This window comes from Hydractinia symbiolongicarpus, chromosome 1 (genome assembly GCF_029227915.1).
Source record: "Hydractinia symbiolongicarpus strain clone_291-10 chromosome 1, HSymV2.1, whole genome shotgun sequence".
NCBI classification, from domain to species: Eukaryota; Metazoa; Cnidaria; class Hydrozoa; order Anthoathecata; family Hydractiniidae; genus Hydractinia; species Hydractinia symbiolongicarpus.
The window spans coordinates 21,434,966-21,507,054 of NC_079875.1; the positions used below are offsets into that span (position 1 = coordinate 21,434,966).

A 72,089-nucleotide genomic window follows, 5' to 3' on the forward strand; every position below is an offset into this window, starting at 1 on the left:
ACATTGGGACTTCAAGCAGACAGGTGAAACCACGTGATTTACGTGTGAGGCCTTTATTAGACTGCAAAAGGCCATATTACAGCCTTTATAGGAAGATGCACGTAGTTAAGAGTGTTGTAAAGCGACGGCGCTAAGGAAAACGACTTGGGACGTTGTACCACATTGAGACTTGAAGCAGACAGGTGAAACCACGTGATTTACGTGTGAGACCTTTATTAGACTGCAAAAGGCCATACTACGGTCTTTATAGGACTCTGCACGAGTGTTTTAAGGCCACGGCGCTAAGGAGAACTACTTGGAACGTTGTAGTGCAATGACACTGGAATGAATAGTCCAATGGTAAGCTGTGCAGGCAGGTGAAACCACGTGATTTACGTATGAGGCCTTTATTACCCTGTAAAACGCCATATTAAAGCCTTTATAGGAAGATGCACGTAGTTAAGAGTGTTCTAAGGCCACGGCGCTAAAGAGAACTACTTGGAACGTTGTAGTGCAATGAGACTTGAAGGAATAGTCCAATGGTAACCTGCGCAGGAAGATGGAACCACGTGATTTACGTGTGAGGCCTTTATTAGACTGCAAAAGGTCATATTACAGCCTTTATAGGACTGTGCACGTAGTTAAGAGTGTTCTAATGCTAATGAAAACGACTTGGGACGTTTTATCGTATTGAGACTGGAAAGACTAGTCCAATGGTAACCGGCGCAGGCAACTCAAACCGCGTGATTTAAGTGTGCGGCCTTTATTAGACTGCAAAGGGCCATATTACAGCCTTTATAGGACGATGCACGTAGTTAAGAGTGTTGTAAAGCGACGGCGCTAAGGAAAATGATTTGGGACGTTGTACCACATTGAGACTTGAAGGACTAGTCCAATGGTAACCTGCGCAGGCAGGTGAAACCCCATGATTTACGTGTGAGGCCTTTATTAGACTGCAAAAGGCCATATTACAGCCTTTAAAGGACTTTGCACGTAGTTAAGAGTGTTCTAAGGCGACGGCGCTAATGAAAGCGACCTTAGACGTTGTAGCGCATTGAGACTGGAACGACTAGTCCAATGGTAACCTGCGCAGGCAGATAGAACCACGTGATTTACGTGTGAGGCCTTTATTAGACTGCATAAGGTCATATTACAGCCTTTATAGGACTGTGCACGTAGTTAAGAGTGTTCTAAGGCGACGGCGCTAATGAAAGCGACCTTAGACGTTGTAGCTCATTGAGACTGGAACGACTAGTCCAATGGTAACCTGCGCAGGGAGATAGAACCACGTGATTTACGTGCGAGGCTTTTATTAGACTGCAAAAGGCCATATTACAGCCTTTATAGCACTGTGCACGCACTTAAGAGTGTTCTAAGGCAACGGCGCTAAGGAAAACCACTTGGGACGTTGTGGTGCATTGAGACTGGAACGACTAGTCCAATGGTAACCTGCGCAGGCAGAGGGAACCACCTGATTTACGTGTGAGGCCTTTATTAGACTGCAAAAGCCATACTACGGTATTTATAGGACTCTGCACGTAGTTAAGAGTGTTTTAAGGCCACGGCGCTAAGGAGAACTACTTGGAACGTTGTAGTGCATTGAGACTGGAATGAATAGTCCAATGGTAACCTGCGCAGGCAGAGGAAACCACGTGATTTACGTGCGAGGTCTTTATTTGACTGCAAAGGGCCATATTACAGCCTTTATAGGACTGTGCACGCAGTTAAGAGTGTTTTAAGGCCACGGCACTAAGGAGAACTACTTGGAACGTTGTAGTGCAATGAGACTGGAAGGAATAGTCCAATGGTAAGCTGCGCAAGCAGATGAGACCACGTGATTTACGTGTGAGGCCTTTATTAGACTGCAAAAGGCCATATTAAAGCCTTTATATGACTGTGCACGTAGTTAAGAGTGTTCTAAGGCGACGGCACTAATGAAAACGACTTGGGATGTTGTAGCGCATTGAGACTGGAACGACTAGTCCAATGGTAACCTGCACAGGCAGATGGAACCACGTGATTTACGTGTGAGGCCTTTATTAGACTGCATAAGGTCATATTACAGGGTTTATAGGACTGTGCACGTAGTTAAGAGTGTACTAAGGCGACGGAGCTAATGAAACCGACCTTGGACGTTGTAGCGCATTGAGACTGGAACGACTAGTCCAATGGTAACCTGCGCAAGAATATAGAACCACGTGATTTACGTGCAAGGCCTTTATTAGAGTGCAAAAGGCCATATTACAGCCTTTAAAGGACTTTGCACGTAGTTAAGAGTGTTCTAAGGCGACGGCGCTAATGAAAGCGACCTTAGACGTTGTAGCGCATTGAGACTGGAACGACTAGTCCAATGGTAACCTGCGCAGGCAGATAGAACCACGTGATTTGCGTGCGAGGCTTTTATTAGACTGCAAAAGGCCATATTACAGCCTTTATAGCACTGTGCACGCACTTAAGAGTGTTGTAAGGCAACGGCGCTAATGAGAACGACTTGGGACGTTGTAGCGCATTGAGACTGGAAGGACAAGTCCAATGGTAATCGGCGCAGGCAGCTGAAACCGCGTGATTTACGTGTTAGGCCTTTATTGGACTGCAAAAGGCCATATTACAGCCCTTATAGGACTGCGCACGTAGTTAATAGTGTTCTAAGACGACGGCGTTAATGAAAGCGACTTTGGACGATGTAGTGCATTGAGACTGGATCGACTAGTCCAATGGTAACCTGCGAGGCTAGATGGAACCATGTGATTTACGTGCGAGGCCTTTATTAGACTGCAAAAGGCCATATTACAGCCTTTATAGGACTGTGCACGTAGTTAAGAGTGTTCTAAGGCAACGGGGCTAATGAAGACGACTTGGGACGTTGTCGCGCATTGAGACTGGAACGACTAATCCAATGGTAAACTGCGCAGGCAGGTGAAACCACGTGATTTACGTGTGAGGCCTTTATTAGACTGCAAAAGGCCATATTACAGCCTTTAAAGGACTGTGCACGTGGTTAAGAGTGTTCTAAGGCGACGGCGCTAATGAAAGCGAACTTGGACGTTGTGGCGCATTGAGACTGGAACGACTAGTCCAATGGTAACTTGTCCAGGCAGATGGAACCACGTGATTTATGCGTGAGGCCTTTATTAGACTGCAAAAAGCCACATTACGGTCTTTATAGCACTGTGCACGTAGTTAAGAGTGTTCTAAGGCCATGGCGCTAAGGAAAACGACTTGGGACGTTGTAGCGCATTGAGACTGGAAGGACAAGTCCAATGGTAATCGGCGCAGGCAGCTGAAACCGCGTGATTTACGTGTTAGGCCTTTATTGGACTGCAAAAGGCCATATTACAGCCCTTATAGGACTGTGCACGTAGTTAATAGTGTTCTAAGGCGACGGCGTTAATGAAAGCGACTTTGGACGATGTAGTGCATTGAGACTGGAACGACTAGTCCAATGGTAACCTGCGAGGCTAGATGGAACCATGTGATTTACGTGCGAGGCCTTTATTAGACTGCAAAAGGCCATATTACAGCCTTTATAGGACTGTGCACGTAGTTAAGAGTGTTCTAAGGCAACGGGGCTAATGAAGACAACTTGGGACGTTGTCGCGCATTGAGACTGGAACGACTAATCCAATGGTAAACTGCGCAGGCAGGTGAAACCACGTGATTTACGTGTGAGGCCTTTATTAGACTGCAAAAGGCCATATTACAGCCTTTAAAGGACTGTGCACGTGGTTAAGAGTGTTCTAAGGCGACGGCGCTAATGAAAGCGAACTTGGACGTTGTGGCGCATTGAGACTGGAACGACTAGTCCAATGGTAACTTGTCCAGGCAGATGGAACCACGTGATTTATGCGTGAGGCCTTTATTAGACTGCAAAAGGCCACATTACGGTCTTTATAGCACTGTGCACGTAGTTAAGAGTGTTCTAAGGCCATGGCGCTAAGGAAAACCACTTTGAAAGTTGTAGTGCATTGAGACTGGAAGGAATAGTCCAATGGTAACCTGCGCAGGGAGATGGAGCGGCGTGATTTAAGTGTGCGTCCTTTATTAGACTGCAAAAGGCCATATTACGGTTTTTATAGCACTGTGCACGTAGTTAAGAGTGTTCTAAGGCCACGGCGCTAATGAAGAAGACTTGGGACGTTGTAGTGCATTGACAATGGAAGAAATATTCCAATGGTAACCGGCGCAGGCAACTCAAACTGCGTGATTTAAGTGTGCGGCCTTTATAAGACTGCAAAAGGCCATACTACGGTCATTATAGGACTGTGCACGTAGTTAAGAGAGTTCTAAGGCCACGGCGCTAAGGAAAACCAGTTGGAACGTTGTAGTGCTTTGAGACTGGAAGGACTAGTCCAATGGTAAGCTGCGCAGGCAGATGGAACCTCGTGATTTACGTGTGAGGTCTTTATTTGACTGCAAAAGGCCATATTACAGCCTTTATAGGACTGTGCACGCAGTTAAGAGTGTTCTAAAGCCACGGCGCTAAGGAAAACAACTTGGAACATTGTAGTGCAATGAGACTGGAAGGAATAAGCCAATGGTAAGCTGTGCAGGCAGATGGAACCTCGTGATTTACGTGTGAGGTCTTTATTAGACTGCAAAAGGCCATATTACAGCCTTTATAGGACGATGCACGTAGTTAAGAGTGTTGTAAAGCGATGGCGCTAAGGAAAACGACTTGGGACGTTGTATCACATTGAGACTTGAAGGACTAGTCCAATGGTAACCTGCGCAGACAGGTGAAACCACGTGATTTACGTGTGAGGCCTTTATTAGACTGCAAAAGGCCATGTTACAGCCTTTATAGGGCTGTGCACGTAGTTAAGAGTGTTCTAAGGCGACGGCACTAATGAAAACGACTTGGGATGTTGTAGCGCATTGAGACTGGAACGACTAGTCCAATGATAACCTGCGCAGGCAGATGGAACCTCGTGATTTACGTGTGAGGTCTTTATTAGACTGCAAAAGGCCATATTACAGCCTTTATAGGACGATGCACGTAGTTAAGAGTGTTGTAAAGCGATGGCGCTAACGAAAACGACTTGGGACGTTGTATCACATTGAGACTTGAAGGACTAGTCCAATGGTAACCTGCGCAGACAGGTGAAACCACGTGATTTACGTGTGAGGCCTTTATTAGACTGCAAAAGGCCATGTTACAGCCTTTATAGGGCTGTGCACTTAGTTAAGAGTGTTCTAATGCCACGGCGCTAAAGAGAACCAGTTGGAGCGTTGTAGTGCTTTGAGACTGGAAGGAATAGTCCAATGGTAAGCTGCGCAGGCAGATGAAACCACGTGATTTACGTGTGAGGCCTTTATTAGACTGCAAAAGGCCATATTACAGCCTTTATAGGACGATGCACGTAGTTAAGAGTGTTGTAAAGCGACGGCGCTAAGGAAAACGACTTGGGACGTTCTACCACATTGAGACTTGAAGGACTAGTCCAATGGTAACCGGCGCAGGCAACTCAAATTGCGTGATTTAAGTGTGAGGCCTTTATTAGACTGCAAAAGGTCATTTTACAGCATTTATAGGACTGTGCACGTAGTTAAGAGTGTTCTAAGGCGACGGAGCTAATGAAAACGACTTGGGACGTTGAATCGCAATGATACTGGAACGACTAGTCCAATGGTAAACTGCAAAAGCAGCTAAAACCACGTGATTTACGTGTGAGGTCTTTATTGGGCTGCAAAAGGCCATAATACGGTCGTCATAGGGCTGTGCACGTAATTAAGAGAGTTCTGAGGCCACGGCGCTAAGGAGAACCACTTGGAACGTTGTTGTGCATTGAGACTGGAAGGAATAGTCAATTGGTAACCTGCGCAGGCAGATAGAACCTCGTGATTTACGTGTGAGGTCTTTATTTGACTGCAAAAGGTCATATTACAGCCTTTATAGGACTGTGCACGTAGTTAAGAGTGTTCTAAGTCGACGGCACTAATGAAAACGACTTGGGATGTTGTAGCGCATTGAGACTGGAACGACTAGTCCAATGATAACCTGCGCAGGCAGATGGAACCTCGTGATTTACGTGTGAGGTCTTTATTTGACTGCAAAAGGCCATATTACAGCCTTTATAGGACTGTGCACGCAGTTAAGAGTGTTCTAAAGCCACGGCGCTAAGGAAAACGACTTGGGACGTTGTAGCACATTGAGACTGGAAAGACTAGTCCAATGGTAAGCTGCGCAGGCAGATGCAACCTCGTGATTTACGTGTGAGGTCTTTATTTGACTGCAAAAGGCCATATTTCAGCCTTTATAGGACTGTGCACGCAGTTAAGAGTGTTCTAAAGCCACGGCGCTAAGGAAAACAACTTGGAACGTTGTAGTGCAATGAGACTGGAAGGAATAGTCCAATGGTAAGCTGTGCAGGCAGATGGAACCTCGTGATTTACGTGTGAGGTCTTTATTGGGCTGCAAAAGGCCATAATACGGTCGTCATAGGGCTGTGCACGTAATTAAGAGAGTTCTGAGGCCACGGCGCTAAGGAGAACCACTTGAAACGTTGTTGTGCATTGAGACTGGAAGGAATAGTCAATTGGTAACCTGCGCAGGCAGATAGAACCTCGTGATTTACGTGTGAGGTCTTTATTTGACTGCAAAAGGTCATATTACAGCCTTTATAGGACTGTGCACGTAGTTAAGAGTGTTCTAAGGCGACGGCACTAATGAAAACGACTTGGGATGTTGTAGCGCATTGAGACTGGAACGACTAGTCCAATGATAACCTGCGCAGGCAGATGGAACCTCGTGATTTACGTGTGAGGTCTTTATTTGACTGCAAAAGGCCATATTACAGCCTTTATAGGACTGTGCACGCAGTTAAGAGTGTTCTAAAGCCACGGCGCTAAGGAAAACGACTTGGGACGTTGTAGCACATTGAGACTGGAAAGACTAGTCCAATGGTAAGCTGCGCAGGCAGATGAAACCACGTGGTTTATGCGTGAGGCCTTTATTAGACTGCAAAAGGCCACATTACGGTCTTTATAGCACTGTGCGCGTAGTTAAGAGTGTTCTAAAGCCATGGCGCTAAGGAAAACCACTTTGAAAGTTGTAGTGCATTGAGACTGGAAGGAATAGTCCAATGGTAACCTGCGCAGGGAGATGGAGCGGCGTGATTTAAGTGTGCGTCCTTTATTAGACTGCAAAAGGCCATATTACGGTCTTTATAGCACTGTGCACGTAGTTAAGAGTGTTCTAAGGCAACGGCGCTAATGAAGAAGACTTGGGACGTTGTAGTGCATTGACAATGGAAGAAATATTCCAATGGTAACCGGCGCAGGCAACTCAAACTGCGTGATTTAAGTGTGCGGCCTTTATAAGACTGCAAAAGGCCATACTACGGTCTTTATAGGACTGTGCACGTAGTTAAGAGAGTTCTAAGGCCACTGCGCTAAGGAAAACCAGTTGGAACGTTGTAGTGCTTTGAGACTGGAAGGAATAGTTCAATGGTAAGCTGCGCAGGCAGATGAAACCACGTGATTTACGTGTGAGGCCTTTATTAGACTGCAAAAGGCCATATTACAGTCTTTATAGGACGATGCACGTAGTTAAGAGTGTTGTAAAGCGATGGCGCTAAGGAAAATGATTTGGGACGTTGTACCACATTGAGACTTGAAGGACTAGTCCAATGGTAAGCTGCGCAGGCAGATGCAACCTCGTGATTTACGTGTGAGGTCTTTATTTGACTGCAAAAGGCCATATTACAGCCTTATAGGACTGTGCACGCAGTTAAGAGTGTTCTAAAGCCACGGCGCTAAGGAAAACAACTTGGAACGTTGTAGTGCAATGAGACTGAAAGAAATAGTCTAATGGTAAGCTGTGCAGGCAGATGGAACCTCGTGATTTACGTGTGAGGTCTTTATTAGACTGCAAAAGGCCATATTACAGCCTTTATAGGACGATGCACGTAGTTAAGAGTGTTGTAAAGCGATGGCGCTAAGGAAAACGACTTGGGACGTTGTATCACATTGAGACTTGAAGGACTAGTCCAATGGTAACCTGCGCAGACAGGTGAAACCACGTGATTTACGTGTGAGGTCTTTATTTGACTACAAAAGGCCATATTACAGCCTTTATAGGACTGTGCACGCAGTTAAGAGTGTTCTAAAGCCACGGCGCTAAGGAAAACGACTTGGGACGTTGTAGCACATTGAGACTGGAAAGACTAGTCCAATGGTAAGCTGCGCAGGCAGATGAAACCACGTGATTTACGTGTAAGGTCTATATTAGACTGCAAAAGGCCATACTACAGTCTTTATAGGACTGTGCACGTAGTTAAGAGTGTTCTAATGCCACGGCGCTAAAGAGAACCAGTTGGAGCGTTGTAGTGCTTTGAGACTGGAAGGAATAGTCCAATGGTAAGCTGCGCAGGCAGATGAAACCACGTGATTTACGTGTGAGGCCTTTATTAGACTGCAAAAGGCCATATTACAGCCTTTATAGGACGATGCACGTAGTTAAGAGTGTTGTAAAGCGACGGCGCTAAGGAAAACGACTTGGGACGTTCTACCACATTGAGACTTGAAGGACTAGTCCAATGGTAACCGGCGCAGGCAACTCAAATTGCGTGATTTAAGTGTGAGGCCTTTATTAGACTGCAAAAGGTCATATTACAGCATTTATAGGACTGTGCACGTAGTTAAGAGTGTTCTAAGGCGACAGAGCTAATGAAAACGACTTGGGACGTTGAATCGCAATGATACTGGAACGACTAGTCCAATGGTAAACTGCAAAAGCAGCTAAAACCACGTGATTTACGTGTGAGGTCTTTATTGGGCTGCAAAAGGCCATAATACGGTCGTCATAGGGCTGTGCACGTAAGTAAGAGTGTTGTAAAGCGATGGCGCTAAGGAAAACGACTTGGGACGTTGTAACACATTGAGACTTGAAGCAGACAGGTGAAACCACGTGATTTACGTGTGAGGCCTTTATTAGACTGCAAAAGGCCATACTACGGTCTTTATAGGACTCTACACGTAGTTAAGAGTGTTTTAAGGCCACGGCGCTAAGGAGAACTACTTGGAACGTTGTAGTGCAATGACACTGGAATGAATAGTCCAATGGTAAGCTGTGCAGGCAGGTGAAACCACGTGATTTACGTGTGAGGCCTTTATTAGACTTCAAAAGGCCATATTACAGCCTTTATAGGACGATGCACGTAGTTAAGAGTGTTGAAAAGCGACGGCGCTAAGGAAAACTACTTGGAACGTTGTACCACATTGAGACTTGAAGGACTAGTCCAATGGTAACCTGCGCAGGCAGATGGAACCTCGTGATTTACGTGTGAGGTCTTTATTAGACTGCAAAAGGCAATATTACAGCCTTTATAGGGCTGTGCACGTAGTTAAAAGTGTTCTAAGGCGACTGCACTAATGAAAACGACTTGGGATGCAGTAGCGCATTGAGACTGGAACAACTAGTCCAATGGTAACCTGCGCAGGCAGATGGAACCTCGTGATTTACGTGTGAGGTCTTTATTTGACTGCAAAAGGCCGTATTACAGCCTTTATAGGACTGTGCACGCAGTTAAGAGTGTTCTAAAGCCACGGCGCTAAGGAAAACAACTTGGGACGTTGTAGCACACTGAGACTGGAAAGGCTAGTCCAATGGTAACCGGCGCAGGCAACTCAAACCGCGTGATTTAAGTGTGCGGCCTTTATAAGACTGCAAAAGGCCATACTACGGTCTTTATAGGACTGTGCAAGTAGTTAAGAGAGTTCTAAGGCCACGGCGCTAAGGAAAACCAGTTGGAACGTTGTAGTGCTTTGAGACTGAAAGGAATAGTCCAATGGTAACCTGCGCAGCCAGGTGAAACCACGTGATTTACGTGTGAGGCCTTTATTAGACTGCAAAAGGCCATATTACAGCCTTTATAGGACGATGCACGTAGTTAAGAGTGTTCTAAGGCCACGGCGCTAAAGAGAACTACTTGGAACGTTGTAGTGCAAATAGACTGGAAGGAATAGTCCAATGGTAAGCTGCGCAGGCAGGTGAAACCACGTGATTTACGTGTGAGGCCTTTATTAGACTGCAAAAGGCCATGTTACAGCCTTTATAGGGCTGTGCACGTAGTTAAGAGTGTTCTAAGGCGACGGCACTAATGAAAACGACTTGGGATGTTGTAGCGCATTGAGACTGGAACGACTAGTCCAATGATAACCTGCGCAGGCAGATGGAACCTCGTGATTTACGTGTGAGGTCTTTATTAGACTGCAAAAGGCCATATTACAGCCTTTATAGGACGATGCACGTAGTTAAGAGTGTTGTAAAGCGATGGCGCTAAGGAAAACGACTTGGGACGTTGTATCACATTGAGACTTGAAGGAATAGTCCAATGGTAAGCTGCGCAGGCAGATGAAACCACGTGATTTACGTGTGAGGCCTTTATTAGACTGCAAAAGGCCATATTACAGCCTTTATAGGACGATGCACGTAGTTAAGAGTGTTGTAAAGCGACGGCGCTAAGGAAAACGACTTGGGACGTTCTACCACATTGAGACTTGAAGGACTAGTCCAATGGTAACCGGCGCAGGCAACTCAAATTGCGTGATTTAAGTGTGAGGCCTTTATTAGACTGCAAAAGGTCATTTTACAGCATTTATAGGACTGTGCACGTAGTTAAGAGTGTTCTAAGGCGACGGAGCTAATGAAAACGACTTGGGACGTTGAATCGCAATGATACTGGAACGACTAGTCCAATGGTAAACTGCAAAAGCAGCTAAAACCACGTGATTTACGTGTGAGGTCTTTATTGGGCTGCAAAAGGCCATAATACGGTCGTCATAGGGCTGTGCACGTAATTAAGAGAGTTCTGAGGCCACGGCGCTAAGGAGAACCACTTGGAACGTTGTTGTGCATTGAGACTGGAAGGAATAGTCAATTGGTAACCTGCGCAGGCAGATAGAACCTCGTGATTTACGTGTGAGGTCTTTATTTGACTGCAAAAGGTCATATTACAGCCTTTATAGGACTGTGCACGTAGTTAAGAGTGTTCTAAGGCGACGGCACTAATGAAAACGACTTGGGATGTTGTAGCGCATTGAGACTGGAACGACTAGTCCAATGATAACCTGCGCAGGCAGATGGAACCTCGTGATTTACGTGTGAGGTCTTTATTTGACTGCAAAAGGCCATATTACAGCCTTTATAGGACTGTGCACGCAGTTAAGAGTGTTCTAAAGCCACGGCGCTAAGGAAAACGACTTGGGACGTTGTAGCACATTGAGACTGGAAAGACTAGTCCAATGGTAAGCTGCGCAGGCAGATGAAACCACGTGATTTATGCGTGAGGCCTTTATTAGACTGCAAAAGGCCACATTACGGTCTTTATAGCACTGTGCACGTAGTTAAGAGTGTTCTAAGGCCATGGCGCTAAGGAAAACCACTTTGAAAGTTGTAGTGCATTGAGACTGGAAGGAATAGTCCAATGGTAACCTGCGCAGGGAGATGGAGCGGCGTGATTTAAGTGTGCGTCCTTTATTAGACTGCAAAAGGCCATATTACGGTCTTTATAGCACTGTGCACGTAGTTAAGAGTGTTCTAAGGCAACGGCGCTAATGAAGAAGACTTGGGACGTTGTAGTGCATTGACAATGGAAGAAATATTCCAATGGTAACCGGCGCAGGCAACTCAAACTGCGTGATTTAAGTGTGCGGCCTTTATAAGACTGCAAAAGGCCATACTACGGTCTTTATAGGACTGTGCACGTAGTTAAGAGAGTTCTAAGGCCACGGCGCTAAGGAAAACCAGTTGGAACGTTGTAGTGCTTTGAGACTGGAAGGAATAGTTCAATGGTAAGCTGCGCAGGCAGATGAAACCACGTGATTTACGTGTGAGGCCTTTATTAGACTGCAAAAGGCCATATTACAGCCTTTATAGGACGATGCACGTAGTTAAGAGTGTTGTATAGCGATGGCGATAAGGAAAATGATTTGGGACGTTGTACCACATTGAGACTTGAAGGACTAGTCCAATGGTAAGCTGCGCAGGCAGATGCAACCTCGTGATTTACGTGTGAGGTCTTTATTTGACTGCAAAAGGCCATATTACAGCCTTTATAGGACTGTGCACGCAGTTAAGAGTGTTCTAAAGCCACGGCGCTAAGGAAAACAACTTGGAACGTTGTAGTGCAATGAGACTGGAAGGAATAGTCCAATGGTAAGCTGTGCAGGCAGATGGAACCTCGTGATTTACGTGTGAGGTCTTTATTAGACTGCAAAAGGCCATATTACAGCCTTTATAGGACGATGCACGTAGTTAAGAGTGTTGTAAAGCGACGGCGCTAAGGAAAACGACTTGGGACGTTCTACCACATTGAGACTTGAAGGACTAGTCCAATGGTAACCGGCGCAGGCAACTCAAATTGCGTGATTTAAGTGTGAGGCCTTTATTAGACTGCAAAAGGTCATTTTACAGCATTTATAGGACTATGCACGTAGTTAAGAGTGTTCCAAGGCGACGGAGCTAATGAAAACGACTTGGGACGTTGAATCGCAATGATACTGGAACGACTAGTCCAATGGTAAACTGCAAAAGCAGCTAAAACCACGTGATTTACGTGTGAGGTCTTTATTGGGCTGCAAAAGGCCATAATACGGTCGTCATAGGGCTGTGCACGTAATTAAGAGAGTTCTGAGGCCACGGCGCTAAGGAGAACCACTTGGAACGTTGTTGTGCATTGAGACTGGAAGGAATAGTCAATTGGTAACCTGCGCAGGCAGATAGAACCTCGTGATTTACGTGTGAGGTCTTTATTTGACTGCAAAAGGTCATATTACAGCCTTTATAGGACTGTGCACGTAGTTAAGAGTGTTCTAAGGCGACGGCACTAATGAAAACTACTTGGGATGTTGTAGCGCATTGAGACTGGAACGACTAGTCCAATGATAACCTGCGCAGGCAGATGGAACCTCGTGATTTACGTGTGAGGTCTTTATTTGACTCCAAAAGGCCATATTACAGCCTTTATAGGACTGTGCACGCAGTTAAGAGTGTTCTAAAGCCACGGCGCTAAGGAAAACGACTTGGGACGTTGTAGCACATTGAGACTGGAAAGACTAGTCCAATGGTAAGCTGCGCAGGCAGATGAAACCACGTGGTTTATGCGTGAGGCCTTTATTAGACTGCAAAAGGCCACATTACGGTCTTTATAGCACTGTGCGCGTAGTTAAGAGTGTTCTAAGGCCATGGCGCTAAGGAAAACCACTTTGAAAGTTGTAGTGCATTGAGACTGGAAGGAATAGTCCAATGGTAACCTGCGCAGGGAGATGGAGCGGCGTGATTTAAGTGTGCGTCCTTTATTAGACTGCAAAAGGCCATATTACGGTCTTTATAGCACTGTGCACGTAGTTAAGAGTGTTCTAAGGCAACGGCGCTAATGAAGAAGACTTGGGACGTTGTAGTGCATTGACAATGGAAGAAATATTCCAATGGTAACCGGCGCAGGCAACTCAAACTGCGTGATTTAAGTGTGCGGCCTTTATAAGACTGCAAAAGGCCATACTACGGTCTTTATAGGACTGTGCACGTAGTTAAGAGAGTTCTAAGGCCACGGCGCTAAGGAAAACCAGTTGGAACGTTGTAGTGCTTTGAGACTGGAAGGAATAGTTCAATGGTAAGCTGCGCAGGCAGATGAAACCACGTGATTTACGTGTGAGGCCTTTATTAGACTGCAAAAGGCCATATTACAGTCTTTATAGGACGATGCACGTAGTTAAGAGTGTTGTAAAGCGATGGCGCTAAGGAAAACGACTTGGGACGTTGTATCACATTGAGACTTGAAGGACTAGTCCAATGGTAACCTGCGCAGACAGGTGAAACCACGTGATTTACGTGTGAGGCCTTTATTAGACTGCAAAAGGCCATGTTACAGCCTTTATAGGGCTGTGCACGTAGTTAAGAGTGTTCTAAGGCGACGGCACTAATGAAAACGACTTGGGATGTTGTAGCGCATTGAGACTGGAACGACTAGTCCAATGATAACCTGCGCAGGCAGATGGAACCTCGTGATTTACGTGTGAGGTCTTTATTAGACTGCAAAAGGCCATATTACAGCCTTTATAGGACGATGCACGTAGTTAAGAGTGTTGTAAAGCGATGGCGCTAAGGAAAACGACTTGGGACGTTGTATCACATTGAGACTTGAAGGACTAGTCCAATGGTAACCTGCGCAGATAGGTGAAACCACGTGATTTACGTGTGAGGCCTTTATTAGACTGCAAAAGGCCATGTTACAGCCTTTATAGGGCTGTGCACTTAGTTAAGAGTGTTCTAATGCCACGGCGCTAAAGAGAACCAGTTGGAGCGTTGTAGTGCTTTGAGACTGGAAGGAATAGTCCAATGGTAAGCTGCGCAGGCAGATGAAACCACGTGATTTACGTGTGAGGCCTTTATTAGACTGCAAAAGGCCATATTACAGCCTTTATAGGACGATGCACGTAGTTAAGAGTGTTGTAAAGCGACGGCGCTAAGGAAAACGACTTGGGACGTTCTACCACATTGAGACTTGAAGGACTAGTCCAATGGTAACCGGCGCAGGCAACTCAAATTGCGTGATTTAAGTGTGAGGCCTTTATTAGACTGCAAAAGGTCATTTTACAGCATTTATAGGACTGTGCACGTAGTTAAGAGTGTTCTAAGGCGACGGAGCTAATGAAAACGACTTGGGACGTTGAATCGCAATGATACTGGAACGACTAGTCCAATGGTAAACTGCAAAAGCAGCTAAAACCACGTGATTTACGTGTGAGGTCTTTATTGGGCTGCAAAAGGCCATAATACGGTCGTCATAGGGCTGTGCACGTAATTAAGAGAGTTCTGAGGCCACGGCGCTAAGGAGAACCACTTGGAACGTTGTTGTGCATTGAGACTGGAAGGAATAGTCAATTGGTAACCTGCGCAGGCAGATAGAACCTCGTGATTTACGTGTGAGGTCTTTATTTGACTGCAAAAGGTCATATTACAGCCTTTATAGGACTGTGCACGTAGTTAAGAGTGTTCTAAGTCGACGGCACTAATGAAAACAACTTGGGATGTTGTAGCGCATTGAGACTGGAACGACTAGTCCAATGATAACCTGCGCAGGCAGATGGAACCTCGTGATTTACGTGTGAGGTCTTTATTTGACTGCAAAAGGCCATATTACAGCCTTTATAGGACTGTGCACGCAGTTAAGAGTGTTCTAAAGCCACGGCGCTAAGGAAAACGACTTGGGACGTTGTAGCACATTGAGACTGGAAAGACTAGTCCAATGGTAAGCTGCGCAGGCAGATGCAACCTCGTGATTTACGTGTGAGGTCTTTATTTGACTGCAAAAGGCCATATTTCAGCCTTTATAGGACTGTGCACGCAGTTAAGAGTGTTCTAAAGCCACGGCGCTAAGGAAAACAACTTGGAACGTTGTAGTGCAATGAGACTGGAAGGAATAGTCCAATGGTAAGCTGTGCAGGCAGATGGAACCTCGTGATTTACGTGTGAGGTCTTTATTGGGCTGCAAAAGGCCATAATACGGTCGTCATAGGGCTGTGCACGTAATTAAGAGAGTTCTGAGGCCACGGCGCTAAGGAGAACCACTTGAAACGTTGTTGTGCATTGAGACTGGAAGGAATAGTCAATTGGTAACCTGCGCAGGCAGATAGAACCTCGTGATTTACGTGTGAGGTCTTTATTTGACTGCAAAAGGTCATATTACAGCCTTTATAGGACTGTGCACGTAGTTAAGAGTGTTCTAAGGCGACGGCACTAATGAAAACGACTTGGGATGTTGTAGCGCATTGAGACTGGAACGACTAGTCCAATGATAACCTGCGCAGGCAGATGGAACCTCGTGATTTACGTGTGAGGTCTTTATTTGACTGCAAAAGGCCATATTACAGCCTTTATAGGACTGTGCACGCAGTTAAGAGTGTTCTAAAGCCACGGCGCTAAGGAAAACGACTTGGGACGTTGTAGCACATTGAGACTGGAAAGACTAGTCCAATGGTAAGCTGCGCAGGCAGATGAAACCACGTGGTTTATGCGTGAGGCCTTTATTAGACTGCAAAAGGCCACATTACGGTCTTTATAGCACTGTGCGCGTAGTTAAGAGTGTTCTAAAGCCATGGCGCTAAGGAAAACCACTTTGAAAGTTGTAGTGCATTGAGACTGGAAGGAATAGTCCAATGGTAACCTGCGCAGGGAGATGGAGCGGCGTGATTTAAGTGTGCGTCCTTTATTAGACTGCAAAAGGCCATATTACGGTCTTTATAGCACTGTGCACGTAGTTAAGAGTGTTCTAAGGCAACGGCGCTAATGAAGAAGACTTGGGACGTTGTAGTGCATTGACAATGGAAGAAATATTCCAATGGTAACCGGCGCAGGCAACTCAAACTGCGTGATTTAAGTGTGCGGCCTTTATAAGACTGCAAAAGGCCATACTACGCTCTTTATAGGACTGTGCACGTAGTTAAGAGAGTTCTAAGGCCACTGCGCTAAGGAAAACCAGTTGGAACGTTGTAGTGCTTTGAGACTGGAAGGAATAGTTCAATGGTAAGCTGCGCAGGCAGATGAAACCACGTGATTTACGTGTGAGGCCTTTATTAGACTGCAAAAGGCCATATTACAGTCTTTATAGGACGATGCACGTAGTTAAGAGTGTTGTAAAGCGATGGCGCTAAGGAAAATGATTTGGGACGTTGTACCACATTGAGACTTGAAGGACTAGTCCAATGGTAAGCTGCGCAGGCAGATGCAACCTCGTGATTTACGTGTGAGGTCTTTATTTGACTGCAAAAGGCCATATTACAGCCTTATAGGACTGTGCACGCAGTTAAGAGTGTTCTAAAGCCACGGCGCTAAGGAAAACAACTTGGAACGTTGTAGTGCAATGAGACTGAAAGGAATAGTCTAATGGTAAGCTGTGCAGGCAGATGGAACCTCGTGATTTACGTGTGAGGTCTTTATTAGACTGCAAAAGGCCATATTACAGCCTTTATAGGACGATGCACGTAGTTAAGAGTGTTGTAAAGCGATGGCGCTAAGGAAAACGACTTGGGACGTTGTATCACATTGAGACTTGAAGGACTAGTCCAATGGTAACCTGCGCAGACAGGTGAAACCACGTGATTTACGTGTGAGGTCTTTATTTGACTACAAAAGGCCATATTACAGCCTTTATAGGACTGTGCACGCAGTTAAGAGTGTTCTAAAGCCACGGCGCTAAGGAAAACGACTTGGGACGTTGTAGCACATTGAGACTGGAAAGACTAGTCCAATGGTAAGCTGCGCAGGCAGATGAAACCACGTGATTTACGTGTAAGGTCTATATTAGACTGCAAAAGGCCATACTACAGTCTTTATAGGACTGTGCACGTAGTTAAGAGTGTTCTAATGCCACGGCGCTAAAGAGAACCAGTTGGAGCGTTGTAGTGCTTTGAGACTGGAAGGAATAGTCCAATGGTAAGCTGCGCAGGCAGATGAAACCACGTGATTTACGTGTGAGGCCTTTATTAGACTGCAAAAGGCCATATTACAGCCTTTATAGGACGATGCACGTAGTTAAGAGTGTTGTAAAGCGACGGCGCTAAGGAAAACGACTTGGGACGTTCTACCACATTGAGACTTGAAGGACTAGTCCAATGGTAACCGGCGCAGGCAACTCAAATTGCGTGATTTAAGTGTGAGGCCTTTATTAGACTGCAAAAGGTCATATTACAGCATTTATAGGACTGTGCACGTAGTTAAGAGTGTTCTAAGGCGACAGAGCTAATGAAAACGACTTGGGACGTTGAATCGCAATGATACTGGAACGACTAGTCCAATGGTAAACTGCAAAAGCAGCTAAAACCACGTGATTTACGTGTGAGGTCTTTATTGGGCTGCAAAAGGCCATAATACGGTCGTCATAGGGCTGTGCACGTAAGTAAGAGTGTTGTAAAGCGATGGCGCTAAGGAAAACGACTTGGAACGTTGTAACACATTGAGACTTGAAGCAGACAGGTGAAACCACGTGATTTACGTGTGAGGCCTTTATTAGACTGCAAAAGGCCATACTACGGTCTTTATAGGACTCTACACGTAGTTAAGAGTGTTTTAAGGCCACGGCGCTAAGGAGAACTACTTGGAACGTTGTAGTGCAATGACACTGGAATGAATAGTCCAATGGTAAGCTGTGCAGGCAGGTGAAACCACGTGATTTACGTGTGAGGCCTTTATTAGACTTCAAAAGGCCATATTACAGCCTTTATAGGACGATGCACGTAGTTAAGAGTGTTGAAAAGCGACGGCGCTAAGGAAAACTACTTGGAACGTTGTACCACATTGAGACTTGAAGGACTAGTCCAATGGTAACCTGCGCAGGCAGATGGAACCTCGTGATTTACGTGTGAGGTCTTTATTAGACTGCAAAAGGCAATATTACAGCCTTTATAGGGCTGTGCACGTAGTTAAAAGTGTTCTAAGGCGACTGCACTAATGAAAACGACTTGGGATGCAGTAGCGCATTGAGACTGGAACAACTAGTCCAATGGTAACCTGCGCAGGCAGATGGAACCTCGTGATTTACGTGTGAGGTCTTTATTTGACTGCAAAAGGCCGTATTACAGCCTTTATAGGACTGTGCACGCAGTTAAGAGTGTTCTAAAGCCACGGCGCTAAGGAAAACAACTTGGGACGTTGTAGCACACTGAGACTGGAAAGGCTAGTCCAATGGTAACCGGCGCAGGCAACTCAAACCGCGTGATTTAAGTGTGCGGCCTTTATAAGACTGCAAAAGGCCATACTACGGTCTTTATAGGACTGTGCAAGTAGTTAAGAGAGTTCTAAGGCCACGGCGCTAAGGAAAACCAGTTGGAACGTTGTAGTGCTTTGAGACTGAAAGGAATAGTCCAATGGTAACCTGCGCAGCCAGGTGAAACCACGTGATTTACGTGTGAGGCCTTTATTAGACTGCAAAAGGCCATATTACAGCCTTTATAGGACGATGCACGTAGTTAAGAGTGTTCTAAGGCCACGGCGCTAAAGAGAACTACTTGGAACGTTGTAGTGCAAATAGACTGGAAGGAATAGTCCAATGGTAAGCTGCGCAGGCAGGTGAAACCACGTGATTTACGTGTGAGGCCTTTATTAGACTGCAAAAGGCCATGTTACAGCCTTTATAGGGCTGTGCACGTAGTTAAGAGTGTTCTAAGGCGACGGCACTAATGAAAACGACTTGGGATGTTGTAGCGCATTGAGACTGGAACGACTAGTCCAATGATAACCTGCGCAGGCAGATGGAACCTCGTGATTTACGTGTGAGGTCTTTATTAGACTGCAAAAGGCCATATTACAGCCTTTATAGGACGATGCACGTAGTTAAGAGTGTTGTAAAGCGATGGCGCTAAGGAAAACGACTTGGGACGTTGTATCACATTGAGACTTGAAGGACTAGTCCAATGGTAACCTGCGCAGACAGGTGAAACCACGTGATTTACGTGTGAGGCCTTTATTAGACTGCAAAAGGCCATGTTACAGCCTTTATAGGGCTGTGCACTTAGTTAAGAGTGTTCTAATGCCACGGCGCTAAAGAGAACCAGTTGGAGCGTTGTAGTGCTTTGAGACTGGAAGGAATAGTCCAATGGTAAGCTGCGCAGGCAGATGAAACCACGTGATTTACGTGTGAGGCCTTTATTAGACTGCAAAAGGCCATATTACAGCCTTTATAGGACGATGCACGTAGTTAAGAGTGTTGTAAAGCGACGGCGCTAAGGAAAACGACTTGGGACGTTCTACCACATTGAGACTTGAAGGACTAGTCCAATGGTAACCGGCGCAGGCAACTCAAATTGCGTGATTTAAGTGTGAGGCCTTTATTAGACTGCAAAAGGTCATTTTACAGCATTTATAGGACTGTGCACGTAGTTAAGAGTGTTCTAAGGCGACGGAGCTAATGAAAACGACTTGGGACGTTGAATCGCAATGATACTGGAACGACTAGTCCAATGGTAAACTGCAAAAGCAGCTAAAACCACGTGATTTACGTGTGAGGTCTTTATTGGGCTGCAAAAGGCCATAATACGGTCGTCATAGGGCTGTGCACGTAATTAAGAGAGTTCTGAGGCCACGGCGCTAAGGAGAACCACTTGGAACGTTGTTGTGCATTGAGACTGGAAGGAATAGTCAATTGGTAACCTGCGCAGGCAGATAGAACCTCGTGATTTACGTGTGAGGTCTTTATTTGACTGCAAAAGGTCATATTACAGCCTTTATAGGACTGTGCACGTAGTTAAGAGTGTTCTAAGGCGACGGCACTAATGAAAACGACTTGGGATGTTGTAGCGCATTGAGACTGGAACGACTAGTCCAATGATAACCTGCGCAGGCAGATGGAACCTCGTGATTTACGTGTGAGGTCTTTATTTGACTGCAAAAGGCCATATTACAGCCTTTATAGGACTGTGCACGCAGTTAAGAGTGTTCTAAAGCCACGGCGCTAAGGAAAACGACTTGGGACGTTGTAGCACATTGAGACTGGAAAGACTAGTCCAATGGTAAGCTGCGCAGGCAGATGAAACCACGTGATTTATGCGTGAGGCCTTTATTAGACTGCAAAAGGCCACATTACGGTCTTTATAGCACTGTGCACGTAGTTAAGAGTGTTCTAAGGCCATGGCGCTAAGGAAAACCACTTTGAAAGTTGTAGTGCATTGAGACTGGAAGGAATAGTCCAATGGTAACCTGCGCAGGGAGATGGAGCGGCGTGATTTAAGTGTGCGTCCTTTATTAGACTGCAAAAGGCCATATTACGGTCTTTATAGCACTGTGCACGTAGTTAAGAGTGTTCTAAGGCAACGGCGCTAATGAAGAAGACTTGGGACGTTGTAGTGCATTGACAATGGAAGAAATATTCCAATGGTAACCGGCGCAGGCAACTCAAACTGCGTGATTTAAGTGTGCGGCCTTTATAAGACTGCAAAAGGCCATACTACGGTCTTTATAGGACTGTGCACGTAGTTAAGAGAGTTCTAAGGCCACGGCGCTAAGGAAAACCAGTTGGAACGTTGTAGTGCTTTGAGACTGGAAGGAATAGTTCAATGGTAAGCTGCGCAGGCAGATGAAACCACGTGATTTACGTGTGAGGCCTTTATTAGACTGCAAAAGGCCATATTACAGCCTTTATAGGACGATGCACGTAGTTAAGAGTGTTGTATAGCGATGGCGATAAGGAAAATGATTTGGGACGTTGTACCACATTGAGACTTGAAGGACTAGTCCAATGGTAAGCTGCGCAGGCAGATGCAACCTCGTGATTTACGTGTGAGGTCTTTATTTGACTGCAAAAGGCCATATTACAGCCTTTATAGGACTGTGCACGCAGTTAAGAGTGTTCTAAAGCCACGGCGCTAAGGAAAACAACTTGGAACGTTGTAGTGCAATGAGACTGGAAGGAATAGTCCAATGGTAAGCTGTGCAGGCAGATGGAACCTCGTGATTTACGTGTGAGGTCTTTATTAGACTGCAAAAGGCCATATTACAGCCTTTATAGGACGATGCACGTAGTTAAGAGTGTTGTAAAGCGACGGCGCTAAGGAAAACGACTTGGGACGTTCTACCACATTGAGACTTGAAGGACTAGTCCAATGGTAACCGGCGCAGGCAACTCAAATTGCGTGATTTAAGTGTGAGGCCTTTATTAGACTGCAAAAGGTCATTTTACAGCATTTATAGGACTATGCACGTAGTTAAGAGTGTTCCAAGGCGACGGAGCTAATGAAAACGACTTGGGACGTTGAATCGCAATGATACTGGAACGACTAGTCCAATGGTAAACTGCAAAAGCAGCTAAAACCACGTGATTTACGTGTGAGGTCTTTATTGGGCTGCAAAAGGCCATAATACGGTCGTCATAGGGCTGTGCACGTAATTAAGAGAGTTCTGAGGCCACGGCGCTAAGGAGAACCACTTGGAACGTTGTTGTGCATTGAGACTGGAAGGAATAGTCAATTGGTAACCTGCGCAGGCAGATAGAACCTCGTGATTTACGTGTGAGGTCTTTATTTGACTGCAAAAGGTCATATTACAGCCTTTATAGGACTGTGCACGTAGTTAAGAGTGTTCTAAGGCGACGGCACTAATGAAAACTACTTGGGATGTTGTAGCGCATTGAGACTGGAACGACTAGTCCAATGATAACCTGCGCAGGCAGATGGAACCTCGTGATTTACGTGTGAGGTCTTTATTTGACTCCAAAAGGCCATATTACAGCCTTTATAGGACTGTGCACGCAGTTAAGAGTGTTCTAAAGCCACGGCGCTAAGGAAAACGACTTGGGACGTTGTAGCACATTGAGACTGGAAAGACTAGTCCAATGGTAAGCTGCGCAGGCAGATGAAACCACGTGGTTTATGCGTGAGGCCTTTATTAGACTGCAAAAGGCCACATTACGGTCTTTATAGCACTGTGCGCGTAGTTAAGAGTGTTCTAAGGCCATGGCGCTAAGGAAAACCACTTTGAAAGTTGTAGTGCATTGAGACTGGAAGGAATAGTCCAATGGTAACCTGCGCAGGGAGATGGAGCGGCGTGATTTAAGTGTGCGTCCTTTATTAGACTGCAAAAGGCCATATTACGGTCTTTATAGCACTGTGCACGTAGTTAAGAGTGTTCTAAGGCAACGGCGCTAATGAAGAAGACTTGGGACGTTGTAGTGCATTGACAATGGAAGAAATATTCCAATGGTAACCGGCGCAGGCAACTCAAACTGCGTGATTTAAGTGTGCGGCCTTTATAAGACTGCAAAAGGCCATACTACGGTCTTTATAGGACTGTGCACGTAGTTAAGAGAGTTCTAAGGCCACGGCGCTAAGGAAAACCAGTTGGAACGTTGTAGTGCTTTGAGACTGGAAGGAATAGTTCAATGGTAAGCTGCGCAGGCAGATGAAACCACGTGATTTACGTGTGAGGCCTTTATTAGACTGCAAAAGGCCATATTACAGTCTTTATAGGACGATGCACGTAGTTAAGAGTGTTGTAAAGCGATGGCGCTAAGGAAAATGATTTGGGACGTTGTACCACATTGAGACTTGAAGGACTAGTCCAATGGTAAGCTGCGCAGGCAGATGCAACCTCGTGATTTACGTGTGAGGTCTTTATTTGACTGCAAAAGGCCATATTACAGCCTTTATAGGACTGTGCACGCAGTTAAGAGTGTTCTAAAGCCACGGCGCTAAGGAAAACAACTTGGAACGTTGTAGTGCAATGAGACTGGAAGGAATAGTCCAATGGTAAGCTGTGCAGGCAGATGGACCCTCGTGATTTACGTGTGAGGTCTTTATTAGACTGCAAAAGGCCATATTACAGCCTTTATAGGACGATGCACGTAGTTAAGAGTGTTGTAAAGCGATGGCGCTAAGGAAAACGACTTGGGACGTTGTATCACATTGAGACTTGAAGGACTAGTCCAATGGTAACCTGCGCAGACAGGTGAAACCACGTGATTTACGTGTGAGGCCTTTATTAGACTGCAAAAGGCCATGTTACAGCCTTTATAGGGCTGTGCACCTAGTTAAGAGTGTTCTAAGGCGACGGCACTAATGAAAACGACTGGGGATGTTGTAGCGCATTGAGACTGGAACGACTAGTCCAATGATAACCTGCGCAGGCAGATGGAACCTCGTGATTTACGTGTGAGGTCTTTATTTGACTACAAAAGGCCATATTATAGCCTTTATAGGACTGTGCACGCAGTTAAGAGTGTTCTAAAGCCACGGCGCTAAGGAAAACGACTTGGGACGTTGTAGCACATTGAGACTGGAAAGACTAGTCCAATGGTAAGCTGCGCAGGCAGATGAAACCATGTGATTTACGTGTAAGGTCTTTATTAGACTGCAAAAGGCCATACTACAGTCTTTATAGGACTGTGCACGTAGTTAAGAGTGTTCTAATGCCACGGCGCTAAAGAGAACCAGTTGGAGCGTTGTAGTGCTTTGAGACTGGAAGGAATAGTCCAATGGTAAGCTGCGCAGGCAGATGAAACCACGTGATTTACGTGTGAGGCCTTTATTAGACTGCAAAAGGCCATATTACAGCCTTTATAGGACGATGCACGTAGTTAAGAGTGTTGTAAAGCGACGGCGCTAAGGAAAACGACTTGCGACGTTCTACCACATTGAGACTTGAAGGACTAGTCCAATGGTAACCGGCGCAGGCAACTCAAATTGCGTGATTTAAGTGTGAGGCCTTTATTAGACTGCAAAAGGTCATATTACAGCATTTATAGGACTGTGCACGTAGTTAAGAGTGTTCTAAGGCGACGGAGCTAATGAAAACGACTTGGGACGTTGAATCGCAATGATACTGGAACGACTAGTCCAATGGTAAACTGCAAAAGCAGCTAAAACCACGTGATTTACGTGTGAGGTCTTTATTGGGCTGCAAAAGGCCATAATACGGTCGTCATAGGGATGTGCACGTAAGTAAGAGTGTTGTAAAGCGATGGCGCTAAGGAAAACGACTTGGGACGTTGTAACACACTGAGACTTGAAGCAGACAGGTGAAACCACGTGATTTACGTGTGAGGCCTTTATTAGACTGCAAAAGGCCATACTACGGTCTTTATAGGACTCTACACGTAATTAAGAGTGTTTTAAGGCCACGGCGCTAACGAGAACTACTTGGAACGTTGTAGTGCAATGACACTGGAATGAATAGTCCAATGGTAAGCTGTGCAGGCAGGTGAAACCACGTGATTTACGTGTGAGGCCTTTATTAGACTTCAAAAGGCCATATTACAGCCTTTATAGGACGATGCACGTAGTTAAGAGTGTTGAAAAGCGACGGCGCTAAGGAAAACCACTTGGAACGTTGTACCACATTGAGACTTGAAGGACTAGTCCAATGGTAACCTGCGCAGGCAGATGGAACCTCGTGATTTACGTGTGAGGTCTTTATTAGACTGCAAAAGGCAATATTACAGCCTTTATAGGGCTGTGCACGTAGTTAAAAGTGTTCTAAGGCGACTGCACTAATGAAAACGACTTGAAATGCAGTAGCGCATTGAGACTGGAACAACTAGTCCAATGGTAACCTGCGCAGGCAGATGGAACCTCGTGATTTACGTGTGAGGTCTTTATTTGACTGCAAAAGGCCGTATTACAGCCTTTATAGGACTGTGCACGCAGTTAAGAGTGTTCTAAAGCCACGGCGCTAAGGAAAACAACTTGGGACGTTGTAGCACACTGAGACTGGAAAGGCTAGTCCAATGGTAACCGGCGCAGGCAACTCAAACCGCGTGATTTAAGTGTGCGGCCTTTATAAGACTGCAAAAGGCCATACTACGGTCTTTATAGGACTGTGCACGTAGTTAAGAGAGTTCTAAGGCCACGGCGCTAAGGAAAACCAGTTGGAACGTTGTAGTGCTTTGAGACTGAAAGGAATAGTCCAATGGTAACCTGCGCAGCCAGGTGAAACCACGTGATTTACGTGTGAGGCCTTTATTAGACTGCAAAAGGCCATATTACAGCCTTTATAGGACGATGCACGTAGTTAAGAGTGTTCTAAGGCCACGGCGCTAAAGAGAACTACTTGGATCGTTGTAGTGCAAATAGACTGGAAGGAATAGTCCAATGGTAAGCTGCGCAGGCAGGTGAAACCACGTGATTTACGTGTGAGGCCTTTATTAGACTGCAAAAGGCCATATTACAGCCTTTATAGGAAGATGCACGTAGTTAAGAGTGTTGTAAAGCGACGGCGCTAAGGAAAACGACTTGGGACGTTGTACCACATTGAGACTTGAAGCAGACAGGTGAAACCACGTGATTTACGTGTGAGGCCTTTATTAGACTGAAAAAGGCCATATTACAGCCTTTATAGGGCTGTGCACGTAGTTAAGAGTGTTCTAAGGCGACGGCACTAATGAAAACGACTTCGGATGTTGTAGCGCATTGAGACTGGAACGACTAGTCCAATGGTAAACTGCGGAGGCAGATGGAACCTCGTGATTTACGTGTGAGGTCTTTATTTGACTGCAAAAAGCCATATTACAGCCTTTATAGGACTGTGCACGCAGTTAAGAGTGTTCTAAAGCCACGGCGCTAAGGAAAACAACTTGGGACGTTGTAGCACACTGAGACTAGAAAGACTAGTCCAATGGTAACCTGCGCAGACAGGTAAAACCACGTGATTTACGTGTTAGGCCTGTATTAGACTGCAAAAGGCCATATTTCCGTCGTTATAGGGCTGTGCACGTAGTTAAGAGAGTTCTAAGGCCACGGCGCTAAAGAGAACCACTTGAAACGTTGTAGTGCATTGAGATTGGAAGAAACAGTGCAATGGTAACCTGCGCGGGCAGATGGAACCACGTGACTTACGTGAGAGGCCTTTATTAGACTGCATAAAGCCATATTCCGGCCTTTATTGGACGATGCACATAGTTAAATGTGTTGTCAGGAAACGGCGCTAAAGAAAGCAACTTGGGACGTTGTAGCGCATTGAGACTGGAAGTAATGGTAACCGGCGCAGGCAGCTGAAACCGCTTGATTTACGTGCGCGCCCTTTAAAGGCCTTAGTTTGGCCTTTTGCAGTCTAATAAAGGCCGCACACTTAAATTACGCAGTTTGAGTTGCCTGCGCCGGTTACCATTGGACTAGTCTTTCCAGTCTCAATGTGCTACAACGTCCCAAGTCGTTTTCCTTTGCGCCGTGGCTTTAGAACACTCTTAACTACGTGCATTGTCCTATGAAGGCTGTAATATGGCCTTATGCAATGTAATAAAGGCCTCACACGTAAATCACGTGGTTTCCTCTGCCTTCGCAGTTTACTATTGGACTATTCATTCCAGTCTCAATGCACTACAACGTTCCAAGTGGTTCTCCTTAGCGCCGTGGCCTTAGAACAATCTTAACTACGTGCACAGTCCTATAAAGACCCTAATATGGCCTTTTGCAGTCTAATAAAGGCCGCACACTTTAATCACGCGGTTTTAGCTGCTTTTGCAGGTTACCATTGGACTAGTCGTTCCAGTCTCAATGTGCCACAACGTCCCAAGTCGTTTTCCTTAGCGCCGTCGCTTTAGAACACTCTTAACTACGTGCATCGTCCTATAAAGACCGTAATATGGCCTTTTGCAGTATAATAAAAGCCTCACACGTAAATCACGTGGTTTCACCTGTCTGCGCAGGTTACCATTGGACCAGTCCATCAAGTCTTAATGCCCTACAACGTCCCAAGTCGTTTTCATTAGCGCCGTCGCCTTACAACACTCTTAACTACGTGCACAGTCCTATAAAGGCTGCAATATGACCTTTTGCAGTCAAATAAAGACCTCACACGTAAATCACGAGGTTCCATCTGCCTGCGCAGGTTACCATTGGACTAGTCGTTCCAGTCTCAATGCACTACAACATCTCAAGTCGTTTTCATTAGTGCCGTCGCCTTAGAACACTCTTAACTACGTGCACAGCCCTATAAAGGCTGTAATATGGCCTTTTGCAGTCTTATAAAGGCCGCACACTAAAATCACGCGGTTTGAGTTGCCTGCGCATGTTACCATTGGACTATTCCTTCCAGTCTCAATGTGCTACAACGTCCCAAGTCGTTTTCCTTAGCGCCGTGGCTTTAGAACACTCTTAACTACGTGCACAGTCCTATAAAGGCTGTAATATGGCCTTTTGAAGTCTAATATAGCCTCACACGTAAATCACGTAGTTCCATCTCCCTGCACAGGTTACCATTGGACTATTCTTTCCAGTCTCAATGCACTACAACGTTCCAAGTGGTTCTCCTTAGCGCCGTGGCCTTAGAACACTCTTAACTACGTGCACAGTCCTATGAAGACCGTAATATGGCCTTTTGCAGTCTAACAAAGACCTCACACGTAAATCACGTGGTTTCATCTGCCTGCGCAGCTTACCATTGGACTATTCCTTCCAGTCCCAATTTACTACAACGCTCCAAGTCGTTTTCATTAGTGTCGTCGCCTTAGAACACTCTTAACTACGTGCACAGCCCTATAAAGGCTGTAATATGGGCTTTTGCAGTCTAATAAAGGCCTCACACGTAAATCACGTGGTTTCACCTGTCCGCGCAGGTTACCATTGGACTAGTCCTTCCAGTCTCAATGCGCTACAACGTTCCAACTGGTTCTTCTTAGCGCCGTGGCCTTAGAACACTCTTAACTACGTGCACAGTCCTATAAAGACCGTAGTATGGCCTTTTGCAGTCTTATAAAGGCCGCACACTTAAATCACGCGGTTTGAGTTGCCTGCGCATGTTACCATTGGACTATTCCTTCCAGTCTCAATGTGCTACAACGTCCCAAGTCGTTTTCCTTAGCGCCGTGGCTTTATAACACTCTTAACTACGTGCACAGTCCTATAAAGGCTGTAATATGGCCTTTTGAAGTCTAATAAAGGCCTCATACATAAATCACGTAGTTTTAGCTGCCTACGCCGGTTATCATTGGACTAGTCCTTCCAGTCCCAATGCACCAGAACGTTCCAACTGGTTCTCCTTAGCGCCGTGGCCTTAGAACACTCTTAACTACGTGCACAGTCCTATAAAGACCGTAGCATGGCCTTTTGCAGTCTTATAAAGGCCGCACACTTAAATCACGTGGTTTTAGCCGCCTACGCCGGTTATCATTGGACTAGTCGTTCCAGTCCCAATGCACCAGAACGTTCCAACTGGTTCTCCTTAGCGCCGTGGCCTTAGAACACTCTTAACTACGTGCACAGTCCTATAAAGACCGTAGTATGGCCTTTTGCAGTCTTATAAAGGCCGCACACTTAAATCACGCGGTTTGAGTTGCCTGCGCATGTTACCATTGGACTATTCCTTCCAGTCTATGTGCTACAACGTCCCAAGTCGTTTTCCTTAGCGCCTTGGCTTAAGAACACTCTTAACTACGTGCACAGTCCTATAAAGACCGTAGTATGGCCTTTTGCAGTATAATAAAAGCCTCACACGTAAATCACGTGGTTTCACCTGTCTGCGCAGGTTACCATTGGACTAGTCCTTCAAGTCTTAATGCCCTACAACGTCCCAAGTCGTTTTCATTAGCGCCGTCGCCTTACAACACTCTTAACTACGTGCACAGTCCTATAAAGGCTGCAATATGACCTTTTGCAGTCAAATAAAGACCTCACACGTAAATCACGAGGTTCCATCTGCCTGCGCAGGTTACCATTGGACTAGTCGTTCCAGTCTCAATGCACTACAACATCTCAAGTCGTTTTCATTAGTGCCGTCGCCTTAGAACACTCTTAACTACGTGCACAGCCCTATAAAGGCTGTAATATGGCCTTTTGCAGTCTTATAAAGGCCGCACACTAAAATCACGCGGTTTGAGTTGCCTGCGCATGTTACCATTGGACTATTCCTTCCAGTCTCAATGTGCTACAACGTCCCAAGTCGTTTTCCTTAGCGCCGTGGCTTTAGAACACTCTTAACTACGTGCACAGTCCTATAAAGGCTGTAATATGGCCTTTTGAAGTCCAATATAGCCTCACACGTAAATCACGTGGTTCCATCTGCCTGCGCAGGTTACCATTGGACTGTTCCTTTTAGTCTCAATGCACCACAACGTTCTAAGTGGTTCTCCTTACCGCCCTGGCCTTAGAACACTCTTAACTACGGGCAGAGTCCTATAGAGACCTTAATATGGCCTTTTGCAGTCCAATAAAGGCCGCACACGTAAATCACCTGGTTTCAGCTGCCTGCACCGGTTACCATTGGACTAGTCGTTCCAGTCCCAATTTACTACAACGCTCCAAGTCGTTTTCATTAGTGTCGTCGCCTTAGAACACTCTTAACTACGTGCACAGCCCTATAAAGGCTATAATATGGGCTTTTGCAGTCTAATAAAGGCCTCACACGTAAATCACGTGGTTTCACCTGTCCGCGCAGGTTACCATTGGACTAGTCCTTCCAGTCTCAATGCGCTACAACGTTCCAACTGGTTCTGCTTAGCGCCGTGGCCTTAGAACACTCTTAACTACGTGCACAGTCCTATAAAGACCGTAGTATGGCCTTTTGCAGTCTTATAAAGGCCGCACACTTAAATCACGCGGTTTGAGTTGCCTGCGCATGTTACCATTGGACTATTCCTTCCAGTCTCAATGTGCTACAACGTCCCAAGTCGTTTTCCTTAGCGCCGTGGCTTTAGAACACTCTTAACTACGTGCACAGTCCTATAAAGGCTGTAATATGGCCTTTTGAAGTCTAATAAAGGCCTCATACATAAATCACGTAGTTTTAGCTGCCTACGCCGGTTATCATTGGACTAGTCGTTCCAGTCCCAATGCACCAGAACGTTCCAACTGGTTCTCCTTAGCGCCGTGGCCTTAGAACACTCTTAACTACGTGCACAGTCCTATGAAGACCGTAGCATGGCCTTTTGCAGTCTTATAAAGGCCGCACACTTAAATCACGTGGTTTTAGCCGCCTACGCCGGTTATCATTGGACTAGTCGTTCCAGTCCCAATGCACCAGAACGTTCCAACTGGTTCTCCTTAGCGCCGTGGCCTTAGAACACTCTTAACTACGTGCACAGTCCTATAAAGACCGCAGTATGGCCTTTTGCAGTCTTATAAAGGCCGCACACTAAAATCACGCGGTTTGAGTTGCCTGCGCATGTTACCATTGGACTATTCCTTCCAGTCTCAATGTGCTACAACGTCCCAAGTCGTTTTCCTTAGCGCCTTGGCTTAAGAACACTCTTAACTACGTGCACAGTCCTATAAAGACCGTAGTATGGCCTTTTGCAGTCTAATAAAGGCGCACACTTTAATCACGCGGTTTTAGCTGCTTTTGCAGGTTACCATTGGGCTAGTCGTTCCAGTCTCAATACGATTCAACGTCCCAAGTCGTTTTCTTTAGCGCCGTCGCTTTAGAACATTCTTAACTACGTGCATCGTCCTACAAAGGCTATAATATGCCCTTTTCCAGTCTAATAAAGGCCTCACACGTAAATCACGTGGTTCTATCTGCCTGCGCAGGTTACCATTGGACTGTTCCTTTTAGTCTCAATGCACCACAACGTTCTAAGTGGTTCTCCTTAGCGCCCTGGCCTTAGAACACTCTTAACTACGGGCAGAGTCCTATAAAGACCGTAATATGGCCTTTTGCAGTATAATAAAAGCCTCACATGTAAATCACGTGGTTTCACCTGTCTGCGCAGGTTACCATTGGACTAGTCCTTCAAGTCTGAAGGCCCTACAACGTCCCAAGTCGTTTTCATTAGTGCCGTCGCCTTACAACGCTCTTAACTACGTACACAGTCCTATAAAGACACTAATATGGCCATTTGCAGTCTAATAAAGGCCGCACACTTTAATCACGCGGTTTTAGCTGCTTTCGCCGGTTACCATTGGACTAGTCGTTCCAGTCTCAATGCGATAAAACGTCCTAAGTCGTTTTCATTAGCTCTGTCGCCTTAGAACACTTTTAACTACGTGCAAAGTCCTATAAAGGCTGTAATATGACCTTTTGCAGTCCAATAAAGGCCTCACACGTAAATCACGTGGTTCCATCTGCCTGCGCAGGTTACCATTGGACTATTCCTTCCAGTCTCATTTCACTACAACGTTCCAAGTAGTTCTCTTTAGCGCCGTGGTCTTAGAACACTCTTAACTACGTGCATCGTCCTATAAAGGCTGTAATATGGCCTTATTCAGTGTAATAAAGGCCTCACACGTAAGTCACGTGGATCCCTCTGCCTGCGCAGGTTACCATTGGACTATTCATTCCAGTCTCAATGCACTACAACGTTCCAAGTGGTTCTCCTTAGCGCCGTGGCCTTAGAACACTCTTAACTATGTGCACAGTCCTATAAAGACCCTAATATGGCCTTTTGCATTCTAATAAAGGCCGCACACTTTAATCACGCGGTTTTAGCTGCTTTTGCAGGTTACCATTGCACTAGTCGTTCCAGTCTCAATGCGATTCAACGTCCCAAGTCGTTTTCCTTAGCGCCGTCGCTTTAGAACACTCTTAACTACGTGCATCGTCCTACAAAGGCTATAATATGCCCTTTTCCAGTCTGATAAAGGCCTCACACGTAAATCACGTGGTTCCATCTGCCTGCGCAGGTTACCATTGGAGTGTTCCTATTAGTCTCAATGCACCACAAAGTTCTAAGTGGTTCTTCTTAGCGCCGTGGCCTTAGAACACTCTTAACTACGGGCAGAGTCCTATAAAGACCGTAATATGGCCTTTTGCAGTCTTATAAAGGCCGCACACTTAAATCACGTGGTTCCATCTGCCTGCGCAGGTTACCATTGGACTATTCCTTCCAGTCTCATTGCACTACAACGTTTCCAGTAGTTCTCCTTAGCGCCGTGGCCTTAGAACACTCTTAGTTACGTGCACGGGCCCATAAAGATTCTAATATGGCCTTTTGCAGTCTAACAAAGGCCGCACACTTTAATCACGCGGTTTTAGCTGCTTTTGCAGCTTACCATTGGACTAATCGTTCCAGTTTCAATACGATTCAACGTCCCAAGTCGTTTTCATTAGCTTGGTCGCCTTAGAACACTCCTAACTACGTGCACAGTCCTATAAATGCTGTAATATGACCTTTTGCAGTCTAATAAAGGCCTCACACGTAAATCACGTGGTTCCATCTGCCTGCGCAGGTTACCATTGGACTATTCCTTCCAGTCTCAATGCACTACAACGTTCCAAGTAGTTCTCCTTAGCGCCGTGGCCTTAGAACACTCTTAACTACGTGCACAGTCCTATAAAGACCGTAATATGGCCTTTTGCAGTCTAATAAAGGCCTCACACGTAAATCACGTGGTTCCATCTGCCTGCGCAGGTTACCATTGGACTATTCCTTCCAGTCTCAATGCACTACAACGTTCCAAGTAGTTCTCCTTAGCGCCGTGGCCTTAGAACACTCTTAACTACGTGCACAGTCCTATAAAGACCCTAATATGGCCTTTTGCAGTCTAATAAAGGCCGCACACTTTAATCACGCGGTTTTAGCTGCTTTTGCAGCTTACCATTGGACTAGTCGTTCCAGTCTCAATGCGATTCAACGTCCCTATTCGTTTTCATTAGCTCCGTCGCCTTAGAACACTCTTAACTACGTGCACAGTCCTATAAGGGCCTTAGTATGGCCTTTTGCAGTCTAATAAAGGCCGCACACTTAAATCACGCGGTTTGAGTTGCCTGCGCCGGTTACCATTGGACTAGTCTTTCCAGTCTCAATGTGCTACAACGTCCCAAGTCGTTTTCCTTTGCGCCGTGGCTTTAGAACACTCTTAACTACGTGCACAGTCCTATAAAGACCGCAAAAATGGCCTTTTGAAGTCTAATATAGTTTCACACGTAAATCACGTGGTTCCCTCTGCCTGCGAAAGTTACCATTGGACTACTCCTTCCAGTCTCAATGCACTACAACGTTCCAAGTGGTTCTCCTTAGCCCCGTGGCCTTAGAACACTCTTAACTACGTACACAGTCCTATAAAGACACTAATATGGCCTTTTGCAGTCTAATAAAGGCCGCACACTTTAATCACGCGGTTTTAGCTGCTTTCGCCGGTTACCATTGGACTAGTCGTTCCAGTCTCAATGCGATAAAACTTCCTAAGTCGTTTTCATTAGCTCCGTCGCCTTAGAACACTCCTAACTACGTGCAAAGTCCTATAAAGGCTGTAATCTGACCTTTTGCAGTCCAATAAAGGCCTCACACGTAAATCACGTGGTTCCATCTGCCTGCGCAGGTTACCATTGGACTATTCCTTCCAGTCTCAATGCACTACAACGTTCCAAGTGGTTCCCCTTAGCCCCGTGGCCTTAGAACACTTTTAACTACGTGCACAGTCCTATAAAGACCCTAATATGGCCTTTTGCAGTCTAATAAAGGCCGCACACTTTAATCACGCGGTTTTAGCTGCTTTTGCAGCTTACCATTGGACTAGTCGTTCCAGTCTCAATGCGATTCAACGTCCCTATTCGTTTTCATTAGCTCCGTCGCCTTAGAACACTCTTAACTACGTGCACAGTCCTATAAAGGCCTTAGTATGGCCTTTTGCAGTCTAATAAAGGCCGCACACTTAAATCACGCGGTTTGAGTTGCCTGCGCCGGTTACCATTGGACTAGTCTTTCCAGTCTCAATGTGCTACAACGTCCCAAGTCGTTTTCCTTTGCGCCGTGGCTTTAGAACACTCTTAACTACGTGCACAGTCCTATAAAGACCGCAAAAATGGCCTTTTGAAGTCTAATATAGTCTCACACGTAAATCACGTGGTTCCCTCTGCCTGCGAAAGTTACCATTGGACTACTCCTTCCAGTCTCAATGCACTACAACGTTCCAAGTGGTTCTCCTTAGCCCCGTGGCCTTAGAACACTCTTAACTCCGTACACAGTCCTATAAAGACACTAATATGGCCTTTTGCAGTCTAATAAAGGCCGCACACTTTAATCACGCGGTTTTAGCTGCTTTCGCCGGTTACCATTGGACTAGTCGTTCCAGTCTCAATGCGATAAAACTTCCTAAGTCGTTTTCATTAGCTCCGTCGCCTTAGAACACTCCTAACTACGTGCAAAGTCCTATAAAGGCTGTAATCTGACCTTTTGCAGTCCAATAAAGGCCTCACACGTAAATCACGTGGTTCCATCTGCCTGCGCAGGTTACCATTGGACTATTCCTTCCAGTCTCATTGCACTACAACGTTCCAAGTAGTTCTCTTTAGCGCCGTGGTCTTAGAACACTCATTGTTACGTGCATCGTCCTATAAAGGCTGTAATATGGCCTTATGCAGTGTAATAAAGGCCTCACACGTAAATCACGTGGTTCCCTCTGCCTGCGCAGGTTACCATTGGACTATTCATTCCAGTCTCAATGCACTACAACGTTCCAAGTGGTTCTCCTTAGCGCCGTGGCCTTAGAACACTCTTAACTACGTGCACAGTCCTATAAAGACCCTAATATGACCTTTTGCAGTCTAACAAAGGCCTCACACTTTAATCACGCGGTTTTAGCTGCTCTTGCAGGTTACCATTGGACTAGTCGTTCCAGTCTCAATGCGATTCAACGTCCCAAGTCGTTTTCCTTAGCGCCGTCGCTTTAGAACACTCTTAACTACGTGCATCGTCCTACAAAGGCTATAATATGCCCTTTTCCAGTCTGATAAAGGCCTCACACGTAAATCACGTGGTTCCATCTGCCTGCGCAGGTTACCATTGGACTGTTCCTTTTAGTGTCAATGCACCACAAAGTTCTAAGTGGTTCTTCTCAGCGCCGTGGCCTTAGAACACTCTTAACTACGGGCAGAGTCCTATAAAGACCGTAATATGGCCTTTTGCAGTCCAATAAAGGCCGCACACGTAAATCAAGCGCTTTCAGCTGCCTGCGCCGATTACCATTGGACTAGTCGTTCCAGTCTCCATGTTCCACAACGTCCAAAGTCGTTTTCCTTAGCGCCGTCGCTTTAGAACACTCTTAAATACGTGCATCGTCCTATAAAGACGGTAATATGGCCTTTTGCAGTCTCATAAAGGCCGAACACGTAAATCACGTGGTTTCAGCTGCCTGCGCCGGTTACCATTGGACTAGTCGTTCCAGTCCCAATTTACTACAACGTCCCAAGTCGTTTTCCTTAGCGCCGTGGCTTTAGAACACTCTTAACTACGTGCAAAGTCCTATAAAGGCTGTATTATGGCCTTTTGCAGTCTAATAAAATCCTCACACGTAAATCACGTGGTTTCATCTGCCTGTGCAGCTTACCATTGGACTATTCCTTCCAGTCTCAATGCCCTACAACGTTTCAAGTGGTTCTATTTAGCGCCGTGGCTTTAGAGCTCTCTTAATTACGTGCACAGCCCTATAACGACCGTAATATGGCGATTTGCAGGGTAATAAAGGCCTCACACGTAAATCACGTTGTTCCATCTGCCTGTGCAGGTTACCATTGGACTATTCGTTCCAGTCTCAATGCAGTACAACGTTCGAACTGGATCTCCTTAGCGCCGTGGCCTTAGAACACTCTTAACTACGTGCACAGTCCTATAAAGACCCTAATATGGCCTTTTGCAGTCCAATAATGGCCGCACACGTAAACCACGCGGTTTCAGCTCCCTGCATAGGTTACCATTGGACTATCCCTTTCAGTCTCAATGCACTACAACGTTAGAGCTCTCTTAATTACGTGCACACCCTATAACGACCGTAATATGGCGTTTTGCAGGGTAATAAAGGCCTCACACGTAAATCACGTTGTTCCATCTGCCTGTGCAGGTTACCATTGGACCATTCGTTCCAGTCTCAATGCGCTACAACGTCCCAAGTCGTTTTCATTAGCACCGTCGCCTTAAAACACTCTTAACTACGTGCACAGTCCTATAAAGGCTGTAATATGACCTTTTGCAGTCAAATAAAGACCTCACACGTAAATCACGAAGTTCCATCTGCCTGCGCAGGTTACCAATTGACTATTCCTTCCAGTCTCAATGCACAACAACGTTCCAAGTGGTTATCCGTAGCGCCATCGCTTTAGAACACTCTTAACTACGTGCATCGTCCTACAAAGGCTCTAATATGCCCTTTTCCAGTCTAATAAAAGCCTCACATGTAAATCACGTGGTTCCATCTGCCTGCGCAGGTTACCATTGGACTATTCCTTCCAGTCTCATTGCACTACAACGTGCCAAGTCGTTTTCCTTAGCGCCGTGGCCTTAGAACACTCTTAATTACGTGCACGGGCCTATAACGACCGTAATATGGCCTTTTGCAGTCTAATAAAGGCCGCACACTGTAATCACGCAGTTTTAGCTGCCTGTGCCGGTTACCATTGGACTAGTCGATCCAGTCTCAATGCGCTAAAACATCCCAAGTCATTTTCATTAGTGCCGTCGCCTTAGAACACTCTTAACTACGTGCACAGTCCTATAAAGGCTGTAATATGGCCTTTTGCAGTCTAATAAAGGCCTCACACGTAAATCACGTGGTTTCATCTGCCTGCGCAGCTTACCATTGGACTATTCATTCCAGTCTCAATGCACTACAACGTTGCAAGTGGTTCTCCTTAGCGCCGTGGCCTTAGAACACTCTTAACTACGTGCACAGTCCTATAAAGACCCTAATATGGCCTTTTGCAGTCTAATAAAGGCCGCACACTTTAATCACGCGGTTTTAGCTGCTTTTGCAGGTTACCATTGGACTAGTCGTTCCAGTCTCAATGCGATTCAACGTCCCAAGTCGTTTTCCTTAGCGCCGTGGCTTTAGAACACTCTTAACTACGTGCAAAGTCCTATAAAGTCTGTATATGGCCTTTTGCAGTCTAATAAAATCCTCACACGTATATCACGTGGTTTCACCTGTCTGCGCAGGTTACCATTGGACTAGTCCTTCAAGTCTCAATGTGCTACAACGTCCCAAGTTGTTTTCTTTAGCGCCGTCGCTCTAGAACACTCTAAACTACGTGCATCGTCCTATAAAGTATGTAATATGGCCTTTTGCAGTCTAATAAAGGCCTCACACGTAAATCACGTGGTTTCATCTGCCTGTGCAGCTTACCATTGGACTATTCCTTCCAGTCTCAATGCCCTACAATGTTCCAAGTGGTTCTAATTAGCGCCGTGGCTTTAGAGCTCTCTTAATTACGTGCACAGCCCTATAACGACCGTAATATGGCGATTTGCAGGGTAATAAAGGCCTCACACGTAAATCACGTTGTTCCATCTGCATGTGCAGGTTACCATTGGACTATTCGTTCCAGTCTCAACGCAGTACAACGTTCGAACTGGATCTCCTTAGCGATGTGGCCTTAGAACACTCTTAACTACGTGCACAGTCCTATAAAGACCCTAATATGGCCTTTTGCAGTCCAATAATGGCCGCACACGTAAATCACGCGGTTTCAGCTCCCTGCACAGGTTACCATTGGACTATTCCTTTCAGTCTCAATGCATTACAACGTTAGAACACTCTTAACTACGTGCACAGTCCTATAAAGACAGTAAAATGGCCTTTTGAAGTCTAATATAGTCTCACACGTAAATCACGTGGTTCCATCTCCCTGCGTAGGTTACCATTGGAGTATTCCTTCCAGTCTCATTGCACTACAACGTCCAAGTAGTTCTTCTTAGCGCCGTGGCCTTAGAACACTCTTAACTACGTGCACAGTCCTATAAAGACCGTAGTATGGCCTTTTGCACTCTAATAAAGGCCGCACACTTAAATCACGCAGTTTGAGTTACCTGCGCCGGTTACCATTGGACTAGTCTTTCCAATCTCAATGTGCTACAACGTCTCAAGTCGTTTTCCTTAGCGCCGTGGCCTTAGAACACTCTTAACTACGTGCACAGTCCTATAAAGGCTGTAATATGGCCTTTTGAAGTCTAATATAGTCTCACACGTAAATCACGTGGTTCCATCTCCCTGCGCAGCTTACCATTGGACTATTCATTCCAGTCTCAATGCACTACAACGTTGCAAGTGGTTCTCCTTAGCGCCGTGGCCTTAGAACACTCTTAACTACGTGCACAGTCCTATAAAGACCCTAATATGGCCTTTTGCAGTCTAATAAAGGCCGCACACTTTAATCACGCGGTTTTAGCTGCTTTTGCAGGTTACCATTGGACTAGTCGTTCCAGTCTCAATGCGATTCAACGTCCCAAGTCGTTTTCCTTAGCGCCGTGGCTTTAGAACACTCTTAACTACGTGCAAAGTCCTATAAAGTCTGTATATGGCCTTTTGCAGTCTAATAAAATCCTCACACGTATATCACGTGGTTTCACCTGTCTGCGCAGGTTACCATTGGACTAGTCCTTCAAGTCTCAATGTGCTACAACGTCCCAAGTTGTTTTCTTTAGCGCCGTCGCTCTAGAACACTCTAAACTACGTGCATCGTCCTATAAAGTATGTAATATGGCCTTTTGCAGTCTAATAAAGGCCTCACACGTAAATCACGTGGTTTCATCTGCCTGTGCAGCTTACCATTGGACTATTCCTTCCAGTCTCAATGCCCTACAATGTTCCAAGTGGTTCTAATTAGCGCCGTGGCTTTAGAGCTCTCTTAATTACGTGCACAGCCCTATAACGACCGTAATATGGCGATTTGCAGGGTAATAAAGGCCTCACACGTAAATCACGTTGTTCCATCTGCATGTGCAGGTTACCATTGGACTATTCGTTCCAGTCTCAACGCAGTACAACGTTCGAACTGGATCTCCTTAGCGATGTGGCCTTAGAACACTCTTAACTACGTGCACAGTCCTATAAAGACCCTAATATGGCCTTTTGCAGTCCAATAATGGCCGCACACGTAAATCACGCGGTTTCAGCTCCCTGCACAGGTTACCATTGGACTATTCCTTTCAGTCTCAATGCATTACAACGTTAGAACACTCTTAACTACGTGCACAGTCCTATAAAGACAGTAAAATGGCCTTTTGAAGTCTAATATAGTCTCACACGTAAATCACGTGGTTCCATCTCCCTGCGTAGGTTACCATTGGAGTATTCCTTCCAGTCTCATTGCACTACAACGTCCAAGTAGTTCTTCTTAGCGCCGTGGCCTTAGAACACTCTTAACTACGTGCACAGTCCTATAAAGACCGTAGTATGGCCTTTTGCACTCTAATAAAGGCCGCACACTTAAATCACGCAGTTTGAGTTGCCTGCGCCGGTTACCATTGGACTAGTCTTTCCAATCTCAATGTGCTACAACGTCTCAAGTCGTTTTCCTTAGCGCCGTGGCCTTAGAACACTCTTAACTACGTGCACAGTCCTATAAAGGCTGTAATATGGCCTTTTGAAGTCTAATATAGTCTCACACGTAAATCACGTGGTTCCATCTCCCTGCGCAGGTTACCATTGGACTATTCCTTCCAGTCTCAATGCACTACAACGTTTCAAGTGGTTCTCCTTAGCGCCGTGGCGTTAGAACTTTCTTAACTACGTGCACAGTCCTATAAAGGATGTAATATAGCCTTTTGCAGTCTAATAAAGGCCTCACACGTAAATCACGTGGTTACACCTGTCTGCGTAGGTTGCAATTGGACTTCCAGTCTCAATGTGCTACAACGTCCCAAGTTGTTTTCCTTAGCACCGTCGCTTTAGAACACTCTTAACTACGTGGATCGTCCTATTAAGGCTGTAATATGGCCTTTTGCAGTCTAATATAGCCTCACACGCAAAACACGTGGTTCTATCTGGCTGCGCAGGTTACCAATGGACTATTCCTTCCAGTCTTAATGCACTACAACGTTCCAAGTGGTTCTCCTTAGCCCCGTGGCCTTAGAACACTCTTAACTACGTGCACAGTCCTATAAAGGCTGTAATATGGCCTTTTGAAGTCTAATATAGTCTCACACGTAAATCACGTGGTTCCATCTCCCTGCGTAGGTTACCATTGGAGTATTCCTTCCAGTCTCATTGCACTACAACGTCCAAGTAGTTCTTCTTAGCGCCGTGGCCTTAGAACACTCTTAACTACGTGCACAGTCCTATAAAGGCTGTAATATGGCCTTTTGAAGTCTAATATAGTCTCACACGTAAATCACGTGGTTCCATCTCCCTGCGCAGGTTACCATTGGACTATTCCTTCCAGTCTCAATGCACTACAACGTTTCAAGTGGTTCTCCTTAGCGCCGTGGCGTTAGAACTTTCTTAACTACGTGCACAGTCCTATAAAGGATGTAATATAGCCTTTTGCAGTCTAATAAAGGCCTCACACGTAAATCACGTGGTTACACCTGTCTGCGTAGGTTGCAATTGGACTTCCAGTCTCAATGTGCTACAACGTCCCAAGTTGTTTTCCTTAGCGCCGTCGCTTTAGAACACTCTTAACTACGTGGATCGTCCTATTAAGGCTGTAATATGGCCTTTTGCAGTCTAATATAGCCTCACACGCAAAACACGTGGTTCTATCTGGCTGCGCAGGTTACCAATGGACTATTCCTTCCAGTCTTAATGCACTACAACGTTCCAAGTGGTTCTCCTTAGCCCCGTGGCCTTAGAACACTCTTAACTACGTGCACAGTCCTATAAAGGCTGTAATATGGCCTTTTGAAGTCTAATATAGTCTCACACGTAAATCACGTGGTTCCATCTCCCTGCGCAGGTTACCATTGGACTATTCCTTCCAGTCTCAATGCACTACAACGTTTCAAGTGGTTCTCCTTAGCGCCGTGGCGTTAGAACTTTCTTAACTACGTGCACAGTCCTATAAAGGATGTAATATAGCCTTTTGCAGTCTAATAAAGGCCTCACACGTAAATCACGTGGTTACACCTGTCTGCGTAGGTTGCAATTGGACTTCCAGTCTCAATGCAATTCAACGTCCCAAGTCGTTTTCCTTAGCGCCGTCGCTTTGGAACACTCTAAACTACGTGCATCGTCCTACAAAGGTTATAATATGCCCTTTTCCAGTCTGATGATGGCCTCACACGTAAATCACGCGGTTTGAGTTGCCTGCGCATGTTACCATTGAACTATTCCTTCCAGTCTCAATGTGCTACAACGTCCCAAGTCGTTTTCCTTAGCGCCGTGGCCTTAGAACACTCTTAACTACGGGCAGAGTCCTATAAAGACCGTAATATGGCCTTTTGCAGTCCAATAAAGGTCGCACACGTAAATCACGCGGTTTGAGTTGCCTGCGCATGTTACCATTGGACTATTCCTTCCAGTCTCAATGTGCCACAACTTTCCAAGTCGTTTTCCTTAGCGACGTCGCTTTAGAACACTCTTAACTACGTGTATCGTCCTATAAAGACCGTAATATGGCCTTTTGCAGTCTCATAAAGGCCGCACACGTAAATCACGTGGTTTCAGCTGCCTGCGCCGGTTACCATTGGACTAGTCGTTCCAGTCTCAATGTGCCACAACTTTCCAAGTCGTTTTCCTTAGCGACGTCGCTTTAGAACACTCTTAACTACGTGCATCGTCCTATAAAGACCGTAATATGGCCTTTTGCAGTCTCATAAAGGCCGCACACGTAAATCACGTGGTTTCAGCTGCCTGCGCCGGTTACCATTGGACTAGTCGTTCCAGTGCCAATTTACTACAACGTCCCAAGTCGTTTTCCTTAGCGCCGTGGCCTTAGAACTTTCTTAACTACGTGCACAGTCCTATAAAGGATGTAATATAGCCTTTTGCAGTCTAACAAAGGCCTCACACGTAAATCACGTGGTTACACCTGTCTGCGCAGGTTGCAATTGGACTTCCAGTCTCAATGTGCTACAACGTCCCAAGTCGTTTTCCTTAGCGCCGTCGCTTTAGAACACTCTTAACTATGTGGATCGTCCTATTAAGGCTGTAATATGGCCTTTTGCAGTCTAATATAGCCTCACACGCAAAACACGTGGTTCTATCTGGCTGCGCAGGTTACCAATGGACTATTCCTTACAGTCTTAATGCACTACAACGTTCCAAGTGGTTCTCCTTAGCCCCGTGGCCTTAGAACACTCTTAACTACGTGCACAGTCCTATAAAGACCCTAATATGGCCTTTTGCAGTCTAATAAAGGCCGCACACTTTAATCACGCGGTTTTAGCTGCTTTTGCAGGTTACCATTGGACTAGTCGTTCCAGTCTCAATGCGATTCAACGTCCCAAGTCGTTTTTCTTAGCGCCGTAGCTTTAAAACACTCTAAACTACGTGCATCGTCCTACAAAGGTTATAGTATACCATTTTCCAGTCTGATGAAGGCCTCACACGTAAATCACGCGGTTTGAGTTGCCTGCGCATGTTACCATTGGACTATTCCTTCCAGTCTCAATGTGCTACAACGTCCCAACTCGTTTTCCTTAGCGCCGTGGCCTTAGAACACTCTTAACTACGGGCGGAGTCCTATAAAGACCGTAATATGGCCTTTTGCAGTCCAATAAAGGTCGCACACGTAAATCAAGCGGTTTCAGCTGCCTGCGCCGATTACCATTGGACTAGTCGTTCCAGTCTCAATGTGCCACAACTTTCCAAGTCGTTTTCCTTAGCGACGTCGCTTTAGAACACTCTTAACTACGTGCATCGTCCTATAAAGACCGTAATATGGCCTTTTGCAGTCTCATAAAGGCCGCACACGTAAATCACGTGGTTTCAGCTGCCTGCGCCGGTTACCATTGGACTAGTCGTTCCAGTGCCAATTTACTACAACGTCCCAAGTCGTTTTCCTTAGCGCCGTGGCCTTAGAACACTCTTAACTACGTGCACAGTCCTATAAAGACCGTAATATGACCTTTTGCAGTCTAATAAAAACCTCACATGTAAATCACGTGGTTTCAGCTGCCTGCGCCGATTACCATTGGACTAGTCGTTCCAGTCTCAATGTGCCACAACTTTCCAAGTCGTTTTCCTTAGCGACGTCGCTTTAGAACACTCTTAACTACGTGCATCGTCCTATAAAGACCGTAATATGGCCTTTTGCAGTCTCATAAAGGCCGCACACGTAAATCACGTGGTTTCAGCTGCCTGCGCCGGTTACCATTGGACTAGTCGTTCCAGTGCCAATTTACTACAACGTCCCAAGTCGTTTTCCTTAGCGCCGTGGCCTTAGAACACTCTTAACTACGTGCACAGTCCTATAAAGACCGTAATATGACCTTTTGCAGTCTAATAAAGGCCTCACATGTAAATCACGTGGTTTCAGCTGCCTGCGCCGATTACCATTGGACTAGTCGTTCCAGTCTCAATGTGCCACAACTTTCCAAGTCGTTTTCCTTAGCGACGTCGCTTTAGAACACTCTTAACTACGTGCATCGTCCTATAAAGACCGTAATATGGCCTTTTGCAGTCTCATAAAGGCCGCACACGTAAATCACGTGGTTTCAGCTGCCTGCGCTGGTTACCATTGGACTAGTCGTTCCAGTGCCAATTTACTACAACGTCCCAAGTCGTTTTTCTTAGCGCCGTCACTTTAGAACACTCTTAACTACGTGCATCGTCCTATTAAGGCTGTAATATGGCCTTTTGGAGTCTAATATAGCCTCACACGCAAATCACGTGGTTCTATCTGCCTGCGCAGGTTACCAATGGACTATTCCTCCCAGTCTTAATGCACTACAACGTTCCAAGTGGTTCTCCTTAGCCTCGTGGCCTTAGCACACTCCTAACTACGTGCACAGTCCTATAAAGACCCTAATATGGCCTTTTGCAGTCTAATAAAGGCCGCACACTTTAATCACGCGGTCTTAGCTGCTTTTGCAGCTTACCAATGGACTAGTCGTTCCAGTCTCAATGCGATTCAACGTCCCAAGTCGTTTTCATTAGCTCCGTCGCCTTAGAACACTCTTAACTAAGTGCACAGTCCTATAAATGCTGTAATATGAACTTTTGCAGTCTAATAAAGGCCTCACACGTAAATCACGTGGTTTCATCTGCCTGTGCAGCTTACCATTGGACTATTCCTTCCAGTCTCAATGCACTACAACGTTCCAAGTGGTTCTCCTTAGCCTCGTGGCCTTAGAACACTCCTAACTACGTGCACAGTCCTATAAGGACCCTAATATGGCCTTTTGCAGTCTAATAAAGGCCGCACACTTTAATCACGCGGTTTTAGCTGCTTTTGCAGCTTACCATTGGACTAGTCGTTCCAGTCTTAATGCGATTCAACGTCCCAAGTCGTTTTCATTAGCTCCATTGCCTTAGAACACTCTTAACTACGTGCACAGTCCTATAAATGCTGTAATATGACCTTTTGCAGTCTAATAAAGGCCTCACACGTAAATCACGTGGTTTCATCTGCCTGCGCAGCTTACCATTGGACTATTCCTTCCAGTCTCAATGCGCTACAACGTCCCAAGTCGTTTTCATTAGCGCCGTCGCTTTAGAACAATCTTAACTACGTGCATCGTCCTACAAAGGCTATAATATGCCCTTTTGCAGTCCAATAATGGCCGCACACGTAAATCACGCGGTTTCAGCTCCCTGCACAGGTTACCATTGGACTATTCCTTTCAGTCTCAATGCATTACAACGTTAGAACACTCTTAACTACGTGCACAGTCCTATAAAGACAGTAAAATGGCCTTTTGAAGTCTAATATAGTCTCACACGTAAATCACGTGGTTCCATCTCCCTGCGTAGGTTACCATTGGAGTATTCCTTCCAGTCTCATTGCACTACAACGTTCCAAGTAGTTCTTCTTAGCGCCGTGGCCTTAGAACACTCTTAACTACGTGCACAGTCCTATAAAGACCGTAGTATGGCCTTTTGCAGTCTAATAAAGGCCGCACACTTAAATCACGCGGTTTGAGTTGCCTGCGCCGGTTACCATTGGAATAGTCTTTCCAATCACAATGTGCTACAACGTCTCAAGTCGTTTTCCTTAGCGCCGTGGCCTTAGAACACTCTTAACTACGTGCACAGTCCTACAAAGGCTGTAATATGGCCTTTTGAAGTCTAATATAGCCTCACACGCAAAACACGTGGTTCCATCTCCCTGCGTAGGTTACCATTGGAGTATTCCTTCCAGTCTCATTGCACTACAACGTTCCAAGTAGTACTTCTTAGCGCCGTGGCGTTAGAACTTTCTTAACTACGTGCACAGTCCTATAAAGGATGTAATATAGCCTTTTGCAGTCTAATAAAGGCCTCACACTTTAATCACGCGGTTTTAGCTGCTTTTGCAGCTTACCAATGGACTAGTCGTTCCAGTCTCAATGCGATTCAACGTCCCAAGTCGTTTTCATTAGCTCCGTCGCCTTAGAACACTCTTAACTAAGTGCACAGTCCTATAAAATGCTGTAATATGAACTTTTGCAGTCTAATAAAGGCCTCACACGTAAATCACGTGGTTTCATCTGCCTGCGCAGCTTACCATTGGACTATTCCTTTCAGTCTCAATGCGCTACAACGTCCCAAGTCGTTTTCATTAGCGCCGTCGCTTTAGAACAATCTTAACTACGTGCATCGTCCTACAAAGGCTATAATATGCCCTTTTGCAGTCCAATAATGGCCGCACACGTAAATCACGCGGTTTCAGCTCCCTGCACAGGTTACCATTGGACTATTCCTTTCAGTCTCAATGCATTACAACGTTAGAACACTCTTAACTACGTGCACAGTCCTATAAAGACAGTAAAATGGCCTTTTGAAGTCTAATATAGTCTCACACGTAAATCACGTGGTTCCATCTCCCTGCGTAGGTTACCATTGGAGTATTCCTTCCAGTCTCATTGCACTACAACCTTCCAAGTAGTTCTTCTTAGCGCCGTGGCCTTAGAACACTCTTAACTACGTGCACAGTCCTATAAAGACCGTAGTATGGCCTTTTGCAGTCTAATAAAGGCCGCACACTTAAATCACGCGGTTTGAGTTGCCTGCGCCGGTTACATTTGGAATAGTCTTTCCAATCTCAATGTGCTACAACGTCTCAAGTCGTTTTCCTTAGCGCCGTGGCCTTAGAACACTCTTAACTACGTGCACAGTCCTATAAAGGCTGTAATATGGCCTTTTGAAGTCTAATATAGCCTCACACGCAAAACACGTGGTTCCATCTCCCTGCGTAGGTTACCATTGGAGTATTCCTTCCAGTCTCATTGCACTACAACGTTCCAAGTAGTTCTTCTTAGCGCCGTGGCGTTAGAACTTTCTTAACTACGTGCACAGTCCTATAAAGGATGTAATATAGGCTTTTGCAGTCTAATAAAGGCCTCACACGTAAATCACGTGGTTACACCTGTCTGCGTAGGTTGCAATTGGACTTCCAGTCTCAATGTGCTACAACGTCCCAAGTTGTTTTCCTTAGCGCCGTCGCTTTAGAACACTCTTAACTACGTGGATCGTCCTATTAAGGCTGTAATATGGCCTTTTGCAGTCTAATATAGCCTCACACGCAAAACACGTGGTTCTATCTGGCTGCGCAGGTTACCAATGGACTATTCCTTCAAGTCTTAATGCACTACAACGTTCCAAGTGGTTCTCCTTAGCCTCGTGGCCTTAGAACACTCCTAACTACGTGCACAGTCCTATAAAGACCCTAATATGGCCTTTTGCAGTCTAATAAAGGCCGCACACTTTAATCACGTGGTCTTAGCTGCTTTTGCAGCTTACCAATGGACTAGTCGTTCCAGTCTCAATGCGATTCAACGTCCCAAGTCGTTTTCATTAGCTCCGTCGCCTTAGAACACTCTTAACTAAGTGCACAGTCCTATAAATGCTGTAATATGAACTTTTGCAGTCTAATAAAGGCCTCACACGTAAATCACGTCGTTTCATCTGCCTGTGCAGCTTACCATTGGACTATTCCTTCCAGTCTCAATGCACTACAACGTTCCAAGTGGTTCTCCTTAGCCTCGTGGCCTTAGAACACTCCTAACTACGTGCACAGTCCTATAAGGACCCTAATATGGCCTTTTGCAGTCTAATAAAGGCCGCACACTTTAATCACGCGGTTTCAGCTGCTTTTGCAGCTCACCATTGGACTAGTCGTTCCAGTCTTAATGCGATTCAACGTCCCAAGTCGTTTTCATTAGCTCCGTTGCCTTAGAACACTCTTAACTACGTGCACAGTCCTATAAATGCTGTAATATGACCTTTTGCAGTCTAATAAAGGCCTCACACGTAAATCACGTGGTTTCATCTGCCTGCGCAGCTTACCATTGGACTATTCCTTCCAGTCTCAATGCGCTACAACGTCCCAAGTCGTTTTCATTAGCGCCGTCGCTTTAGAACAATCTTAACTACGTGCATCGTCCTACAAAGGCTATAATATGCCCTTTTGCAGTCCAATAATGGCCGCACACGTAAATCACGCGGTTTCAGCTCCCTGCACAGGTTACCATTGGACTATTCCTTTCAGTCTCAATGCATTACAACGTTAGAACACTCTTAACTACGTGCACAGTCCTATAAAGACAGTAAAATGGCCTTTTGAAGTCTAATATAGTCTCACACGTAAATCACGTGGTTCCATCTCCCTGCGTAGGTTACCATTGGAGTATTCCTTCCAGTCTCATTGCACTACAACCTTCAAAGTAGTTCTTCTTAGCGCCGTGGCCTTAGAACACTCTTAACTACGTGCACAGTCCTATAAAGACCGTAGTATGGCCTTTTGCAGTCTAATAAAGGCCGCACACTTAAATCACGCGGTTTGAGTTGCCTGCGCCGGTTACCATTGGAATAGTCTTTCCAATCTCAATGTGCTACAACGTCTCAAGTCGTTTTCCTTAGCGCCGTGTCCTTAGAACACTCTTAACTACGTGCACAGTCCTATAAAGGCTGTAATATGGCCTTTTGAAGTCTAATATAGCCTCACACGCAAAACACGTGGTTCCATCTCCCTGCGTAGGTTACCATTGGAGTATTCCTTCCAGTCTCATTGCACTACAACGTTCCAAGTAGTTCTTCTTAGCGCCGTGGCGTTAGAACTTTCTTAACTACGTGCACAGTCCTATAAAGGATGTAATATAGCCTTTTGCAGTCTAATAAAGGCCTCACACGTAAATCACGTGGTTACACCTGTCTGCGTAGGTTGCAATTGGACTTCCAGTCTCAATGTGCTACAACGTCCCAAGTTGTTTTCCTTAGCGCCGTCGCTTTAGAACACTCTTAACTACGTGGATCGTCCTATTAAGGCTGTAATATGGCCTTTTGCAGTCTAATATAGCCTCACACGCAAAACACGTGGTTCTATCTGCCTGCGCAGGTTGCCAATGGACTATTCCTTCCAGTCTTAATGCACTACAACGTTCCAAGTGGTTCTCCTTAGCCTCGTGGCCTTAGAACACTCCTAACTACGTGCACAGTCCTATAAAGACCCTAATATGGCCTTTTGCAGTCTAATAAAGGCCGCACACTTTAATCACGCGGTTTTAGCTGCTTTTGCAGCTTACCAATGGACTAGTCGTTCCAGTCTCAATGCGATTCAACGTCCCAAGTCGTTTTCATTAGCTCCGTCGCCTTAGAACACTCTTAACTAAGTGCACAGTCCTGTAAATGCTGTAATATGAACTTTTGCAGTCTAATAAAGGCCTCACACGTAAATCACGTGGTTTCATCTGCCTGTGCAGCTTACCATTTGGCTATTCCTTCCAGTCTCAATGCACTACAACGTTCCAAGTGGTTCTCCTTAGCCTCGTGGCCTTAGAACACTCTTAACTACGTGCACAGTCCTATAAAGACCGTAGTATGGCCTTTTGCAGTCTAATAAAGGCCGCACACTTAAATCACGCGGTTTGAGTTGCCTGCGCCGGTTACCATTGGAATAGTCTTTCCAATCACAATGTGCTACAACGTCTCAAGTCGTTTTCCTTAGCGCCGTGGCCTTAGAACACTCTTAACTACGTGCACAGTCCTATAAAGGCTGTAATATGGCCTTTTGAAGTCTAATATAGCCTCACACGCAAAACACGTGGTTCCATCTCCCTGCGTAGGTTACCATTGGAGTATTCCTTCCAGTCTCATTGCACTACAACGTTCCAAGTAGTACTTCTTAGCGCCGTGGCGTTAGAACTTTCTTAACTACGTGCACAGTCCTATAAAGGATGTAATATAGCCTTTTGCAGTCTAATAAAGGCCTCACACTTTAATCACGCGGTTTTAGCTGCTTTTGCAGCTTACCAATGGACTAGTCGTTCCAGTCTCAATGCGATTCAACGTCCCAAGTCGTTTTCATTAGCTCCGTCGCCTTAGAACACTCTTAACTAAGTGCACAGTCCTATAAAATGCTGTAATATGAACTTTTGCAGTCTAATAAAGGCCTCACACGTAAATCACGTGGTTTCATCTGCCTGCGCAGCTTACCATTGGACTATTCCTTTCAGTCTCAATGCGCTACAACGTCCCAAGTCGTTTTCATTAGCGCCGTCGCTTTAGAACAATCTTAACTACGTGCATCGTCCTACAAAGGCTATAATATGCCCTTTTGCAGTCCAATAATGGCCGCACACGTAAATCACGCGGTTTCAGCTCCCTGCACAGGTTACCATTGGACTATTCCTTTCAGTCTCAATGCATTACAACGTTAGAACACTCTTAACTACGTGCACAGTCCTATAAAGACAGTAAAATGGCCTTTTGAAGTCTAATATAGTCTCACACGTAAATCACGTGGTTCCATCTCCCTGCGTAGGTTACCATTGGAGTATTCCTTCCAGTCTCATTGCACTACAACCTTCCAAGTAGTTCTTCTTAGCGCCGTGGCCTTAGAACACTCTTAACTACGTGCACAGTCCTATAAAGACCGTAGTATGGCCTTTTGCAGTCTAATAAAGGCCGCACACTTAAATCACGCGGTTTGAGTTGCCTGCGCCGGTTACCATTGGAATAGTCTTTCCAATCTCAATGTGCTACAACGTCTCAAGTCGTTTTCCTTAGCGCCGTGGCCTTAGAACACTCTTAACTACGTGCACAGTCCTATAAAGGCTGTAATATGGCCTTTTGAAGTCTAATATAGCCTCACACGCAAAACACGTGGTTCCATCTCCCTGCGTAGGTTACCATTGGAGTATTCCTTCCAGTCTCATTGCACTACAACGTTCCAAGTAGTTCTTCTTAGCGCCGTGGCGTTAGAACTTTCTTAACTACGTGCACAGTCCTATAAAGGATGTAATATAGGCTTTTGCAGTCTAATAAAGGCCTCACACGTAAATCACGTGGTTACACCTGTCTGCGTAGGTTGCAATTGGACTTCCAGTCTCAATGTGCTACAACGTCCCAAGTTGTTTTCCTTAGCGCCGTCGCTTTAGAACACTCTTAACTACGTGGATCGTCCTATTAAGGCTGTAATATGGCCTTTTGCAGTCTAATATAGCCTCACACGCAAAACACGTGGTTCTATCTGGCTGCGCTGGTTACCAATGGACTATTCCTTCAAGTCTTAATGCACTACAACGTTCCAAGTGGTTCTCCTTAGCCTCGTTGCCTTAGAACACTCCTAACTACGTGCACAGTCCTATAAAGACCCTAATATGGCCTTTTGCAGTCTAATAAAGGCCGCACACTTTAATCACGTGGTCTTAGCTGCTTTTGCAGCTTACCAATGGACTAGTCGTTCCAGTCTCAATGCGATTCAACGTCCCAAGTCGTTTTCATTAGCTCCGTCGCCTTAGAACACTCTTAACTAAGTGCACAGTCCTATAAATGCTGTAATATGAACTTTTGCAGTCTAATAAAGGCCTCACACGTAAATCACGTCGTTTCATCTGCCTGTGCAGCTTACCATTGGACTATTCCTTCCAGTCTCAATGCACTACAACGTTCCAAGTGGTTCTCCTTAGCCTCGTGGCCTTAGAACACTCCTAACTACGTGCACAGTCCTATAAGGACCCTAATATGGCCTTTTGCAGTCTAATAAAGGCCGCACACTTTAATCACGCGGTTTCAGCTGCTTTTGCAGCTTACCATTGGACTAGTCGTTCCAGTCTTAATGCGATTCAACGTCCCAAGTCGTTTTCATTAGCTCCGTTGCCTTAGAACACTCTTAACTACGTGCACAGTCCTATAAATGCTGTAATATGACCTTTTGCAGTCTAATAAAGGCCTCACACGTAAATCACGTGGTTTCATCTGCCTGCGCAGCTTACCATTGGACTATTCCTTCCAGTCTCAATGCGCTACAACGTCCCAAGTCGTTTTCATTAGCGCCGTCGCTTTAGAACACTCTTAACTACGTGCATCGTCCTATAAAGACCGTAATATGGCCTTTTGCAGTCTCATAAAGGCCGCACACGTAAATCACGTGGTTTCAGCTGCCTGCGCCGGTTACCATTGGACTAGTCGTTCCAGTGCCAATTTACTACAACGTCCCAAGTCGTTTTCCTTAGCGCCGTGGCCTTAGAATTTTCTTAACTACGTGCACAGTCCTATAAAGGATGTAATATAGCCTTTTGCAGTCTAATAAAGGCCTCACACGTAAATCACGTGGTTACACCTGTCTGCGCAGGTTGCAATTGGACTTCCAGTCTCAATGTGCTACAACGTCCCAAGTCGTTTTCCTTAGCGCCGTCGCTTTAGAAAACTCTTAACTATGTGGATCGTCCTATTAAGGCTGTAATATGGCCTTTTGCAGTCTAATATAGCCTCACACGCAAAACACGTGGTTCTATCTGGCCGCGCAGGTTACCAATGGACTATTCCTTCCAGTCTTAATGCACTACAACGTTCCAAGTGGTTCTCCTTAGCCCCGTGGCCTTAGAACACTCTTAACTACGCGCACAGTCCTATAAAGACCCTAATATGGCCTTTTGCAGTCTAATAAAGGCCGCACACTTTAATCACGCGGTTTTAGCTGCTTTTGCAGGTTACCATTGGACTAGTCGTTCCAGTCTCAATGCGATTCAACGTCCCAAGTCCTTTTCCTTAGCGCCGTCGCTTTAGAACCCTCTAAACTACGTGCATCGTCCTACAAAGGTTATAATATACCCTTTTCCAGTCTGATGAAGGCCTCACACGTAAATCACGCGGTTTGAGTTGCCTGCGCATGTTACCATTGGACTATTCCTTTCAGTCTCAATGTGCTACAACGTCCCAAGTCGTTTTCCTTAGCGCCGTGGCCTTATAACACTCTTAACTACGGGCAGAGTCCTATAAAGACCGTAATATGGCCTTTTACAGTCCAATAAAGGTCGCACATGTAAATCAAGCGGTTTCAGCTGCCTGCGCCGATTACCATTGGACTAGTCTTTCCAGTCTCAATGTGCCACAACTTTCCAAGTCGTTTTCCTTAGCGACGTCGCTTTAGAACACTCTTAACTACGTGCATCGTCCTATAAAGACCGTAATATGGCCTTTTGCAGTCTCATAAAGGCCGCACACGTAAGTCACGTGGTTTCAGCTGCCTGCGCCGGTTACCATTGGACTAGTCGTTCCAGTGCCAATTTACTACAACGTCCCAAGTCGTTCTCCTTAGCGCCGTGGCCTTAGAACACTCTTAACTACGTGCACAGTCCTATAAAGACCGTAATATGATCTTTTGCACTCTAATAAAGGCCTCACATGCAAATCACGTGGTTTCAGCTGTCTTCCCCGGTTACCATTGGACTAGTCCTTCCAGTCTCAATGTGCTACAACGTCCCAAGTCGTTTTTCTTAGCGCCGTCACTTTAGAACACTCTTAACTACGTGCATCGTCCTATTAAGGCTGTAATATGGCCTTTTGCAGTCTAATATAGCCTCACACGCAAATCACGTGGTTCTATCTGCCTGCGCAGGTTACCAATGGACTATTCCTTCCAGTCTCAATGCACTACAACGTTCCAAGTGGTTCTCCTTAGCTTCGTGGCCTTAGAACACTACTAACTACGTGCACAGACCTATAAAGACCCTAATATGGCCTTTTGCAGTCTAATAAAGGCCGCACAATTTATTCACGCGGTTTTAGCTGCTTTTGCAGCTTACCAATGGACTAGTCGTTCCAGTCTCAATGCGATTCAACGTCCCAAGTCGTTTTCATTAGCTCCGTCGCCTTAGAACACTCTTAACTAAGTGCACAGTCCTATAAATGCTGTAATATGAACTTTTGCAGTCTAATAAAGGCCTCACACGTAAATCACGTGGTTTCATCTGCCTGTGCAGCTTACCATTGGACTATTCCTTCCAGTCTTAATGCACTACAACGTTCCAAGTGGTTCTCCTTAGCCTCGTTGCCTTAGAACACTCCTAACTACGTGCACAGTTCTATAAGGACCCTAATATGGCCTTTTGCAGTCTAATAAAGGCCGCACACTTTAATCACGCGGTTTTAGCTGCTTTTGCAGCTTACCATTGGACTAGTCGTTCCAGTCTTAATGCGATTCAACGTCCCAAGTCGTTTTCATTAGCTCCGTTGCCTTAGAACACTCTTAACTACGTGCACAGTCCTATAAATGCTGTAATATGACCTTTTGCAGTCTAATAAAGGCCTCACACGTAAATCACGTGGTTTCATCTGCCTGCGCAGCTTACCATTGGACTATTCCTTCCAGTCTCAATGCGCTACAACGTCCCAAGTCGTTTTCATTAGCGCCGTCGCTTTAGAACAATCTTAACTACGTGCATCGTCCTACAAAGGCTATAATATGCCCTTTTCCAGTCTAATAAAAGCCTCACATGAAAATCACGTGGTTCCATCTCCCTGCCCAGGTTACCATTGGACTATTCCTTCCAGTCTCATTGCACTACAACGTTTCAAGTAGTTCTCCTTAGCGCCGTGGCCTTAGAACACTCTTAGCTACGTGCACAGTCCTATAAAGGCCTTAGTATGGCCTTTTGCAGTCTAATAAAGGCCGCACACTTAAATCACGCGGTTTGAGTTGCCTGCGCCGGTTACCATTGGACTAGTCTTTCCAGTCTCAATGTGCTACAACGTCCCAAGTCTTTTTCCTTAGGGCCGTGGCCTTAGAACACTCTTAACTACGTGCATCGTCCTATAAAGGCTGTAATATGGCCTTATGCAGTGTAATAAAGCCCTCACACGTAAATCACGTGGATCGCTCTGCCTGCGCAGGTTACCATTGGACTATTCCTTCCAGTCTCATTGCACTACAACGTTCCAAGTAATTTTCTTTAGCGTTGTGGTCTTAAAACACTCTTAACTACGTGCATCGTCCTATAAAGTCTGTAATATGGCCTTATGCAGTGTAATAAAGGCCTCACACGTAAATCACGTGGATCCCTCTGCCTGCGCAGGTTACCATTGGACTATTCATTACAGTCTCAATGCACTACAACGTTCCAAGTGGTTCTCCTTAGCGCCGTGGCCTTAGAACACTCTTAACTACGTGCACAGTCCTATAAAGACCCTAATATGGCCTTTTGCAGTCTAATAAAGGCCGCACACTTTAATCACGCGGTTTTAGCTGCTTTTGCAGGTTACCATTGGACTAGTCGTTCCAGTCTCAATGCGATTCAACGTCCCAAGTCGTTTTCCTTAGCGCCGTCGCTTTAGAACACTCTTAACTACGTGCATCGTCCTACAAAGGCTATAATATGCCCTTTTCCAGTCTGATAAAGGCCTCACACGTAAATCACGTGGTTCCATCTGCGTGCAGGTTACCATTGGACTGTTCCTTTTAGTCTCAATGCACCACAAAGTTCTAAGTGGTTCTTCTTAGCGCCGTGGCCTTAGAACACTCTTAACTACGGGCAGAGTCCTATAAAGACCGTAATATGGCCTTTTGCAGTCCAATAAAGGCCGCACACTTTAATCACGCGGTTTTAGCTGCCTGCACCGGTTACCATTGGACTAGTCGTTCCAGTCCCAATTTACTACGACGTCCCAAGTCGTTTTCCCTAGCGCCGTGGCTTTAGAGCTCTCTTAATTACGTGCACAGCCCTATAACGACCGTAATATGGCGATTTGCAGGGTAATAAAGGCCTCACACGTAAATCACGTTGTTCCATCTGCCTGTGCAGGTTACCATTGGACTATTCGTTCCAGTCTCAATGCAGTACAACGTTCCAACTGGTTCTCCTTAGCGCCGTGGCTTTAGAACACTCTTAACTACGTGCACAGTCCTATAAAGGCTGTAATATGGCCTTTTGCAGTCTAATAAAATCTTCACACGTAAATCACGTGGTTTCACCTGTCTGCGCAGGTTACCATTGGACTAGTCCTTCAAGTCTCAATGTGCTACATCGTCCCAAGTTGTTTTCCTTAGCGCCGTCGCTTTAGAACACTCTAAACTACGTGCATCGTCCTATAAAGGATGTAATATGGCCTTTTGCAGTCTAATAAAGGCCTCACACGTAAATCACGTGGTTTCATCTGCCTGCGCAGCTTACCATTACACTATTCCTTCCAGTCTCAATGCCCTACAACGTCCCAAGTCGTTTTCATTAGCTCCGTTGCCTTAGAACACTCTTAACTACGTGCACAGTCCTATAAATGCTGTAATATGACCTTTTGCAGTCTAATAAAGGCCTCACACGTAAATCACGTGGTTTTATCTGCCTGCGCAGCTTACCATTGGACTATTCCTTCCAGTCTCAATGCGCTACAACGTCCCAAGTCGTTTTCATTAGCGCAGTCGCTTTAGAACAATCTTAACTACGTGCATCGTCCTACAAAGGCTATAATATGCCCTTTTCCAGTCTAATAAAAGCCTCACATGTAAATCACGTGGTTCCATCTCCCTGCCCAGGTTACCATTGGACTATTCCTTCCAGTCTCATTGCACTACAACGTTTCAAGTAGTTCTCCTTAGCGCCGTGGCCTTAGAACACTCTTAGCTACGTGCACAGTCCTATAAAGGCCTTAGTATGGCCTTTTGCAGTCTAATAAAGGCCGCACACTTAAATCACGCGGTTTGATTTGCCTGCGCCGGTTACCATTGGACTAGTCTTTCCAGTCTCAATGTGCTACAACGTCCCAAGTCTTTTTCCTTAGGGCCGTGGCCTTAGAACACTCTTAACTACGTGCATCGTCCTATAAAGGCTGTAATATGGCCTTATGCAGTGTAATAAAGGCCTCACACGTAAATCACGTGGATCGCTCTGCCTGCGCAGGTTACCATTGGACTATTCCTTCCAGTCTCATTGCACTACAACGTTCCAAGTAATTTTCTTTAGCGCTGTGGTCTTAAAACACTCTTAACTACGTGCATCGTCCTATAAAGGCTGTAATATGGCCTTATGCAGTGTAATAAAGGCCTCACACGTAAATCACGTGGATCCCTCTGCCTGCGCAGGTTACCATTGGACTATTCATTACAGTCTCAATGCACTACAACGTTCCAAGTGGTTCTCCTTAGCGCCGTGGCCTTAGAACACTCTTAACTACGTGCACAGTCCTATAAAGACCCTAATATGGCCTTTTGCAGTCTAATAAAGGCCGTACACTTTAATCACGCGGTTTTAGCTGCTTTTGCAAGTTACCATTGGACTAGTCGTTCCAGTCTCAATGCGATTCAACGTCCCAAGTCGTTTTCCTTAGCGCCGTCGCTTTAGAACACTCTTAACTACGTGCATCGTCCTACAAAGGCTATAATATGCCCTTTTCCAGTCTGATAAAGGCCTCACACGTAAATCACGTGGTTCCATCTGCCTGCGCAGGTTACCATTGGACTGTTCCTTTTAGTCTCAATGCACCACAAAGTTCTAAGTGGTTCTTCTTAGCGCCGTGGCCTTAGAACACTCTTAACTACGGGCAGAGTCCTATAAAGACCGTAATATGGCCTTTTGCAGTCCAATAAAGGCCGCACACTTTAATCACGCGGTTTTAGCTGCTTTTGCAGGTTACCATTGGACTAGTCGTTCCAGTCTCAATGCGATTCAACGTCCCAAGTCGTTTTCCTTAGCGCCGTCGCTTTAGAACACTCTTAACTACGTGCATCGTCCTACAAAGGCTATAATATGCCCTTTTCCAGTCTGATAAAGGCCTCACACGTAAATCACGTGGTTCCATCTGCCTGCGCAGGTTACCATTGGACTATTCGTTCCAGTCTCAATGCAGTACAACGTTCCAACTGGTTCTCCTTAGCGCCGTGGCTTTAGAACACTCTTAACTACGTGCACAGTCCTATAAAGGCTGTAATTTGGCCTTTTGCAGTCTAATAAAATCTTCACACGTAAATCACGTGGTTTCACCTGTCTGCGCAGGTTACCATTGGACTAGTCCTTCAAGTCTCAATGTGCTACAACGTCCCAAGTTGTTTTCCTTAGCGCCGTCGCTTTAGAACACTCTAAACTACGTGCATCGTCCTATAAAGGATGTAATATGGCCTTTTGCAGTCTAATAAAGGCCTCACACGTAAATCATGTGGTTTCATCTGCCTGCGCAGCTTACCATTACACTATTCCTTCCAGTCTCAATGCCCTACAACGTTCCAAGTGGTTCTATTTAGCGCCGTGGCTTTAGAGCTCTCTTAATTACGTGCACAGCCCTATAACGACCGTAATATGGCGATTTGCAGGGTAATAAAGGCCTCACACGTAAATCACGTTGTTCCATCTGCCTGTACAGGTTACCATTGAACTATTCCTTTCAGTCTCAATGCACTACAACGTTAGAACACTCTTAACTACGTGCACAGTCCTATAAAGACCGTAAAATGGCCTTTTGAAGTCTAATATAGTCTCACACGTATATCACGTGGTTCCATCTCCCTGCGTAGGTTACCATTGGACTATACCTTCCAGTCTCCTTGCACTACAACGTTCCAAGTAGTTCTTCTTAGCGCCGTGGCCTTATAACACTCTTAACTACGTGCACAGTCTTATAACGACCGTAGTATGGCCTTTTGCAGTCTAATAAAGGCCGCACACTTAAATCACGCAGTTTGAGTTGCCTGCGCCGGTTACCAATGGACTAGTCTTTCCAATCTCAATGTGCTACAACGTTCCAAGTCGTTTTCCTTAGCGCCGTGGCTTTAGAACACTCTTAACTACGTGCATCGTCCTACAAAGGCTATAATATGCCCTTTTCCAGTCTAATAAAGGCCTCACACGTAAATCACGTGGTTTCACCTGTCTGCGCAGGTTACCATTGGACTAGTCCTTCAAGTCTCAATGTGCTACAACGTCCCAAGTTGTTTTCCTTAGCGCCGTCGCTTTAGAACACTCTAAACTACGTGCATCGTCCTATAAATGATGTAATATGGCCTTTTGCAGTCTAATAAAGGCCTCACACGTAAATCACGTGGTTTCATCTGCCTGTGCAGCTTACCATTACACTATTCCTTCCAGTCTCAATGCCCTACAACGTTCCAAGTGGTTCTATTTAGCGCCGTGGCTTTAGAGCTCTCTTAATTACGTGCACAGCCCTATAACGACCGTAATATGGCGATTTGCAGGGTAATAAAGGCCTCACACGTAAATCACGTTGTTCCATCTGCCTGTACAGGTTACCATTGGACTATTCCTTTCAGTCTCAATGCACTACAACGTTAGAACACTCTTAACTACGTGCACAGTCCTATAAAGACCGTAAAATGGCCTTTTGAAGTCTAATATAGTCTCACACGTATATCACGTGGTTCCATCTCCCTGCGTAGGTTACCATTGGACTATACCTTCCAGTCTCATTGCACTACAACGTTCCAAGTAGTTCTTCTTAGCGCCGTGGCCTTATAACACTCTTAACTACGTGCACAGTCTTATAACGACCGTAGTATGGCCTTTTGCAGTCTAATAAAGGCCGCACACTTAAATCACGCAGTTTGAGTTGCCTGCGCCGGTTACCAATGGACTAGTCTTTCCAATCTCAATGTGCTACAACGTTCCAAATCGTTTTCCTTAGCGCCGTGGCTTTAGAACACTCTTAACTACGTGCACAGTCCTATAAAGGCTGTAATATGGCCTTATGCAGTGTAATAAAGGCCTCACACGTAAATCACGTGGTTTCCTCTGCCTGCGCAGGTTACCAGTGGACTATTCATTCCAGTCTCAATGCACTACAACGTTCCAAGTGGTTTTCCTTAGCGCCGTCGCTTTAGAACACTCTTAACTACGTGCATCGTCCTACAAAGGCTATAATATGCCCTTTTCCAGTCTAATAAAGGCCTCACACGTAAATCACGTGGTTCCATCTGCCTGCGCAGGTTACCATTGGACTGTTCCTTTTAGTCTCAATGCACCACAACGTTCTAAGTGGTTCTCCTTAGCGCCCTGGCCTTAGAACACTCTTAACTACGTGCATCGTCCTATAAAGACCGTAATATGGCCTTTTGCAGTCTAATAAAGGCCTCACACGTAAATCACGTGGTTTCATCTGCCTGCGGAGGTTACCATTGGACTATTCCTTCCAGTCTCATTGCACTACAACGTGCCAAGTCGTTTTCCTTAGCGCCGTGGCCTTAGAACACTCTTAATTACGTGCACGGGCCTATAACGACCGTAATATGGCCTTTTGCAGTCTAATAAAGGCCGCACACTGTAATCACGCAGTTGTAGCTGCCTGTGCCGGTTACCATTGGACTAGTCGATCCAGTCTCAATGCGCTAAAACATCCCAAGTCATTTTCATTAGTGCCGTCGCCTTAGAACACTCTTAACTACGTGCACAGTCCTATAAAGGCTGTAATATGGCCTTTTGCAGTCTAATAAAGGCCTCACACGTAAATCACGTGGTTTCATCTGCCTGCGCAGCTTACCATTGGACTATTCCTTTCAGTCTTGATGTACTACAACGTTTCAAGTGGTTTTCATTAGCGCCGTCGCTTTACAACACTCTTAACTACGTGCACACCCCTATAACGACCGTAATATGGCGTTTTGCAGGGTAATGAAGGCCTCACAAGTAAATCACGTTGTTCCCTCTGCCTGCGCAGGTTACCATTTGACTATTCCTTCCCATCTCAATACCTTACAACGTTCCAAGTGGTTCTCCTTAGCCCCGGGGCCTTAGAAACTCTTAACTACGTGCACAGTCCTATAAAGACCCTAATATGGCCTTTTGCAGTCTAATAAAGGCCGCACACGTAAATCACGCCGTTCCAGCTGCCTGCGCAGGTTACCATTGGACTATTCCTTCCAGTCTCAATGCACTACAACGTTCCAAGTGGTTCTCCTTAGCCCCGTGGCCTTAGAACACTCTTAACTGCGTGCACAGTCCTATAAAACACTAATATGGCCTTCCAGTCTCAATGCGCTACAACGTCCCAAGTCGTTTTCCTTAGCGCCGTGGCCTTAGAACACTTTTAATTACGTGCACGGGCCTATAACGACCGTAATATGGCCTTTTGCAGTCTAATAAAGGCCGTACACTGTAATCACACGGTTTTAGCTGCCTGCGCAGCTTACCATTGGACTATTCCTTCCAGTCTTGATGTACTACAACGTTTCAAGTGGTTTTCATTAGCGCCGTCGCTTTAGAACACTCTTAACTGCGTGCACAGTCCTATAAAACACTAATATGGCCTTCCAGTCTCAATGCGCTACAACGTCCCAAGTCGTTTTCATTAGCGCCGTCGCTTTAAAACACTCTTAACTACGTGCACAATCCTATAAAGGCTGTAATATGACCTTTTGCAGTCAAATAAAGACCTCACACGTAAATCACGAAGTTCCATCTGCCTGCGCAGGTTACCAATTGCCTATCCCGTCCAGTCTCAATGCACAACAACGTTCCAAGTGGTTCTCCTTAGCGTCGTCGCTTTAGAACACTCTTAACTACGTGGATCGTCCTATTAAGGCTGTAATATGGCCTTTTGCGGTCTAATAAAGGCCTCACACGTAAATCACGTGGTATCATCTGCCTGCGCAGCTTACCATTGGACTAGTCGTTCCAGTCCCAATGCACCAGAACGTCCCAAGTGGTTCTCCTTAGCGCCGTGGCCGTAGAACACTCTTAATTACGTGCACGGGCCTATAACGACCGTAATATGGCCTTTTGCAGTCTAATAAAGGCCGCACACTTTAATCACGCGGTTTTAGCTGCCTGTGCCGGTTACCATTGGACTAGTCCTTCAAGTCTTAATGTGGTACAACGTCCCAAGTTTTTTTCCCTAGCGCCGTCGCTTTACAACACTCTTAACTACGTGCATCGTCCTATAAAGGCTGTAATATGGCCTTTTGCAGTCTAATAAAGGCCTCACACGTAAATCACGTGGTTTCATCTGCCTGCGCAGCTTACCATTGGACTATTCCTTCCAGTCTTGATGCACTACAACGTTTCAAGTGGTTTTCATTAGCGCCGTCGCTTTAGAACACTCTTAACTACGTGCATCGTCCTACAAAGGCTCTAATATGCCCTTTTCCATTCTAATAAAAGCCTCACATGTAAATCACGTGGTTCCATCTACCTGCTCAGGTTACCATTGGACTATTCCTTCCAGTCTCATTGCACTACAACGTCCCAAGTCGTTTTCCTTAGCGCCGTGGCCTTAGAACACTTTTAATTACGTGCACGGGCCTATAACGACCGTAATATGGCCTTTTGCAGTCTAATAAAGGCCGTACACTGTAATCACACGGTTTTAGCTGCCTGCGCAGCTTACCATTGGACTATTCCTTCCAGGTAATTTTTACACTCTATGCGTAGTCCAACAATATGTGGCCCGCAGCCGGCGTAGGAAATTTAGGTTCCGTACTGCGTGGTTACTTATAACCTGTTAGGCTATAGTTTTAACTCTCATCCGTCAGGAATAGTCAAAGACTCACGCCTTTTGGCTTGGAAGATGCTTTATCCAAAATGCGATTCCGTGGTTTTAAATTTAAATTATTATTAGAATTACGTTATTCAAATATGACGTATTGTTGCGTATAACCGAAATGCATTGGGTGCGCATTTAGCAGGAATTCGCGGAAAAAGCCTGGAGGTTTTTGAGATTTTGTATCGTTGAAGTTTTCAACTAAAATAAAACCTTTCGAACTGTAATCATCGTTCAATAATCGAAATAAATAAAACGAATAATGAAAATCTAGATGGTAAGTTGTCAATGGTAGATGGTAAGTTTTTTTTTATTATTCTTGGATATTATAAAGAAAAAATAAAAGCTAGAAATAAATCAAAATCGAATTTTTTTTTCACTGGATACTTTGTAGATTGTAAAGAGAAACAGAAATATATATTCGAATCCATGGAAGATGTCGATGTAGCAGTTAGAAATCTCGAGATATTATCACTATCATTTCTCTCTGTTTATCAAACAGATAAATCATTCGGAGTTACTGGTGAGTTTTAAGATATAATAAAAAAGATTGATCTTTTGACCAAGAGAAACAAAAAGATTCTCTTCGAAGATATCAAGAACAAGGAGTCACCCCAACAAATCCTTTGGTGATTGTTGGAAAAAAACCTTTCTGGTACGAAGTTCTGTCTCGGCTGATAACTACACGGTTTGTTTGGGTGACGTAAAACCTTGTTGCCCTGTAACCACATCCTATCCGTCATTAGTGGCAATGTCGCAGATGTATCCTGGAAATCTTTATCGTCGCGATACAATTTATCTCCTTTTTTGATTTTGGATCATGAAGTTGTTAGCAAGGAGGTTACTTTAGAAGATAAACAAATGTAGAACGATTTTATTGACATTAATGATGTCGAAACCGAGTCCGTTTTAATGGATTTTGCATATGCTAAAAATATTAGCTAGAGAGGTAAAAATGGCAGGAGCGAGAAGAAGGCTATTATATAGACTTATCACCAATGGAGCAGGAGCAGTTTAATGACGCTGCTGCTCAACTGCCAAAAAAATCTGGGTAAATCGGGGATCTGGGTAATAAGTGCGTTTAAATAAAGCCATATTTAATGCCGAAGTATTTTAAATAAGAGTTACTTTTAAAATTTTAAACCACGGAATGGCATTTTGGATAAGGCATCTTCCTTTTGGCTTGAGTTCTTTCCGTACTATTATGGCTACTGCAGACATGTTGGCGCGGGTGCTTACTGATTTAAAGTGTGATAATGTTGAATCTGTTCGTAAAATGCAAAAAGAACTTTTAGAAAGTGTTTATTCTCGGACATTTTTGTTGTCTGGGGATATTTATCCCTTGGTTGGTAAAAGTTTTCATCGGAATTCAGGTGCATATACATTCCATCTGAGGCGAGGTGGGAAGATAAAGGAATTATTGCTTTAAGGTGAGAAGTATGTTTTTTACTCTCCACCACTTGCATTTATTTAAAGGTTTTCAGTATATTCGCTACGAAAAGGTAGTTGAGGGAGAGCTTTTTACAACAGACTATTAAAAACAAATACAAAAAGATTTAATTAGCTATGGCTAACTAGCTGGCTTATTGTTTTTCTAATATGAGCTTTGAACAGAATTTTCAGCATTGTGAAGGAGTTCTTTCTCCATTAATATTTGTGTTGTTATTAGAACCAAGAACTTGACATCTGGGTAAGTAAGGTTGGTGATGAAAATAAACAACTCTTCAAATGGCTATTAGGAAACAAAATTTGTTGAGTGAAAGGTCATTACAAAATATATTATTTTTAGATCCAATCCATCAGGAGACAGTCTATACAGCTCAGCATCATTGGTATTGGTAGGTGATCTTGTTGATGAATCTTGACATCCATAGAACTTTTCTTGCATCCTTCCTTTTATTCCAATCATTCTTGTTTTCAATTTGCTTTTAAAAACCAAAAGGCAAATATTTTTATATCTGAAAAAAGTTTATTCAGATTTTCCCTTTGCCATATTGTTTGTGATATGACTCTTTCTCCTGAGTAGGCAGTTAAAGCAGAAGCAATCAACATCTGCACCCCAAGACATGGTCTCCTTTTCTATCAATACTTGCCTTGTCAACAGTAATAAAGAGAAAAATTAATACGTTTTACCCACAGTTCGGCTTTTTACGGTTTCGAACTCTCTTTACACAGTGTATATTGCCACGCCCATCTATTTTATCTGATGAAGATCAGTTAAAAAATTTATTTTGTTATGAAGATATTGTTAAGTCTGGTGTAGACTTCAAGCCAAATCATTACGTTTACCTTGTTCCAGGTTGCAACTTTCTTAACCGAAAGTCGCATTTTCCTATTTCAGCATGCAAAAAGCAGAAAATTGCCTTTCTTAATTCTTCTTTCAAAGTTCAAACGAAACTTGAGTTTAGCCAAACAAATATATCTGAACCAATACATGGGTTGAGGTGAGTTTGTATCATATCACATGTATGTAAATTTCATCTTCATTATCCTGATTTTTGCACCCGCAAAGCTTAAATTAGCGAAAGTTTCTGAGGCTTCGTCCCAGACCCCACCTGGGGGGCTTATAGGACCCCCAGCTGCTAAATTCAAGACTTTTTCCCAGAAGGGGACATACGAAATAGTTTATACGTTGTAAAACTTTACGATCTCCCAAGGCAGCTTTTCGCACTTTAAAGGCACTTTACTCCTTCCGCGTCCTTATGGAAGTGGAAAAACAAACTTCATCCTCATTGAATCTTGTAGTTTAACTAAACTAAATGTTTTCCTGCTCTTCCACATTGCTGTGAGTGTGATTTTTAAGATTTATCTTTTTTCGGTAAAACAAATTTTAAGGGACGCGAGTTTTCTCTCCTTCTTTTTAAACCACCTTGGTCAAATGAATATGACACTCGTGCAAATGAGAAATCCAGGTTTAAATCCTGGACAGGGCTAGTAAAATGTAATTATTTTGCATCTACAATAACCACTTTCATTTGTAGCTATAACACAAAAATGCCATGTTTAAAAAAGCTAGTTCGTTTTGCCGTGTTTCAAGGAAACTTTTCAAAATTAGGGCCACAAAAAGTTTTCGTTTGCGAACCTAGGGGACCCTGTCCCACGCTCCGCAACCTTTTCAAAATTGATTGCTCTGATTAGGCGAGCGTACCTGTTAAATCTTCCACGTGGTGCGTGTAAAAAGCGGAATCCAATAGTTTTTTTCCACTTTATTCACTTTCGTTCCAAAAAGTGGAGAAATAATGAAAAGGAAAATTCTCCTTTTTGAAAACACAAGCAAACTAAATTTTTCAAATTCCTCTACTTCTGAAAAGTGGAACACAAATGAAAATCAATTTTGCTCCACTTTTCAAAACACGAGCAAAAATGAAAATCAATTTTGCTCCACTTTTCAAAACACGAGCAAAAATAATAAATCGATTTTGCTCCTCTTTTTAAAACACGAGCAAAACTGAAAATCGATTTTGCTCCACTTTTTAACCCTATTCGGTCCGGGGTTTTTCGAACATACTATGACCGGGGGGGCGGATTCCGCACCCCCTCAATAACTTTTCATAGGATTGTTCAAATTGAATCAAACTTGGCACACTTATAGTACGTCATAAAAGGAACAAAATGGCGGCAATAAATTTTTGCTTGCGTCAGCACATTTTCTGTGACGTCATCAAAAGCTTGAAAATTGTTAAAAATGCCACTATCTGCTTTAAATATAATTACTTTTGTTCTAGAGCGAATTTTTACATTCTGTTTGAAGTTTCTGAAAGCTAAATAAAATTTTTTTAACATATCTTCCGGTTTTTACATGGATCGATTAAAAAATTGCTAAATCGGGAATTCGGATTAGTCACGTGTCAAAATTATTCAAAATGATTCTTCTTGATGAAACAAAGTTGTGCTGCAAGTTTCAAGTTCTAAGGATAATCCTAACAGGAGTTATTATATTTTCCCCATTATAAGGATTTCATAGAGATTTTAGGAGTAGTTTCGAGTAATGGCCCATATCAAAGCCTCTGAAAGGTATGGGACCTAAAAATTTAGCATGCAGGTGTCTAATAGATAAATGTTGAAACTCAGTAAGTATCATAGCCATATAAGAAAGCAACCAGGAGTTATTAAAAAAAAACCGTCAGGGGGGGCGGAATCCGCCCCCCCCCCGGACCGAATAGGGTTAAAACACGAGCAAAATATGGCACCAACGAGCTTCCGTAGAAAAGTTTACATATGTTATTAAAATGTTGTAATCACAACCTCGTTCCCAAGGCAATTTTTGCGCTTTTTTGATATCCTAGACGGCGCGAAGAAATGACCCTGGGCCAGGCTGGTTAAAATCAGCACGATTTGTGCTGATTTTTAATTTATTCAAAATTTGGTCATTTTGTTAAGAATTGCATGCGGACCGCCGAGAACACCGTATTGCTATAATTTATGCAAAACAATCTTGGATCGAAATTAAGGATAGAGTTTTATTTTTAATCAGAAACAAGTTAGTTGATGTGTTTTGAGTTTTTGCTTCGAGAAAACATGATTGCAGTGTTGCCTTCGCTTTTTTTTTGGCTGCATACAAATTTTAAATATATATTTATTTTAAAGTTTTCAGCCATCTATAGTTAGCTAGCTAGCAAAGGTCCAAGACGTACTTTTGTAGCTACAAAGGTTGTGCAAACCAAAGGTAGCTATACACTTTTTTAATTATGATTTTTAGCTATCTTTATTTCATATTATAGTTAAAAGTAAAAGTACTTTTAGCTAGCTATAGCTAGCTTCCAAGCCACAGAATTCTCAGAGGGTTTTGTGATTAGAATTACTGAAGATGCTATTATTATTTTATTATTAAAATTATTTACCCAGGATAGCCTCCTGTTGGTACTGCTATCAATAAGGGTCCTAGCGCATTTAAAGCCATTGTCGTAACGTGCATATACACCTAAATAAATTGTATTGTCTAAAAAATTTTACAATTGTTAGGTCAAAATTTATAATTGTCTTTAAAAAAATCTTACCGCCTTGCTTTAAATGCCTAAATTCGAAAAGTAATAAATATGTACAGAGCTTCCTTGAAAGCCAGTCCCACATGTAACGCAAATGCAAATTTGGAGCCACCGACTGGTAGCCTAGTGATAGAGCGTTCTCTTCCAGTGCGGGAGTCTTTGGTTTAAACCCGGTCGCGTCATGCCAGAGACGATAAACGTGTGAATAGATTCTCTCTGCTTAACATTCAGCATGAGAATAGGATTGGTATTTTCAGGGGCTGTCTAGTTGAGCGATTGCTGTGCTTGAAAGACTTTCGTAGCTCAAATGGGAGCTGTAAATGCACAACCCCATCCAAAGTGGGTATAGAAAATAAAAAGAAAAGAAGAATTTATAAAAAAAAAAAATTTAGAAGTGGCATTAAAGATTTTGTTTGCTCAGAAATTTTTTGCTGTGATTATTGCCCTTTTTTAAAAGTATATTTACCTCATAGAGTCAAAGGTCTGTGTTAGAAAAAAAGTTTGATGTTGTCGGAAAGTTGTAATAACATTACCTATTCGCACAAACGTTGTCCCCTACATCATTAAAAAAAAAAGAGTTCGCGATTTTCACAAATGCATTGGCTAACAAGTAACTAAAGAAACTAAGACCAAGGAGGTTAAGATGTAGTAATAATTAAAAAATAGAGTTCCACAACGCATGCGTAATACCTACCTTCAAAAAATCATAAAAAAGGTCATATGTATTTTTGCAACGAGATCAATATTCTAAATAAACAAAAGCAAATAAAAACCAAACTAAATTTTTTGCCCTATTCAGATTTTGTTTGTAGAAATGCTCTACCTAGAGGTATTGCCTATTTTCTATTTTTGTTTTCGATTTTTCCAGCGTTCGAACGTAGGGTTTAAATGCTCTGATATCAAAAAATGCTCTTTGTTTCTCCACCTAAAATCGTCGTGCATCTGATCTTGCACTGTCACTGGCAATTGCTCGAGAATTCAAGTGTTTAGTATAAGTGATTCTAAACCTGGCTCTATGTCCACGTCTTTGCACATTTCTTGCATCATTTCATACAACATATCTTTGAGTTTGTTTTACATTGATAAACGAAGTCACTTTTTGGACAAAATAGCGCGTGATTGACAGAAATATCATTGCCGCAAGCACACAACCATGGCAAAAATTTCATAAAGCATCGTTATCTTGCAACAGCATCAAAAAGTTCTCTTTAACTGGGACAAAAATTCTTTAGTTTAAGGGGAGGCGATGTCAACCAGTTTAACCTTCTTTTGGGCGATATCATACGCTTATAGTTCTGCAACAGTCATTTTTGATCATGTGTTTTTTGTGCATTTGTTTTTTTTGCATTAATAATATTTCATATTGCTAATCAACCCCTCCGTACAAGCAACGCTAAAAACTTTATTTTTCGTTTCTACACGTTCCTCCATCAATGCTGTTATAAAATAGTCATTGATAACGTCGTTTTAATTAACCTCGCGATATGTAAACTTACTCGTAAAGCCAACATTAAAAGCACAATACGCAGCTTGGAGTTTGATTTTCTTAATCCACTTAATAACCAACATTTTTTGTGTGTAGCTCTTCTTGTAGTTCACATTTCTAATAACTTTAAGCTATTTGTGTCCCTCATTTGTGATGCAGATATTTATTTTATAAAAATTTATCTTTCCTTCCTCGACTTTCTCACCGTTAACTATTATATAAGATTTCGTTTTTTGGGGGAAAGTAGCCACTAAGTGGTCCGTATTTGTTCACCTTGATCCATCATCGTCGCAACTTATGTAAACCACCAGGTCCTGCTAAGTCATCGGCAAATACAACATGTTTTACCGTACTGTTATTTTATTAAGTCGAAAAGTTGTAATATTTCAATAGCATATATTGGTATTGCCGTCTGATCATCTTGCATGGTCCTTCTACCGATGCAATTTTGTCACCACCAAGAGTAAACAATCTGGGCGACTTCTGGTTACAGTTCTTTACGTCGATACATAACAGGACATATGTGTGCTGTAAAGCTACACCTTGCGGTATAGCTTCACAGCACACATATGTCCTAAGCGTTCGGCGCATCCACCAGTAAAATAGCATCTATGCTTTCTTAAACAGCAGCTTCGCACCCTTCTTTCTGAGTAGCATAAAACTGTATCAATGTTCGTTGTTATAATAGATATTTTAAACTTCTAAACAATCCTTCTTATCATTTCTCCTATATTTGTTTGGCAAACACCCGTAATTCATCCAGTGGAATGAGTATGCATGCAAGATAAGCTTTATAGTTCTCTCTTATCACTGTCTGCATTTGCAATTTCACTACAAAGAATTTTTTGCCTACGATTCTCATAAATCGCTATCAACTTACCAAGATATTGTGACGCTTGGATGTGGCGCCAACCATCTACATCAAGGCATCATAGTCTCATTATTCATTCTTAGAATCTCAGCCAATGAGGCATCGTCTGGTAAGCGAAGAGTTGCCTTGACATTTCCTTGCATCATATGTGTCGTGAATTTTTTTGAAAATGTTATCAATGAATTATTTCTTGTGTAGTTTAAGCTTGCAATGTTTTTTTATCTCTCCACACAAGTCTAGCTAACACCAAAGCATGTTCTTTTAATTTAGAATTATAATGCGGTTTGTGTAGTAACAATGCACATAGGTTTTTGTCGTAATTGCAGAATGACTATTACACGTGCTTGTCCAAACGGGAGCATGAAAAGATTTTTTTTTTGAATTTTCAACACTTGCTTAACATCTTCTCCATAATGTTTTCTCCATACTTGGAGGTAGAGATGGTCTGAACCAGTTTGGTCTGAACCAAAAGTAGTTTCAATTCCAGTGTCACCGGAATTTATAATGACCCCCCCCCCCCCCCTTAAGGTAAACTAGTTAATAATAACTCCCCAGTCATAATAAACTGGTGAATTGTTACCCCTAGAGTCAAGATTGCCTAGGAAATAATAACTCCCCCATTTTATTTTGACTCTCTTATTTTTCTATTGGATGTAACGGTAGAAATTCCGTCCAGTTACCAAATTTTATATGACCAAATTTTACACGACTTTTGAACCCGACCAAGATCTTTCCCCGAATTTTTTGCCTTAACTAAAAAATTTGTGAGCAAACTTTTTTTGCATTTTTGACGTAAATTTGTGCTTTGAAGTGAAAATAAAAATCAGAAGATTTTGAGTGATTAGAAAGATCTAGTCGGAAAGAATTTACCAATTTTCAAAGTTAATCGGCGGAAAGTGACAAAACTTGCTGTAAAAACTACAGAATATGAAAAAAACGTCAAAACTTTTTAGTATAAAAATGATATGAGAAAAGTCCTTCAGTTTGCTTACTTTCAATGACATAAAAAAGTTTTATTCTAATAAATAAAAAAGATGAAAAAATGTTGTAGAATACAAAAGTATGAAAACTTCAAACCTGGTAAAAGAATTTCTTGTGGTACCTTTCAAGACTTACTAAGTATGTACCTAAATAAAACCAAAAAAAATTACGTCAGACAGTGTTTCAAAATCTCGATAATCAATTCATTACCTTTGCAAATGGCATCAGTTTCTGCTGTTCAAGACATATCATGAGGTGATTCCTCATGTTAGCGATGTCGAACATTGGTGAATTACCATCAGGGATCTTTGCTGCGAAAGCTATAGCGAAGATTCCAATTGAATCCATCCTGTTGTTTTTTCACGGATAGAAATGTTGGGGCAACATTTTAAAATTCATGCTACAACTACATGCTTATACAATGAATAGATGGATCTCTTAGAAACACGAATCAAATCTGAATCCGACCAGTTAAGCAAAACTTCAAAACCAATCCGAACCTCCGTCCATGATACGGTCATCTAACCAAGCATTTTTCGAGTTAAGGATTTCTCTATCTCCAATTTTGAGAAAATATTGATAATTTTTCATCCAAAACTATTCTTGGCTCTCCTTTTCGATATCTGACGACTCAATTGGTTAATTATCTTTGATTAGGATAGGATTAGTTATTTTTTTCCAGTAGGTCTTCCAAACCTGAAACATATAATTACTCTTTGACTCTATTAAAAGCCAAGATGACCATGTTTAACTGTTTACTATGTATTCAATTTTCTTTCATACCCCAGAATGCGCTTCAAATAATTTTGCAAGCTTTTAGGTGCTTATATTGACTTTTCCATTATGTCTCTTTAATCCATTCCGTTCTTTGTCAGTAAATAACAAATGTAAATTTGGTAGCATTCGATCTTTCCTTCTTCAAGGATTTCTTTGAAACGATGACATGTCAAAGAAATATGATTGGACGATGTAAGGGATTTTGTGGAAGCTTGTACAAGGATTTTTTCTACGATTTTATCGGGTAACTGATTCCATCTGTTTGGCTTATTAGCTGGCTTTTCGTCGTCGTAAAAAAACAGGGGCCTACAAATAACCTCGTACAGGAATGTAGCAACCGTTTCAGCTGATTTGTCCTTCACTGGCTTAGCTTCGGACCATTTCGAAAAAAAATCAATGTAAACGATCAAATGCTCGTACCCGTCAACCTCTGGCAAATTACATAAGTCAATCCAAACTTGACACATTACCTCACTAGGCACGGAGACGCTCTGCAACTCAGGAGAAATCGTTTTATTAAGTTTTCCATGGTTTTGTCATACGAAGCAACGTATGACAAATTCAGCATTGTCATTCAACATATTATACCAAAAAAATCTTTTTACACAATTTTGATAGGTGCATCTCTTCCACGATGTGAAGGCATTGCCTGGATTTTGTTGTTGTTTTAAGGCCTTTATGAATATCTTGGTTGATTTTTGTCTGTTCCTCTCGTGTTGTGATTACTAATCGTTCTTTCTTGTACATGAACTTCTCACCAAGTAAAAATTTTCGACAAGCACGGCGAAAATTTTTCTTCTTTCCTTTGTGCCCTAAAAATGGAATTTTAATTGTTTTCATAAAATTTGCAGTAAAACTTAAAGAATGATGACCTATGGATAGTTCATTCCACTTTTTAGAATTAAGGTTTCAAATCATTAAGACAAAATTATAAAAACACCCCTTCAAAATAGCAACTCACATGTTCACCCTTTTTAAAAATAAGTCAGAACTCAAAATAAGAGTTGTCATGAAATGGGGAAAAAAGACAAACTAACCTGAGAGGCCATCTGGATATTTTTTGGTTTCCAAATATACTTCATTTCACTAAGTGGGACATGTTGTTTGGCTG

General features: G+C 44.1%; 1 long non-coding RNA gene across 2 annotated transcripts; it reads left to right on the forward strand.

The window, feature by feature from the left end:
* The first annotated feature begins 16,870 nt into the window (after positions 1 to 16,870).
* On the forward strand, positions 16,871 to 28,040 carry LOC130645691 (uncharacterized). 2 transcript variants are annotated; one of them, XR_008982722.1, is made up of 3 exons: positions 16,871 to 17,066; positions 19,046 to 19,123; positions 28,017 to 28,040. It is a non-coding gene; the product is annotated as an uncharacterized LOC130645691 (long non-coding RNA). The 2 variants fall into 2 exon arrangements; XR_008982723.1 differs by lacking the exon at positions 28,017 to 28,040 and adding an exon at positions 26,926 to 27,036.
* The last annotated feature ends 44,049 nt before the right edge of the window (positions 28,041 to 72,089 follow it).